This window comes from Strix aluco, chromosome 13, assembly GCF_031877795.1.
Source record: "Strix aluco isolate bStrAlu1 chromosome 13, bStrAlu1.hap1, whole genome shotgun sequence".
NCBI classification, from domain to species: domain Eukaryota; kingdom Metazoa; phylum Chordata; class Aves; order Strigiformes; family Strigidae; genus Strix; species Strix aluco.
This window is the reverse complement of record NC_133943.1, coordinates 15,031,615-15,103,703: the sequence shown is the minus strand read 5'-3', so window position 1 is coordinate 15,103,703 and position 72,089 is coordinate 15,031,615.

Sequence of the window (72,089 nt, the reverse complement as noted above, 5' to 3'; positions counted from 1 at the left end):
TTTCTTGATAAATTCACATTGCTTATATTCAACAGCTTGTTTCCTCATGTGCTTGTACATAGCTTTATGTAACAAGCATTTAAACAGTCAGAAGATGACAACTAAGTTCATTGTTCACACAGAATGATGTATCTTTCTCCAATTTCTCCTGCAGGCTGGCCCTAAAGATCCCAGTCCAGAGGGTCCTGCATTAGGACACCAAAATTTAGACTTCAGGTTTTAAATAGAAGGTTATAAATCAGTGCACAGATTCAGACTCCAGGTGTACATGTATCTATACCCACTTTAAGTTCGATGCTGCTAATATGTACAAGTTTACAAACAGCTTTTTACCAATTATAGCCTTACATGCTTAAATTTAACATGGTAAATCATGAAAGAGAGTGCTTCCTGCTCAACTATTTTAGAGTTGATCCTTTTTTTTTTATTATTTATGTGTAGTAAGTGTCAAATATCTTAGGTACAACTTTTCCTATAAATTTTTTTTAATATCCCTGTTAGATAAGCAGATTAAGAAATTTACTTTTACTCCTCTGAATTATAAACGCCTGTAAAACAAAACAAATCAAAAATCTAATCACCTTTAAGTGATCAATTTTTTCCAACTACACACTTAGAAAGTATTGTGCAAACACCTTTTCTTACTTATAACAGCAGGAATGCACTCTGTACTACAGAAGTCAGAACAAGTTATTATGACTTGCTGAGGAAATGGAGGGATATTACAAAACAATCAACTTCCTTTATTGATTTTACACTTTGCTCACACTCACTCACTCTATATATGTAGTTCAGCTAGCACTGGGAAAAGGAATGTACTTCTGTGACATCATTTTTCACTGCCAAATACTTATTTGCTGAAAGGTCATTTCTAAATTAAAAATTTGAAAGCAAATATTAAAAAAAAATCTTGATGCAGATTGACACTACCATAAAAATGCATTTTAGTATATACTTGAAATAACGCTTTCTTAAATTCTTTTTCTTACTACTAAAGCAGTAGTTATTAACACTTTCAGGCAAGTAAGCATTCATTCAGGCTAAGTTACAATGGAATTCTATGACTTTAGGTGACACATTTTAGAAAACTGGAATACTCCAGATGCATTCAAGCTAGTTCTCTGAATGCTAAGAGAAGTGATGATGATTTATCATACATTTTAAGAGTAGTATACAACCCTCAGACAGTTTATGACTATGGCATGCATGCAAATCAATAGCTTATGTATTAGAAATGCTTAATGAAATCAGTTCTCTAGAAGTTCACATTTATGTTTTATACACAAGCAATACTTTTTTTTTAATCCTCTATCTCCTCACATCTCTCTTGCATATAAAGGGATTGTTTATATCTTCTTTAAAATATTAAAATTAATTGTGCATGTCACACAATTCAGTATAACAGCAGTTTTGCTGGTAAATTGATGCTTTTTGAGCATGGATGATGTCTGGAAGCTGAGGAAGCCTTAGAATCAACCAGATTACCCCAGTTCTACCGGTCCAACTTCATGGTAGTCAGCTGACTGCCACAACAGAAGATAATTTGTTCCAAATCATTTTAATGCTATAGAGGCACACTCAGTAATGTTATCTTTGGTAGAAAGGGTACAATAAAGTCTGTCTGAAAGCACCAAATAGCATTTGCACTTAGTGTGAAAAATCTAAACCTACTCTTTTTCACATTAAAAGTCCAGCTCCTTAAAGGAAATCTATTTTTAGCCTTATCTCAAAGAAGGGCAACTGAGCAGTTTCCTACTGCAGCATAAACTTTACATAAAAATGATTCTATCTGTGAGTGCTAATCAAATGTCATTTGTATATGATCAGAGGACATTATGAAGGCTTGCCTCTATGGAAACTGAGATCAGTTTTGTTATCTTCAAGCCATGGTTATGAATAATATATTGTCCCGTGTGCATATAGCAGTGATTGATTCACTGATTAATGTGTTTCTCTTATGCCATAAAAGGCCAGGAACTAAAAATACACTCTGAAGGCCTCTTTCTCCACACACTTCAGTAAACCTATTTCAGCTTTCATTCACAGAGATCTCTGCAGTCACTGTATAGATAAACAGCATCCACAGAGTTTTCATTTTGAAAAACAACAAGCATCTTTAGGAGATCCTAAAAATTAATCAAAATCCTGCACTACTTTCACACACTGTGAGCATCAAGGGAATGTATCCTCATGAGAAAGATCTGGGTAGAGGATCTACATTAATCCCCATGAATGCTCATATGAGGACTGTGGCTTGAAAAAAAAGGCACAAGAAGCATTTCTGAGCAATTCTTTTTTATACGAATAATATGGAAACAGGAAATTGTAGTAAAGTCAACAATTCTGATGAAGTTTGGATTTTTGAAGATGCCTCAAATTCATTACTTGATTCTGAAAATCCAGTCTTAAAATACCCCCCCCCCCCCCCCCCGTTTTTTTTTTTCCTCTTTCTCTGAACTCTGATTTATTTCAACAAAGGCTATAAACAAGGAGTTTAAGGTCACCCATCTCTTTCTGTCCAACAGTGAACATGGGAAATGTTGGTGCAGAAACAGAGATTTGAGGTAACAGGCAATACTTATAACTTGGACACTGATTAAGCGGGCAAGTACCAAGGAATATATCATTATGCAATTGCACCTTGTTGGATGTCACTGTCCAGCCATCCCTTTTTCTAACCCCTACAGCATGAACTCTCTGTGAAATATCTTTCTGTTGGTTGTTTATAAGGTCTTGTATGTATTTACACACTACTGCTTCTGTCATTGATTTTCCATATCTACCACAGAATGCTGGATGACATCAAGCTGTAGATTCAGATACTATTTATTTCAGATATACCATAATAAAAGGAATAGTACTTTAGGTCTCTTTTGCTCCCCAGCCCCAAATTTCACATTCAGAGAACTACAGCTCAGCCTACTTAACCTTGAACTTAATGCCTAGAATACCATGAAATTTTTTAAAAAAATAAAAATAGTCTGCTTCAGTTACCTTCCGTTTTTATTATTAAATAGGACTTACAGCCCTCATTCCAAGTAAGAATGTTAAAAGAAAATTCTAACCTTATAGAGCTGCTAAATAAATCAGTAAATATGTTTTCATCTTAGAACTGTCACAAGATATGGGTTTCCCCTTATAAAATTAATACTTGGAGGAATAGATTCTGATCACATTTATATTGGTTTTATACTAATATTAGTGCATTATGCTCAGAAGAACTATTCCAGATTTACAATACCATAAGACCTGAATCCTCCTCTGCAGTCTTCCGCAGATGTGAAGGAAAGCTAAAAGAGAATCTGCCTTGAGTAAGTCTGGAGTTAATTCTTCATATTTTCAAAGGAATATCAACTTGTATTCAAAGAGCCTCAACTGTCTGGACTACAACAGTACCTTCCTCAACAAAGGTTTCCATAGACAGCAAAGTCTTGAACACAAAAGTCATAATCATAATCCCAGAGGGGGAGGGTTGACTTCTCTTACTAGCATTTGATGCTTGACAAAGTAAGAAGGGTTAAGTGAGGTCAACTGGAGGAAGCATACAGTGGACTTGAGGGTTGAACAGATAACTGTTTGGGATAGACTTCATGCAGACTCTGTGAGATAAGCTTCAGTAGCGATCAATACAGCAAAAGCAAACCCGCAAGAGTTACGAAATCATACAGCAGCAGCTTAAAAAAAAAAAAAAAATCAATCTTTTTTTTTTTCTTTTCTCCTAACCAGCAACTACTAGCAAGATTATATTTGGGTCAATGTCACTCAGACTTTTCAAATCACTATGCTTCCTTGGACCTTAAATCATACCTATTTGCTCCTACAGTCTCATCTCCTTCCCTCTTCTCTCTAAAAATGAGGAAAGCTAACAAATCAGAACCAAGTGTAACTCAGTTTTCTTCTTCCATACTGCAGGTTTCCACTAACCTTCCCACAGGACTCTGATGGTGGAAGTTAGTGTTTTAACATGCAGGTCTGTTTTCATATAGCCAGGACTGCAGGGCAAATATATTTTACATTATTTGTTTTTCCTTTGACTCTGTGATTGTGATTGCTATTGGAGTAGATTAGCCATTTTCATCCTATCAAATTAGGTAATTATAATACAAACTGAAAATATTTGCAGTGTGTCCTAGGAACAGAAGGTGGTTCGGTGAAATCAGTGTTCTGCTTTCAGAACTATTACAAATAAAATATGGAACCTATTTGTCGTGGTTTGAGCTCAGATAGCAACTGAGCACCACACAGCCACTCACTCCCCGCTTCCTCCCCAGCACTGAGAAGGGAAAATAAGCAAATACGCTGCTCACTCCCCACTTCCCCCCTAGTGTTGGCAAGGAGGAATTATTGTTGTATTAGTTTGCAATAGTGCCAAAAGAATGGAAGGGAATTTACCCATGCTTTGCTTGAAGAATATACAGATGCAGCAAGGGCCCCTACTGCCCTGCGTGACACCCAGAATCACTAGCAAGAGACATGGCATGTAGTTTTAAAACTTGCAAAGATAGAGGCATTGCGACTCATGTCACAATCCTACTGAGAAGGCTGCTGACATTTCAGCTGTGGCAGAGCCATTTTACTACAGTTTTTATTCAATATATAGTTTATAATGTACCACATAGCAATATAGCTCTGTCAAGCAATATCTAAATGAGAGAAAGGTGCTTTTCCACCTTACCATAGCTTTATTTTGCTAAGCGGTTATATAAACCAAGACAGTTACCTTCTTGAACCAACTGAACAAGACAACATAAAACAACTTCCTCCAGTGCACTGATAATTACACTTGGCACCCATTACTTAATCATTACCTTAAAGAAGCTTTCAGATGTCATCTGTTCAAGTGTTAGGAAAATTTAAGACATAGAAAAAACCATTTCTTCCCTGTGTTCTGACTTCTACCCAGATTAAATGAGAAGTATTTTTAACTCCCCCAAACTGGAATGTTCTCCTATAAAGAAAAAGCTTAAAAGAAAGTTTGCAGACATCAATTTTTAGTGAAAAATACAGTTAAAGTTGTTTCATATGCTCCTTATAAATAAAACCTCCCTCTTTACCAGACTATTCATCTATCTTCTGTTTTCTTCCTTGCTGCCATCCAGGGCTCCTGACACATGATTTGTGGAATCCCAATTATTCATCTGATAGCACACAACTGCATGGTCTCAGCTATTACATTATATAAATTCTGCATTTCTGTAAATTACACATCACAAAAATTCCTGTGTCATGCATTCAGACATCAGATATACATCTCTCAATCCACTGTTTCTTTGATTTGAGTGCTTGTATGATACTTTGTTTTCTCATTCCTAACTGGAATTTTCTTTTCTTTTTCTTCCCCCCCTCAACCTTGTCCTGATTATGGTTTTATTTCTCTTTTCATCTTACTTGAAATTTCCAGAGCAAGAAAGACTATGGGTTGGATGATTGAGCAGTATAATGAAGAAAAAAGGAACAGAAAAAGAGCAGACAAGGTTTGGAGTAGCCAAATTTTAAAGGCTTAAACTGATATGGATTCAGCTACTGTGGTATGTAAGTAGAAACTTGCAACATTTCCTGAAGACATTTATTTTACCTTCACTGGTTTTTATGACCCGAAGTTGTAGCATCCCAAATCTCAAACACCTTTACATATATTAGCACAGAAGCTGTGCTCATGTGCTTTCCTGCACACTAGCCCTGGTCTGATGGTATTAGGGCAAAGTGTAACACACAAGAGGTCCTGAAACAGATATCAGTTGTACATTACTACCTGCCAGCCCATCCACTCTAGTCCGCATATCGAGTCTATAAAAGCATGAACAGCACCCATGAGTTTCAGTAAAGTCAGTGCATCTGCAGAAGTGCTGTGGACTGAAACGTGGCAAACAGCGCAGTATTGTGATTGCAGCGTACTCCTGGACAGACACCTGGTACCAGCACCTAGCAGAGATGGCAGCACTGAAATTGCCATTAGATCCCAGTCCCTTCTCGCACAACCCTCACTACCAGATCCTGCAGTTAGTGCACAAGAATATTTCCACATTTTCCTTCTCTCAAATTACACTAAACTGGACTTTATACTGCTTTGAAAAGGGTGCTTCTGGAAAAAAGACCCAAGCACATAACGACAGACGATCATGCATCCCTGTATGTTTTTATTTCTCTATATAGATCTCAGTTTCTCAGATTTCTCGAAAAGGCTTATTACCAGAGTCTGTCAGAGTATCCCTGAAAGAGTAGCTCTGCTAGAAAAGTATTCAATGGCAAAAAGGGCTAAAGCAGCTTCGTTGGCATAGATTGTTCTTCAGTACATGCATTAAGTTAGATGGTTACAGCTAGTAATAAATAGAAGAGAAAAAAGTTCAAGCCTTTTTTTTTTTCCTTTAAGAACAGGAGTTTACTCCAGTATTCTTGTCTACAATTCAGTGTAACAAGCTGCTATCCAGTGCGGGCACATGCTTAAAATATTGCCCTTGAAGATTGCTAAGCACTGTGGGATGACAGGTAAGATAATGTCATTAGCTCCTCTATTTCTTCACTGCAACAAGAGCTTCTTATAACACTAAAACATGATATAATTACTTCCATAAAGGTTGCATGGTGAAATTCAAGTTGTCCATTTAACTTAGCAAAAGTACTAATTGCACCAATTATTTCTCCCTAAATAACAAAAGCATAGAGATATAATGAAAAAGATTTTTTTACAGTGCTTATTTCCCCCAAAAAAGAAAATGGCAGCTCTATTTTGGTCGTACATTGCTTCTGCAGGTTTTCTTTTCCCTCACCATTTTGTTATCAGACCTTCTATAATTATGAATGCTCAAATGTCTCTTAGCTACAGCTCTGACAAATGATTTATGGTACCTGGAAAGCTACTGCAGGTGACTCTCCTCCTCTGTATGATACTTAGTTATTAAAACATGATTTTGTTTTTTCAACAAGTGCAGATGAAGGGAACAAGAGTGATTTCTCATTTACCTGTTCACTTTGTGGGGAATATTTCCTTCCCAGGAAGGGCCATTATTTATAGCTATCTGAACCATCCATATTTCCACCAGTAAAGGACAGATTTTAGAGTCACTGCTTAGCTGATAATACTAATAGCATTTGAGATTGAAGCTGAGAAAGCTGAAAATACCTTATCCCTCTGATAAAACAGTGGTTGAAAGGAGTAAAATACTGTAGAAATTTGTGCTGAAAAAGAGCAAAGAAAGCTTTACGCAGTTGTGCAGAACAGGTATTAAGAAGGGAACTATTATCGGTGGTATTTTCCTATTCATATTTTTCAAACAGTTGGCACTGAATTTGGCACAGGGAAAATATTGAGTTTAACATCAATTACTTTAAAGGTTACTTTCTTTTCCTGGTACTCAGAATTCTTTCTTAGCATCATTTTCATTACAGCTCACTCAAACACAGTCTGTGATGAACCACCACAGGCTGCATACTGTAGCTTAGATCATGAGCAGCTGTAAGTCAGCACCATCTTTGTCAAGTTGTTCAATAATGTCAGTTTTAAGAGACAAAATCCCTCTCATTAGATGTGTAAACCCACTTTGCCCTTTTGGCATTGTGTCATCAGAAATAACAATAATGTATAGGGTTACCCAACTAAGAAACAGCTTGCCTACTTTTAATGTAGACTATATATTCTGGTAACAGAATACATATTTTAAAACTGTATAATACAGTTTTCTGCATTAAAAAAAGTGCAGAATAGAAATAGCCACTCTGCCTCTTAGAATAAAATTTCATTCCATGGAACAAAACAGGCCTATATCTCCAGTCACAAGTATTGACTTTCCTTTTCTACAGCAATGTGAGTGACAGCACTTGGACTGCTAAGTACCATTCTTGTGGGACAGGGAAGAGGACACGGTGACATGAACAGAGGCACTATGCGTCTCTTCACGTGAAGGGGTTGCCAGTCGTTGGAGTGAGTGGGGATTTCAGATCAGCACTGGCTACCCGTGAAACCTTTAGCCCAAAAAATGAAACTACACTGAATTTACCTTGGGTCATATTTTGAGAGCAAGCTCAAATGTAGGTTAAATCCTTCAAAAAATATTGCTAAGGTGGCATATTGATAGCTGGTTTGGGTGGGTTCTCAGATTGTAAGTGTCACAGACATATAGACACAGAAATTGATGCAGGGCAAATAATCCTGTTTTCAAATAAAGTAAAACTACTCAGAGCTGACTCTTCATGAAATTGAAGCAGTTTGGGGTTTTTTTTGTTGGTTTTTTTTTTTTTTTGGTTTTTTTTTTTTTTTACAAACAAAATATGCATAAGGAATTTTTGCATATTTTAAACTTTGTTATCTGGAAATAGAGTATTGAGAAATACATTTCTTTTTCTGCACGAGCTGACTCAACAAAAAGTTATGGTTATTTATCAAGTAATTTCCTAATGTTCAAATGAACAAAAGCTTAGAAGATATGCTGTTAATGAAAGAGAGAATAATTCTCTCCCTGAAACAATTTCATTCTAAATGTACAAAAATGCACAAAAGAGGGACTGCATCCATTTTTATACCTGAATATATATTGACCAGCTATTCACCACTCCTTTTGAAAAATACAAGCTTAGACCACAAACTCAGCTCTGCTTTTTCTGAAATTGTTTTATTTTAATAATTTGAGTTAATTATGGAAAGCAGAGATCACTGCTACTCTTAATAAATAGCATGGTAGCATAGCTTGGAAAAATTATGTCATCAGTATGTGATATGCCTATCCCTCTAAAAACTCAGTATAATATTAACGCAAATATTGTTGTAAGAGCCAACATTTATTAACCACACCAGCTATTTCTATAGGCTGCCAGTAGTCCCTGTCAAAATATGGTAAGAAGACAGTCCACAGGGTTGCTTACTGTAAGATAAACACTACCATTTGAAACTCAGGTGGTCATCAGATATTTTCTGTCAATAGAAGCAGCAAATGAACTTTGGAGGGTATAAGATAAAAACATGATTAAAGTTAAGGAAGCAGATACAAGATGCCAATTAAAGACCATGTCAAGGGAGATGAGCAAAACTGTTCACCTCCTTCGGGTTCAGGAATCCCCTTGTGAGGCTACTCCATTAACCAGACTGTTGCTGATGACACCCCTCTTCCTTTGTGACTACAACTGACAACCTCTATTTGCTCCTGTCCCTAAGCAAGAAAATGAACACCATTCAATCATGTAGCACCCTTATTTGTATACAGCTGTAAGGGTAAGGCTTCTCCTATAGTATCAGTTATCATCGGGAAAAGCCCACCTGCACTCCTGACTGCCTGTTGGAGAAAATGGCCTTGTCATGAGACAGGTTTTTGGTTTTTTTCCCCCCTCTTCTGTAACAGGGACATTAATTATTTTGTCTCCTATAAGCTATAAGATTGAGATAGGCACAGACAATCTGATCATCTGATTTAAAACTTGTCAGCTGAGAAGTAGAAAGTTTCATGTTAGTAGGGGGAAATAAATATTGAAAATCTCTTTTCATACATGCAGACAAAGGCAACAGTTACACACTTCTTGAAGCGAAGTGTTGGTCTCAATATCAGAGGAAATTAATGAGCTATGTAGCCATACCCTGACCTCACAAGCCAAAGAAAAAGTTCTGACTTTGAGACCACTTCTGGCTACTCTATTACACTATCATGGAAACTGAAATAAAAAGAAATCTAAACAAATCTTGATTCAGGAAAATCAAGATTTCAGATTTTAAGACTTTATCAGAAGATATTATTGTGTGCACAAAGTGCAAACACTTAAGAACTTATCCACATTCCAAACTGGATTAAAACCTTGACTATCCCATTGCAATGACCTTGTGGACAAATGCATAGATAGAATATGGTAATTACAACAAGGACAGGATATGTTATCTTTTGCAGAATATTCTCCAGTCCCAGATTGAAAAGAACAGATTGTGGTTTTTTTGATTTGGAGAGGGTTTTTTTGGTTTTGGGTTTTGGTTTTTTTGTTGTTGTTTTTTTTTTGTTGTTTTTGTTGTGTTTTTGTTTTTTTTTTTTTAAACTAGAAGTAAAATCTTATTCTCACTGAAGATACGTACAGAACAAGGCGTTTTGGAAAAACTCCCCATTACAAGGAAAGGTTTCTTTGAGCGCTTCAGATTTATCAACTGAGCTGCCACAGGCTATCAACTCTCATGTACATTGCAAGTCTTATGTTTTTATAATACAATTCTGAAAGTGTTTGCTATAGGAATCATTAGGAAAAATAAGCAAGATTCCTGTTTATTGCTGGGATTCAACCCTTTGCAGCTATAGCAAAAGCCATGAAAAAGTGTCCCTAATTTATCCTGTAATCTCAAGGAACAAAGGGAAGAAGATGCCATAGACAAGAAGTGTGAGCAAGTTCAGAATGCCTGAGGTTCACAAGATTATAAAACAAGCATTGGTATAAACAAGCCAAGTGAAATGCTCACACTTTTAGATTTCTTGAAGCATGTCACATTATCACGTATGTGTGTGCATGCATGCATGCACGTAAAATCAGAGACAGCTTTACAAGGACTGATGCTTCATGAAAACAAACATTTTGGTTCTAGAAACTTTTGGTCTTAGTCTACCTTTAACTCTTCTGGATCTGTGGCTAGATAAGTACATTAAACCAAATATGAAAAAAACAGTCTATTTTCAAGGAGTTTCATACCTTTACTGAAACTAACTCAGTAATGGGAAAAGACAATTAACCCTTATAGAAAATTGTGCTTGAGACAAAACTTCACTCCAAACTAGATACTGTAGTTCTGTTCAGACACAGAGGAAAGATTTACAGAGATAGCATTACAAGCACTGTCTCAAAGGCAGGCAAGATTTCAATATCCATTTTCTCAGCATTCCTTTCTTACAAGTTTGTTATTTTTTTCTATATAAACACACCTAATGAAGGAGGAGAACTTAAAGTTTCACATGAACATAATTTTGCAGTCAGAGAAAGCTACCACACAAATAGAATATCACCAAAAAAATGGGTATTAGCTTTAAGAGACATGGTCAGTGGAGACATTGTAGATCTAATCATGTAACCTAGCCTTGAAAGAATTCTCAATACGAAGGAAAGAAGAAAAACAAAAAAAAGAGAAGCATTCAAATAAAAATTGCTAGCACTACAGACCTTGAATTTGGCAAAAGAATTGTAGAGTCTTCCTCTTAAGTCCAGGTAAGAGAACACCAAGAAATCAAAAACTTTCTCCATTATCTTATCTACATTTGCACTTCCAATGGAAAGTTAGTATTAGTAGCATCCCCAGAGCACCCTCACCTCAAATGACAGCCATAAACTCCTTGGGTCCCTCTCCTCACCTAGTCTGGTTCTGGTAAATCACAAAAGCCACCATGATAAGAGAGAGAGTACATTTACGAATTTCTCTAATCTCTTTAAAGTTTTTCAATAGTCTTAAATTAAATCCCTTTCACCCTTATCGTTTTATCCATCAGAAAATCCAGAGGATATTTGGATTCAGACATCCATTGCACCAAAGATCTTTCATTACAACACAAACAAGCACTTTTATTGAACAAGAACCCAATTACTTAACCCAGCTTCAGGTTTCATTCTACCCTGCTGCTTCCACCTCGACATGGGCCTACTAATCTCTTCTGATGGGCATTGCTACATATCAGTTCTGATACACAGAGATGATTCCTAACCTCTCTTGCAGAGAGCTACTGATTAAATAAACTGAGATGCCCATCTCAGCTTCTTTGGACCAATGAATAACAATGAGGAAATAAAGTTGGGAGATAGAGGCCTTCTTCCCTTTAATATTAACAGTGTTCAGAAATAGATGGAAAATGAGGGAAAATAATTCAGTAAAAGAAACAGGAATGGAAACAGCTAAGTGTTTATACTGCCTTGTATAAATGATTCATTTATTGTATCAGCTAGAGGTTATGCTTCCTCCTTTTGTTTCTCTGCTGCAAATTAGTAAACAGTTTCCTTGCTACTGTAATGGATAAGTGACGGTATAACTTCAAAACGCTTACCAAGCAGAGGGTTATGAATATTAGAACACAAAGTCTTCAACCTATTCTGCTGAAGAACTCCACAGCTTAGTTAGCCACAGTGATACATTAACTCCTTGTTTTATCTCTTTCCCCAAATGGTGACAGAATCATCACATGCTCCAAACGTATACTACCCAGACATCAAGCATATGGGTGAAAGTTTGTTGCTCATTAAGTTGGGAAACTAGACTAAGTATGCATAGGAAAAAAGAGGGAGATAATTATATAAACTGATATCTCTCTAAATGAAACAAATTATTAGAAAAACAGGTTGTTTGATCCAGACTTCTATTAGCTGCAATAGCACCTGGTCTCAAACTGAATGCATTACATACAGCACTCTTGATAAAGAAATGTGCAGTTCACCCATTTATATAAGCAGTATGCTATCTAAATGAAACAGTGGTAAGTATACAAAAATACAAGAATCTGAACAATGATAAGGAGTCGTTGCAAAATACTACAAATAAGGACATTGATAAAAACGGAAATTAAGCGAAAAGAGCTGGATGAGAGGAAGAGAATAAGAAAGGGGAGATTGAAGTGAAGCAAGCCAGAGAACTAAATATGATCAGTGACAATGTAATTATACTTAGGAAGCAGAAGAGCTCTGGTATCACCCTAACTTCTCAGTCCATGGAGAGTTACAAAATACATACTAGTGACGGCAGGATCAGACAGCCACTATGATCAATTCCCTTCAGTTATTTTAAGATTTATATAACTATACTGTCTTTCTAGACAAAATTTCTTGAATTTGACAATGTGTTTCCAAAAGAAATTTAAAAATTAGGTTTAGCATCAAACAAAACAACATGAACAACTGAATCTAAACTATTTTACCTGTGAAATCCTTTATTTTGCTATCAAAACCTGTGCTCATTCATTATCTGTGTTACTGATGTTTTTCCAATACAAATACTATCAGGAAATGTAGAAGTTATTGTGTTGTTTCTACATGTGGTATTTGTCGACAAAGAACTGGTGTTCTGGCTTTTCCTGCTTCTGTTTGGTTGTTATTTTGTGCTGACTTGCTTTGTCTCATTTATATCTCTGAACTAGGGAGAATTAATGACTTTCTATATCTACCTGAAGTTGCAGCCAAGTATTTTTCATGGGGGAAAAAAAACCAAACAACTTCAACCACGAACTGCATGGAGTAGTTTTTAAGGAAATACTTTTTATCTCAATAGTATTTATGATTTCTCTACAGAAGATACCCAGCCTTTTGAAAAAACCTACTACATCCTCTGCCTTGAGTTGTCTACTCAAGATCTTTTCAGACAAAAGAAACTACACAGAAAAAGCAGTTTTGTGAACAACCCTTTAACGTGATACTCTCTATCAAAAGATCTTTTCAAAAGATACCTATTGTCTTTCATCACTATGTAAGACATTCAGACAATTATAGGAGCATTTCAGAGTATCTTCTATTTACAGAATTTTGACCCTTTAGAGAGCAACTAGCACAACTACTGCAACAAGGTAAAGATTCACATTATCATTGGAGATTTGACTGACCCCCACTTTTGGCCCTACAATAAGAAAAAAGGTTTCTCCCAAACAGAGCAGTTAGCTTCATGTATGTTAACCACAATGTTAATGCAGACCTCTACTTAGCCTGAATTATTTAAATTTTGTATTGCTTGAAGTCACATTGGTTTACTCTCGCCCTGCTTCCTGGATCTTTTTATCCACTAACATGGAATTGGTGGCACAACTATTCTTTTTATTTGCAGAGTAGTTACATATTGCATATTCTCCATACAGCAACAGAGAAGATTTTATAGTAGTGGATAGAATGGAATGCCATGAGAACAGCATTTTTGCAATCATTAAATTGCTAGAATTTGCCTTTCCTCCCTCAAAACAGCTTATTTAAAATTAGACAAGTTTCAGCCCACACTTACCCAACCCTCTGCAATCTATGACCTCCCCCAATTCTTCATGAGCACCACACACAAACATGGAAGCAGATTGCTGTTTTTAAACATGCTGTGCCCTGCCTGCTATTTTAGGTACAAGGCAGCAAATACAAATACTAACTAGTGGCTACTCTGGCCAGACACTTTATTTTGGACCTTCATGTAATGTAGGGGAAGTTTCTGTTATAACATCCACTGTTTTTTTCTTCCTTTTGTCATTGGACATGGAGTACTACATCTTTTATCATTTTTGGAAAGAAATTACAACACTTGATTATATTAGTTAAATAGAGGTTGATTGATGTCATCAATGCAAATTAATTATGTCTAGTTAATGTTTCCGTGCCAGAAACCAAGTGATAGGTAAATGAAGTGTCAGAAAGGACCATTATCTTTTATTTTCAAGGTCAAAATGTCAATAAAGCTTCAACATGAACTCACTGGGCTTGGAGAAGACTCTCTGTGAAGGAGGTCTTTTAATCAAGTTTATTATTTTTGCTAGCATAAATATATTACCTAAACCTGTGGTAATAATCTTCACAAGCAAAAATTAAGCATAAAACATCTGCTTGTTATCACTGCAGGTCAATGTGAGAAGCTGCAGATCTATTTGTGCATTTACATCAACAAAGCTCTAACCTACTTCTGTTTGTCAGTGTCAAAATTAGTCTGTAGAGGTGACCAAAAGTGTCACTCAGGTTCCATCTGTTTATGTGACTAAAATATCCTACTAATCTACATTGAGTGTAGCCAATCTGCATGTAGCACAAACACTTCAAGTGGCTTTGGAGCCACTGTCTGTTATCTCACATTCAGAGGTTTTCCTTTGGAAGATGTAACTTTCAGAGTGGTGGATGAACAGAGTTCAGGTAAACAATTTTTCCCCACCAACAACAGATATTCATTAACAAAAAAATTACATGAACGCAATAATCCAGGTGTGCTAGCACATAACTCAGAAGTCTAATTTAGTAGCAGTCTCTACTATGTATAAGAAGTGTTCAATAGTCCCTCTTACCTGTCAGTTTTATAACTTCTTGGGAAAATTCCCAGATTTTCACACACTGGGAAAAAATCAACAAAATACATAAACAAATTCAATAAAAATTCATTAATGCCCAAACGCTAAAATGATGTTTAAGGGCCTATCTTTGGATGAAACCAGCAACTGAAGGGTAGTCTCATGTCTAAGTACTTTCGAAATGCAAAACTTAAATTGCTGTGGGGTTCTCTGAGGGAAGTTGAGAGGTCCCAGGATTCTGCCTCCATTCCTCTGTGTGCTTTCATAATGCACAAGCCTGGCCAAGCTTGAATCAGTCTAGGTACTTTGCAGCACCCACCTGCACCACCCCTGTCTGTTCTTCACTGCTCATTTTAGCAAAGTTCTCATTGACTCCAACACAGTTTTTAACTGCAAGAAAACTCAATAGCTCTGGAAACAATGTATCAGAAAATATTGATAATGCAGCTACAAAAAAAAAAAAAAAAAAATAATTGGTTTGTTACTCGGCACATTTACCTCCAGGAAAGCCTTTTACCAGATCCTCTAGGACTGGAAGATCAGGTAAAGTAAAAGAAATGCTCTTTCCCTCATAAAAGCAGCAGCTGAGTTTAGAGCTTCTGCCTTGCTATGAAGCGCTATCAGTATGATAAACATGCAAAGCCTATTATGTGCTCAGAGTAATAGGCAGTAAGAAAAACATGCTTAACAAATATACCTGTAACCTACAGCATTACTTTGTGCTTACAGACATGCATGACATCCATCACAAACATATGGCCACATATTACAAATGCACAGTCATGCATCATACAAAAGACTTTTTTTCTGTCTACCATGATTCAAGCAAAGCATATGAAACATATGAACTTTTTTGAATTTGCTTTACAGTCTCTGCACCAGGGGCAGTCTATAGATTGCATTAAGAGATCAAATGAAATATACTTTTATGATATAATCTCCCCTTAATCAATAAAAAACCAAGTCTTGAAACAACTGCACCTGATAAAAGATATAACAAAGTCCAAAGCAATACCCTTCAGAACAATCTCATTAAACTGCACAGATAGGATGTAAACAAGTAAGAGGAAGCCACTGATGAATTTTTCACATGATTGCAGTCAGTGTTTTAAATACAACACAGAATATGACCTCATAAATCTGAAGCTATGATCGGATGTTCACTTCAGAAACAGCCCTGCCAGTTAAAGATGCAAATTAATCTCTCCAGCTGACTGTCTCTATAGCTTCTTCCCGAGAGCTGGAGCACTGCTTCATGTGAGTAGTTCCCATTCATTTCAGTACAGTTACTGAGTTATCTTACCCTACGGTGGAAAGCTATTTAAATATCATCCCCCGGCTTGATAACATGGCCAGCCCCAGACTACTAATGCAAACACCATATTCAGTAGCACACATTAGCTATAAAGCAAGTTCAATGGCAAATCCTTTCCTTGCTAGTCATTTGAAAAAATGCTGTTGAGCTTTTCTAGAAGGCAACAGTCTGCCTGCTTCTCATAACTGAAGCCTAAATTCCACTGGATAGAATAGAGATTGTATGCAATTATAGCTGGTTTCAGAACAATATTTATAATTTTCTCTTAATAAAAATACTGATATTTGGGATATTAGCTGCAAATACTACAAAAAAAGTCACCATCTTCCTAGTTTTGACTTTGGTATTACTTTTTGATTAGAATTCAGCTGACAATACAGACTGAAATAGAAAGCACACTTAGATCCTGCAGCACAGAGAAGTTAAAAGAACAAAAAAAGGAGAGAAAAAAAGTAGAAAACCCCAACCCTTCGAGGACAGAACATGCACACATACAACTCCTGAGAAAGGCAAATATAACACAATACCATATAGCTTTTATGCTAGCTAAGAGATTTTCTCCCATTTAAACAGTCACTTTTCTGCCCAGTGCAGCACTTTCATTTTCTAACCATCCCATTGAAAATGTTCTCTGATATGACCCTTTTAGGAATTAATAATTCATAGAGATATCACTGCATGGTACAGTTCTAAGATTAGATAGCACTGAGAGAATCTATTACAGTATAATGTAATAGCCAATAAAATATAAAAAAATCCTGTATCTTGCTTATAAATTTATGATCTTCAAGATGCATTTTTATACATACACCTTGTTTCAAGAAGGTATCAAGAAACAAAAAAGGAAATAGGTAGAACTGTTTTCCCTATTTAAGCACATTTTAGTATGTACAGGCTCCCTAGCAAAAGGGAGCAACATCCATATGTTGCATGACCTCATATATATATACACACACAACATATTAACTTTTCAACAATATCTTAGCCCTGCAGCTTGTTCAAACAGTGCTATAAAATGAATGCAAAGTTTAAGTGTGAATAAAAGGGAAAGAAAAGAAAAACAAATTCTAAAGTGTTTTCACTTTTGTATTTCTACGAACACTTTCTAGTGTTACTACCTACAGGGCTGTAACAACAGAAGGCAGTTTTGCCCAGAGGCTGACAAGCTGTGTATATTATTTATTTATTTATTTATGGCTTAAAGTACTCAGCAGTTAAGTAGAACAACTCAAAGATCCTACTAATATCTCTCCCTGTCTAGTGGAATCTTATGGTGCATTTTCATTCTTAATAGGAAAATTACAGGGAGAGAATATCATATTTATTTCATTCTACTTATTTAGAAACCTAGGGATACCATGTTCAGTGTATTGTTGTCATTACCGAACTGTGAAATATTATTAGTATGTTTTTAAATTACCTTGATTAGAAGTGACTGACTGCTAGAATAAGCTTGTTGAAAGTAAACTGAAATGTCCCCTCATAAGGGCATGGGACCCCACATTACTTGCTCTGTGTTTCCAGTGAATTTAGAAAAGACCCACCGAGTTGTATAATTGCACCTAAGGCTGAAAAAACAAGTAGAAACCAACATACTGTGCAACTATGTTGGCCCACTGTGTGTTTATAGCTTTGTAAAACAGATACATCAATGTCACTGAAGAATTACTACATGCCATAATCATATCTTTCTCCCTACTTCTCCAGTTGCTGACATTGCTAATACTATTGCCTTCAACTTACTAAAAAAAAAAAAAACACCCCATTTTTCATTCTTGGAAACACTAATGCAAACTGGACAATGAGAGGACATTTAGAGTACTTGTTAAAGGGTCCATTTGCCAAAAACCACAGTATCCAAACCAGCTGTATTTCCTGCACCCATGAAAACCCGCACACTTCTTACTGAACTGTAGGCTTTCCTTGCCTACACATTTCCTTCACAGTAAATATGCATTTCAGAAAAGTGATTTCCCCTGCTCTGGTGGTATGTCTGCCGCAGTTAGCAGCGGGCAGGAGCACAAGCCACTATTCATGTGAACAGGGTAAGTCAGCACGCTGGAAGATTTCTTTAGTCTATTTGTTTTCCTGTTGAAACACATGTTCACTATAGATTGTTTTTGTTTCCCTCTTTGAGATTAACATTATGAATCTAGCTAAAGACAGACCGAGTGCGTCCAGTTCTTCTCCTATATCTTGCATTTACATCATTGTTTGCTGGCAAAGCTGCCAATCTGTAAGCACCCATGTGGCTCTGTGGGTGTTTTCTCTTCAAAATTCACCATATGAAGGCAGCATATCATCCAATTTGATTTATCTAAACATCAGAAGTAAAAATAGGTGTAAAGTACTAGTTTCAGGCACCTACTGCTTGAGTTCAATGACAACCAAGAAATGCTACGGAATACTCAAAAGCTCCTAGAGATACTAAAAGACCTTGAATGAAAGACGTATGAACTTAGCTGGAGTGTTCCTTTTCTTTCTTTTCAAGTGCACACTCTGAAGTACGGTAATCCATCTTCTTTTATTGACTTGTTTGACAAAAACCTAAACTGGAAAAGTTTCCACCAAATATCCCTTTTAATTATTTAGAAATAGACACTCGAGTTGTAACTTGCTTCCTGCTCTATTGCCTGTTAATATTTGCATCACTCCAGACAAGGAGGTGCAGAAGACATGCCTGTTCTTGGAGATATTAGAATTCGAGGGACTAAGGCTCTGAGCAACCCGCTCTAATGTCAAGGTTAGGCCTCATAGCAGCAGGGGGGGCTCAACAAGATGGAGGTTCCTGCTGTGATGGTGCACAGGCAGATGGCCAGCCTCAGCCTGAGGTTAAACTAACAGGAAACTAGTGCCAGTGAAATAGCATCATGTAGCAGACTGTAGAAGGGGAAAAGCTGGTCAGTCTCCAGCTAATGCTAGACTAAATAACACCTTAATAGGAAAAACTACTGGACACTGCAGATAGTAAAAGGAGCATACAAAAACAAACAAATAAGAAAACCTTGCAAGGCTGCTTAGGCTTATTTGCTTCTTTATGCTATGCTGCATGTGATTCCTCAAAGAACATGAATAATCTGACCATTTGAAAATGGAAAGTATTTTGAGTCAGGGTGTTTAAAATTGGATGCTGTGGTTAAAGTATTTTAACTTGAAAGATTAATTAATATTTGGAGTGTGGAAGCTTTTTTTTAAAGGTTCAGTGCTCAGCTGCTCATTAAGCACAAAATTGCATCTTTGGTAATTGCTTGTAAAAGCTGAGAAAAATTGTAAACATTTCTGTAATACAAGCAAGACTAAACTGCAAAGCAAGGTAAGAGACTATCTCATTTTGGAAAGGAAGCAAGAAAAAAAAAAAAGAATAGAGTGAGCAACCCAATATTTTTTAACTCTTCCACAGTTTAGTATAACCTTATCTTTATTTGTAGATTCCCTAGCTGGGGGATGAAGCACTTCACACACAGATGAAGTCCAACAGCTATGATTTTACTGTAGGATTGAGGTTAGGAGGAAAAGGACCCCAATCTCTCTCCACACCATGTTCAACCATTATACGGCAGGGAAGGACCTTTCCTGACGCACAGGAAACAGCAGCCATTGTGCAACTCAGTTGAGTTCTAGCATCTACAAGGGGAACTTGAAGTCAGGAGAGACAGAAGGGCATTCACAGGAGCAGGATCACTTAACAGGCATGGAAAGGTGAAGCAGCCTGCCCAGTGTCACATGTAGACACCCTGTGTCCACATTTCTAACAAAGCTTGAACTGCAAAAAGCTGGGAAGTATTTCCAAAACAGCAGAGATACAGAATTAAAACAAAGTATGTTTTTGATACAGCCAGAAACATACTTAGCATGCAAATAGTCTCAATCAAAGCTGTTGTTTATACATATAAAATAATTTACATTTTCTTATAAGACATTTTGAAAAAATACTAATTCCTGCTTAACTGTGAAATATTTTATTCCAGAGGGATTTTTTGGCTATGAAAACAAAGTGACCTTTCATATTAACATTGATTCAAAATGATATTTTTATTTCATTTTGAAATGTCATTTTGTTTATTTTTTAAACCACCAAACCAAAACAAAGTGACATTTTAACTTTAAATTCATTGAAAAGAACTGTTTGTATTTAAATGCCAAAGACAAAAAAAATCACTTCTCATTAAATTATTCCTTTCCAGAACTTTAGAAGCATTTGTTTCTTAACTAAAAAATGTTGTCCAAGACTTTCATTTCAAAATTTGTATCAGAAAAATACTGCTTTTTCCAAGCATCGTTTTTATTGTAATTTAAATGTATGGATTACAAGGACAAGAACATTACCACCATTGCTACCTAAAATGTTCAGTCCCCAAAATGTCAGTGTAATCGTTTTCACCTGCACTGCAATTCACAAAAAAAAAATATTACCAAAGCAACTCCCCCTTCACCACCCTGCCTCACCTTTAATTTGAAAATAAAGGAAAAATTCTAAAAATTTCTTGCATATTTTGAGAAGTTAAAATTTTATTTCTTTTGCTGTCAAATTGATAAACCTATTAAGGTTTACCTATCACATGAAATTGTGACCTCTCACATGAAATATAGCAAATATCACAGAAAAATAGCAAATAAATCGGAGTTTAATATTGAACTTTTTTTATTATAACTGTATATTATATTACATCTGTAATGGTATTCCTTTTAACAACTCATCTTTCATGTTCTTTGTATTTCATTTTAGAGGAGTATTTTTTTGTTTTGTCAACTAATTGCTTATGCAGGAAAGTAATCCAGTGCATACATGGATATGTAATGTAATTGATGCAGAAGTTGAAGAAAGTTTTAGGATTTCAAAAAGTAACCCCATAATGCAGCAATCCCTAATGATGGGAGACCTTCACAGTGTTCCAGTGTCAAACTAGGTTTAAGATCAAAATTCTTAGACAATTCAAATCCCTTTACCTTAAAGTATGCATCAAGCATTTTCTAGTTTGAGAAGGGTCCAAAGTCTCTACCCTACACTTAAGATATTGGACACCTGAGAGCATGCAGTCAAAGAATGGAATTTTTCAACGCCACACCTTTTGAGTCTGAAGCCTTGCTTCCTACGGCTTTGAGCAAAGGCTGAAGTATGATTGGTTATTTCGAGCTGATTATTTTTTTTCCAAGTTATTTGTAATTGTCCATACCACACACAAACTGCACTACTGTTTCACTTTGGTTCCTGTTGCCCTCCTCTAAGAAAGGACTACAAGCATTATTAATGTTTTTGGAGAAATAAATAGCTCAGTAAGACAGGTTGTTCTCTGTGTGTGCATGATGTTATTATTCTGTGATGCTGCAAAGTGAGGATTACGATTTTATCTTGTGGAAAAACAAGGAAAGAAAATGGATTATAAAAAGAGCTTGGGAGGGAAGCAAGGAAAAAAAAAACCAACCACAACCAACCTACAACACAAAAACCCACTCCTGGAGAGCAAGCTCTCTTCTAACAAAATGCTGTTGAGTTTCATTAAGCCAAAGTAAAATCCAAGTGGGGGAAAAGAAGAGGAATTATCATAAAAGTATTCTAATACCTATATAGGAACCAGCTACAAAAACAGGCTGTTTCTCATGGCAAGTTCCAGCATCCTTGCTGTCTAACAACACTTCACAGCCCTGCTGCCGCCTCATACTGCAGGATTAGGAAACATTTGTGCTGTAGTTCTTATAGCTCAGTAAGACTGCAGCTAATCGAAATGATAACAAACACCACCTAACTGATAATTGTTCATGTTCACCAGGGAGGATGTGATCTGTTCTGAGCCATTATCACATCTTTCACAGCCCCCTTTTGTTTAGCTGTGACAGAACTGTGATCATAAATGGTGTTAGCTCTTCATTTCCCTATTATTTCTCAAGGATTAAAGCAAATGCTCCTCGCTCAATATCCCTTTCTTCCCACACTTTTAATTATTCCTTTAAAATTATTAGTATTTTCTTTTATTAGGAAGCATTTCTATGGAGGTTAGTCATTGGAAATAATAGAAATCTTTCATTTTACATAAAGAATTGTGAAATTATGTCAGTCTTTTTAAGAGGGGATTTCAAGAGATTTAGTTCTAGAAATACAAGTCTTACTGAAATGCATTCAACTCAAAAGCTTATGAATCTGCCCATCAACTCGGCACATGAAGATGATTATTCTTAAAAAGGTTGAAAGTGCAAACCTCGTCCTGACTGAATAGTCTAAACCCAAAATTCTTTTCATAACTATGACCTGCAATTCTTGTTCTCCCTGGTAAAAGCATAAGACCCAAAACTGAAGGTAGCTGGGAAATTTTTGGCTCATATAAAGAGCAGCAGACAAGCACTGCAGTTGTTTTTTACTTCTGGCCTTATCCTGAAGAAACTGGGCTGCTGCCAGCTTTTCTGAGAGGAAGGAATCATTTTTTCTGTGTGATTAAAGGAACTGAGAAAGTACCAAACAAAACTTGAGCTTCACATGCTGTAGTTTAAGAAAGACTCACCTACACCTTTACATCAATCATACTTATAATTCTCTTGCTTGTAAACACATGAAAATTCCCTCATAATGGGGTTCTTCCCCTCTTCCTGTTATTAAAACAACAAATTGCTCACAAATAATGAGAGGGCAGCACTTCAGCATCAGACCACTGAGCAACACTGATGAGGACACCGACATGGGAGAACTGGTGCAAGTTTTTGCTTGAACCTTACTGCAACCTACACAAGCATGTTAGACACTTGGCTACATGAGTCACCAAACAGGATAAAAGAATTTATCGACACCAATGTGATGTACATAAGCAGATGCTCTTTTAACAACGGCCGGGGGTGTGTACAGGAGTCGTCTCACCAACAACACATGCCTAACTTGTGTAGCATGCTGATTATATAGGATACAGTAACACATAATAAACAAGTTCTAATACATAAACACGATAATTGCTGTAACTCATTCTCTTATTCCCACCTCTTTCCAGTCATGTGCACTTGAGTCCTGAATTGAGTTGGGGGGCTGCTTCTGCAACCACCACAGACCAATGACTCAAAAGAAAAACCCTCCAGTGCCCTTGACTCAAGGGCTCTGGCTCACATTTCAATTTTAACATGCTTCAAGGCCCTTTCACAGTGTATCTCTTAGAATATCCTGGTCTACAGGGCAAAAAATTGTCCACACTGAACAGTCTAACAATGGTACCTCGTCATGAATCTTATTCTTTGTATAGAAATCTAGTTAATAATTATTACCAGCCTAGGTGGCCTTAACCTGGGACTTTAGAGAGGACTTTGTAGCAGCATAACTGGTTGTATGGTTACACTAAGCTAAATACAATATTTCCATGACAAAAAACATTACACTACTATCTTTTTCTAAAACCGATACTCCTGTAAAATTCCATTTAATTGATTAGGCCTAATCATTCCTTATAAAAATTACCAAAAGCCATTAAAATCAGCTCAAATTAATAACAAATCAGTAACACATAAAGTAGGTCTGCCTTGATATATCCTGCTGGAAGCAGCTCTTTCTGTATAGATAAAGAAATGTTCACCAGAGACGGAATATGAGCCCAGCTTCTAACTAGAAAAATTTCCAGACTCTCCTGCTGACCCCACATGTATTTGCAGTAGAGAATTACATTACAGGGGCTGAAACCAAGGACATCTCCTATTAAAACATCCTGCTTCAGGACACACATCACTAAATCCTCCAGTAAATGTAGACTGGGCAAAAACAAGACATGTATCCCACTTCCATAATGCACCTGTCCAAGGTATTTCTGTGCTAGCCTAGTGACAACAAAATCACAGAGATTGTATGTTTCAGGACAGAATTTTAAGATCTTAACTCTAGTCCAGTCTTGAAGTTAACAGTAAAATTAATAGCTTGTCCCTACAAAAACAATGACTGTTTAGAAAATGGTCTTTCCTAGAATTGGTATTTCTTTAACTGATTTCAGTTGAATGGAGTTGCATCAATACTGATGTGTTAAGATACTATTTTTTTTAAATACAAAGATTAGCTAGTGCTAAAATTATCTTTTTTTAATGCTGCCCTTTGAGTCTTTGTAATTTAAAGCTGATTTATTTCAAGTTTGAAAAATACCCAGTTTAAGACTGTAAACACAAAATCATTAATTGTTTTATGTATTGTAAGGATGAATGTATCTATCTAAACAAACATCTGGACAAACAGGTGCTTCCTCATTCAATATCCTATTAATAATTCCACTTAACTTCTCTTTCCTGTTGATGCCAAACAATTTGTGAGGGATTTAAGTCACAGTGGTATAAAGCATCACCTGCTGATATCAACTTATGTATCTGAAATATCCTAGGCATTTGAGTTTATTCTGTGTCTTGAGCAAAAGTTCTGCCAAATATTGTGAGCTAACTTCAGTCTATGTTGGAGAGACTTCAAATCAATACATGAGTAATGCAGTGATGTATCAGTCATTTTGCAGACTTTGTCATTTCAGATACAGTCTAGGCTCCAAGTTTCATACAGGTTGGTTTTGTTTTGGGGTTTTTTTTGGGTTGGGTTGTTTTTTGTTGGTTTTTTTTGGTTTTGTTGGAATTTTTTTTTTTAAGTTTAGACAATAGGATCCCAACTGACAGAAATTTCCGCAGTTTATTTTGTTAGAAGGCGAGTGTTATTTGACCTAAGCATACTGGCCAAATGCCAGTTATGATAATTACATTCTCAGCTTCCTAAATTCTGAATGACACTTCAGGTGGATATACTGATCATCTGAGAGCACGAGGCTGAAGAGCTGCCATTTATTTCAAAGATGACGGCACACCCGTGTTGTGTGAAGTGTCCCCTGTGTATTTCTTACTTATTTCACAGAAGTGTTATATCTTGAAGCTTAGTCAATGATTTGTCTGTAATAAGAGATCATTGGATGAATGATGGTGTAAGAGTAGTAACAACAACGATGAATACCTATTGCTGGATTAAATTTATACACTTACTGGAATGAGAGTGAATACAAACTCTGTCACAAATGTACTCAGGGCAGTAGAAGACACATGCTTTACTTGACTACTTATTTTGTATGAGAAGAAAGGTAAAAAAGACTTTGTTTTGTTGAAACAGCAAGGAAGCTTAATTGGAAGAGCAAAAAAATGGTTTAAGTTAAGTGCAATCAGTCTGAACCTTCACCTACATTCAGTAATTCAAGATGAATGCAGAGCTCCTCTACAGGCTGTTTCAAATAAAATATAAATGCTTTACCCACTTCTGCTATGAGGAAAGGTGGTGATATTTTGGATACAGTAGAGATACTAAAAAAAGACAAAAAAAAACAAAAAAGAATTGACAGCAAGGAAGATGGGCTACTGAGTACCTACATACTTATCTGCATCTTCTGTTTCCTCACCCCCTGGATTTAGGTATATTAAAACTTACAGACAGATCTGTAAATAGACTGACCACAGGCAATTATGTTTAATACTTAACTATAAAACCAACTCAGTTCTGTACTATTCTTCAGAAAACAGAGCAAAGATCTTAAGTTGGTTTTGAGTTGGTTTTGTTTGGGTTTTTTCCCAAGTGTATAAATATAATTCCGCAAAACTTGAAGTCAGGCACAGATCTTAACTTTAAACAGGAGATTTTATTGCCAGAGTTACTAAACTTTGGGGGGGGGGGGGGGGGGGGGGAGGCAAGATGCTGTCTTTTTCATTTGCAGTTCATCCACTCACTGGATTGAGCTGAATCCTCTATGGACTACAGAGAGCATAGTTCAGACTAATATGATGGCTGGCAAACTGTTAATTAAAAATTAGGCCCACAGAATTGTACTTTGATATGAATCAGAGAGTCATGGAATAATTCAGATTGGACAGACTTCAGGAGGTCATCCCCATACACAACAGAAGGCAGCTCTTACCACAGACCACAGATTACAGTGCCAGTTTTGACACTAGAATTGGTTTGTGTGTTTTGAATAAATTCTCTGATTGTAATAGGAAGTGGGCAGAAATAGAGAGTTCAGCAACTCAAGTCATCACACACATTCATTGAAAAAAAAAAAAAAACAACAACCCAACCACCTTTCTCTTAGACTGTCAAATTAAAAAGAAATAGAACTTTCCTTATCACCGGCAAACAAAAGATGAAAAAGCTGGACTCTCCAACTTACACAGCTAAAACGACTGGGTCTCGCTCAGGGTCAGCATTCAATTTTTCTATTTCTGAACAGATGAAAAAAAGTTTCTATAGCTCCAGAAAATCTAAAAATGCATTTTGACATCAAGCATTGTGTCTATTAATCCTCTCCACATATTTCAATTGCAGCACTTTCAATTTAGTAGTAACATGCTTTTTCTTACAAATATTTGTATTGTGAGAGAACCACTGTTATCTTTGGACCTCTTCTATAATACAGAGTCAGTTTACTAATGTATTGAAATGCTGGTACATAATTTTCAGGGGAGTGTTTTGTTTTTGTTGTTTGGTTTGATGCTTTTTTTAAAAAAAACCCAGTAAACGAGTTTACACACTATGCACATAAATGTTTTGCATTGGAATATGAGAGCATGTATTTAGGAGGGGATAGTTCACCTCTGCAAGCATACCTCCCTTCTAAGTTACACATTTAAAAATTGCTCCCTTCCTGGAGAACTGCACATAAGATTCATAGCCATTATGTCTGGGCACCTATGATTCCCAATGGCCACCTAATACTGAAGTTCAGCACTCCATTTATAAACACAGAATAGTCAAAGGGAAGAGATGCATACTATTTCAGAATCTGATCTAGAATATATTCCAAATTATTATAACCACAAATCCAATGCATCCAAGTAATTCTATGAGTCAGAAGATGTAAGGATTTTTGTCCAAACTCCATTAAATACAGAGTGGAACACAAGAAATTAGAATCAGAACAGGTCAAACCAACCAAAGCACATCTGCTGGGTAGTTCCACACTGTGTAAGAACCTATCACTTAGTTGCCTTACAGAAGAGGAATTCAAATAAAAATGAAGGCTACACACTCAAAGGCAGTTTTGTGGATGTCTTGTGTGTATACCAGTTGTTTCTCCTACTCAAATACATTATTCTCTTACATCGAATAACTCAAATAGTTGGATATCTAGTATTTGTATTAAAGAATATATTAATTTTCATGTATTTTTAGAATTGAAAAACTAAATAAGAAAGAAAAGAGAACACGAGTATCAGAATGACAACAAGCATGACCCTTAAGTCTGAAAAGATGGACAAATATAGCTCAGTCAGTTGCATTACTAATTTTCCCTCAAAGTTAGATACAAAAATCCCTCTGTCAGTCAGCTTCTGGATCTATAGAGCAACAACAGTAGTAAAATGGTAGATCCTGATGTACCAGCACTATTTCCACACTTGTGTAATCCAGAAGTAGTATTTGTTGCTATATCAGGACTAAGTGCAATAACAGTATTCTACATCAGGACATTAAGTTTATTATCCAAAATACAGAAGGCAAAATAAGACATAATTAGCTAGACAGTGCTTTCAAACCCACCCTAAATATAAATAACATTATTTTTATTTAAAAAAATAAAGTTGGAAGCAATGATCAGCGAACTAGAAACATAGCATGCTTCTCAAAAGGAAAGGACAGGACATTGCTGAAAAACCCCTGTAGTATATTCTTTAAAAGGCAAAACATAGTGGAGTTAGTAAGGGGTCTCCTAAACATTTTCCTTTTCTACTACAAATTCATTATTATATTTGGCTTGCTAGGGCAACATGCTCAGTTTTGACACCACTAATGATGCCAAAAACTTCACAGAATGAATAGAAGCACAAGAGGATAAAAAAGGTAGATCTTGGAACTCCCGGATTTCACATACCACATGCTGCTTGTGACTGTCTGAAATACTGACTGCAGAAAGATTTACAGCATTGTTCATGAAGTTGCAGAATAAATTCAGAAAGCAGAGGAGACAGGGAACAAAGGAATAAAAAGAATTAAAGTGCTGCTGGAAAGAAGATGGAACTGTTAAATGCAGTTACTGAAAATAAAAAAAATAGCTGAATGTGTCAGATTCCAGAGAACTATGTTTTATGATACAAGTTAAATAATCAGATATTCTTACCAGAAGGAGTCCTGTATTTGATGTACTCTGATGAGAACCAGCTAAGTTTTCTCCTGAAGGAACATAAAATGAAAAGTATGTCAGGAAAAGGTAGCTTGAAATTTCCTGTCAAAAAATAAATGATTTAGATTGTTTATGTAACATTAGTACAGATTCATTCATGAATAAGTGTTCTTAGTTATAACAATATAATATAATATTCTTTTTAATAACAGTCTTATTCTGTAAGAGTATTTTTTCACCAACTTCATGTGAAAACAGACATTTCCACCAGTGCAGAGCAGCTATTATGCCTGCTTATTTACTCTTTCTACTATGGAGAGTCTAGGATTCCAGCTGTGGGCATAGAGTACTTTGTGTTAATACCATACAGACATAAGAAGGTATAAAATGTTTGGTAAAAAAATAAAATATATGTTCTTTAGATTAGAGAGTTTAGGTGCAGAGAACTAAGGGGGGTGGAGAGTGAAAATTACTAGGCCTGAATTAATCTGGCAAGAATTTATATTCCTATTCTCAACCTGAATGGTTAGTTTAAAACAATAATTCAGCATTAATGGAGGTAAGAGTTTATGTGTTCCTGGTTATAGTATGCTGTGTGGCTATGCAATAAAAAACCCCTCACTTAATACTTTTTTCTGTCAACCTGCAATTAGAAAAATCTTATGGAATGGTCAAGTGATTGGCAAGACATGTTGTTGAGTTTGAGCACACTCTCACAGATTATTCTACCAGTATTTTCACATATTTTGTGCAATAGTTGCTTAAAAAGGAGGTTCAGGCATGAGGCTGTTTCATAGTCCTCAGAAATTGACCTTTTGTCCTTGTGTCCATCACTAGGTAGCAGCTTTCATTATGGGATGGCACATTTATTCTGTCATGCCAACATGTTTAATGAAGCAGTCACATGTACTAATGGAGCATTATATTAGGGTTCAGATGCTGCCCTCTCTAACACTGAGGCTGTTCTGTTGCTCCATAAGGTAAGTCAGAAATGAGCCCTTTGTGTACATATTTCCCTTCTGCAGTAGCAGCCAATTCTTCTCATGCCAAAGCCTTTTCTTATTTAAATGACTGCACTAACTTCATCAGGACACGTGTCTCCTGTCAGTTCTGTGACAAGCCACACATGAAAGCCTCAGCTTAATAGCAAGTATAACTTCCTTCCACACACTAAAAGCAGAACAGTTTTTATTTTTATTTTTTTTTTTAGAGAAAGGAATAACAGATGTCGGTTACATTTTTCACTCAGTAACCAAGGATTCCTAAAGTCCATCTTCTATGACTAATCTTACCCCCACTTGCCAATACATTTTTCACACCTTTGCAAGTCACTTGGACATGTTCCAGGACTAACAAACTCTCACCTCAACCACCTGTTAAGATTTCACTTTGTATTTCTACTAATTCTCTTTCCTGACTTAAGGCATCATCACTGATTAAACAGAAGAGAAATACAGTAACTGGTCTTTCATGAATGTCTTTCTCATGTATACATAAAGATGAAATTTAAGGTCAAGATACATGAGGTTTCTTATAATTGTTGACATTGCTACTCTTGTGGCATCCTTCCATATTCCAGTACTACATTACATTGCACTGAACAGAAACAGTGACAGATTTACCACTTCACAATCCTTTTATTTTCATATATGACAGTATTAAGGAACAAGCTGCACTATACATTAAATAGCATGACAATATAATAAGCAAGGTATATGTTTTAAAGAAAACAGGAGTATCCTTTAAGTTTCTCTGATGGCAGCTACCTTTTGTTATCACTGCAGAAGACAAGACACTGCAGTATAGGAACCTAGAGCACAAACTATTAAGCGAAATTCCAAGTGAAGAAGGTTCCTGACATCCAAACAATGTTTCTGAGCCCATAAATGAAATTTCAAAGAAGATACTTGAGTTCATACTACTGACACACACTCAATTCATACTCCTAAAGGCAAACCAAAACACTGAAGAACCTCTAGCTTTACATGTCAGATGTAGTATTTTATAGTATTCAGAACCAGTCTACATTTTATCATCTGGTATCAGAATTTCTTTTTATGTACCTAGTTCTGGAAAAAGGGCAAACCCATGAAAGATTTATGATATTATATTTATTTGCAAACATTTTTCATGCAAAACTTTTGTAGCCTGAATGAATCTTCACTTTCCAAGTTAAGGAGTATAAAGCCCTTGTTAAATCCATATTGAAAATACAACGTCAGTACACGGAGAGTACAACAATAATTATAAAGTAGCTGTTACCTGATGTATCATTCACATCTCAGTTTTCAGATAAAACCTCTCCAGAAAAGATTACATGAGAAAGTCTATACTCTAGCTACAAATAAAATCCAGAAGTGGTTTTTGTGGTCCAATTATAAAGGCAAATAATTTATTTTAATTATTCAAAGAGAAGATATCAAACCAGTCAGAAACTAATATACACGCGGTTCAATCATCAGCGTTCCTACATTTCCATCATTAATGCGTTCAACAACGTTACATTAAGTATGGTATTTCTTTCCCTAAAAAAAACATTCTTGACTTTGGAAAAGAAATCCAGTCTCTAAAAATATGCTTTTTGTTCTTTCAAGCTCTTTAGGAGACCTCACACATTTGGGTAGGTGTGGAAAATACAAAAGATCAGTATTTTTTTTGACATACTGCTTAGTGGAGCCTTTTTGTTAATAGAATATTTTATTCAGGTATGGTATAATTATTTCCTTAATCTGTTGAAGCAGAGAAATTACTATTGTTTGTGTTAGAGTTAAAAATGACAGGAAAGCCTGCTTTTGTACAGCTTCAGTGAGGTGGAATGCACTAAAAGAATTAGTAAACTCTGAATACTTGGTAGCTTCAAATTTCTAATAGCTGCATGTATACTGTAATTAGAATCTAACCTAAAAGTGATATACACATGAAAATACGGCACGACATGCACCAAAAATGAAAATTGTAATAAGATGTGTTTTACAGTCATTTATAAGTTTTCTAACAAGTCAGTGCTAAAAGCCACACCATCTCAGTCTAGCTATCTTGCTTATGTAAGTGATTTCAAAAATATAAACACAATATTCACAGAATCCATACAGAACTGATTGCTTCCCAGACAAACACAACAGAAAGATGAAAACTTTCAATTTTTCCTTGTAGACACCTCAGAGAAATGGGGATGGTATTATAAGATCATTTTCACTAGCTAAATGTAATGATAAAGCAGTAGAAATGCATACATACTTGGTTGGAGCCAGCTGTCCAGCCACTGTACTCCATCAGAGCATGAATTGCTGATCTGCACCTGTACCGCACTGCAATACTGTGTCAGCTGGCATACCAGATTTCAACTAGCTCATGCTGAATTCAAAAACTCACCAGTCACTTCAAAAGGGTGCTACAAATTGCCAAGCACCTTCGGAGTGGTTTTGTGCCAGCGTGTATGCCACTATCCGGATCTCTGGTTGAACAGAATGCACCCTGCTGTTTGCTTTACTTACATAGAGTGGAAAGCCTGGTTCCAATGCAACACCCCTGGATGTCTTAGAAGAGGTCTTTCCCAGGAAGTATCATACTATCTGAGGAAGCTTTTTCCTAAAAAGATGTGCACCACTGCTGAGCCCTTCAGACCATGCATTTGTCCCCCAGCATGACAATGTGAAGCAATTTTACTCTGCCATATTACAAGCCACTGGAGATTAGTATAGACTCTCACACTGTTAGTTCCAGGTGGTATGACAAGGGCCAAGACAACCACACACTCTATAAGGCCATGCAGGTAGAACAGTAGAACCAGACTGATTCAGATTTGAAAAGATATCTAGAGATCATCTGGCCAAGGACAACCTCCAAGTTAGACCCAAAACTAGACCAGGTTGCTGTATACCGAGCAGAGTTCTGAACATGTCCATGGATGGAGATCACCCAACCTCTTCTTGGTGACCTGCTCCAGTTATAACTACCATAACTTTGAAATCCTCCCCCCCCTTTACATTCAATGGGAATTTCTCTTGTTACAGCTTACGCCTGGTCTTTTCTGCCCTTTTGCTGTATACCTCCAGAAGTCTTCATCTTCCCTGTAAACTCCCTTTAAGTAATTGAAGATGGCAATGGGGCCCTCCCCTTGATCTTCTTTTAGAAGAGACCCAGCTCTTCCAATTATAACCCCATATATTGTTTCAGCCCTCTAACAATTATATTTTGGTATCATTGATAATACCAGGTTCAGCAGTGTCACCATGCCACCATTGCCACTGAGTAGCTTCATGAGGTCACTCATTCCTAGGAATTTTTTTCAGTTATTATACAAATAGCTATTGCATGTCTGCAGAATGCTTTTGGTCAAAGTCAAGATGGATTCTAAGTCAGGCTTGGATTTGATCCATATTTCTTTACTAGGATGTCATTTACTAGTTTTATCTTCCCAATACCTAAGAGAATAAGAAAAGACCAGGTGACAGAAGCATGGGACCATGAAATTCATGCAGAAATATGACCTCTACAGGCAGCAGTAAAAGCTCATTTGTTCTCACTTAAGACAATCTGAGGACTGTAACATGAAATGGAATTATGGAGGAGGATAGCAAAACTTGTATCTCTCAATTTAAGTTCAACTTTTCTCTGCATGTCCCAGCACAATTTTTTTCCCCCTCATTAAAAAAAATGCCTATTCCAAAAAAAAAAAACCCAACAGAAAAGAAAACACTAATGAAAAAAACATCCACCTGCATTAAAAAATGGAATTTCAGCCAGCTAAGTGTGAGCCCAAGGTCCAGCAGTTTTACTGACACTGACACAGCAATAGCTGTTGTTCTCGTGCATGCTGGGTTTAGGATGAGTATGTGATAAGATGTTTTGATTTCATATTGCAAGAGCCAGGCACATGCTACACAAAGCAGCAGTAGGAATCAAAAAAAAAAAGCAGAGTGCAAGTTTGAGATCAGTCATCAGCTTGTATCTGAATGAGCTCTAAGTCCTATTCTGAATGGAAGGTGGTATATGTGAATGCATCACTAACTGCAGATGCCACTTAGCTTTCTTCCCAGCTGCTCATCACAGAGTGCCTACCCATTCAGGGCTGCACATGTGCAGTTTTCCTGACTCCTCACAAAGTGTCACAGCAATATTTTCCCTTCTTTCTTACTTTTTGTTGCTTTTGACTTCCTATCCTCTCTCAGCTGAAGCTTGCATACATCGATGGGCTAGACAGCTTTGGCATTAGACAAAGATTCTTCAAGCTAAAAAAATTAAACTGTTCTCGGTTTTCTCTGAAGCAATCTTCTCTGACCCTCTCTTTCAGTTAATTCAAAATTCTTATCAGCTTTTGTTCCTTGTTTGGTTCTCTGCCTAGGTACAGCCAGCTCTAGCTGCTTCGTCCCAGAAGCTCTGCATCCGGTGGATCTGCAATAACCTCTTTTAGAAGTGGGGGGAACTAGTTATGGACAATGAGGCAATGGAAGCAATGGCAGAGTAGGAATAATGTCATACAGTACAACTCTACTTTAGATGGTCATGCCTGGGAAAAGGCTCTCAAACCATGGAATGGTCTTTTGACAGAAGACAGACCTGACTATGTCTAAAGAAGTTGACCTCACAAAACTATAAACCACACATTAAAACCCATCACACACTTGTCCCTAGAGTACAGGGTAACCCAGTAAGTGGCTGGGTTCTTTGTTTTGTGGGGTTTTTTGTTTTTTTTTTTTTTTTGGTTGTTGTTGGTTGGTTGGTGGTTTTTGGGGTGGGTTTGTTATTGTTGTTTTGTTTTGTTTTTTAAACTACGAGAACCTTCTCTCTTCTTAGTTCCAAATAAGATCAGGACTAAGGAAAGCTTACTACTGACCTCAGGCACACAAGATTAGAGACCTTTTGAATCATGGTCTCAGTGAAGTCACTTCCCCAAAGCAAGCAAGGTAATGTATTTTGTATTTTAATCAGTGCCAGGGAAGACAGCTATCTCAGCTTTGAACATCAACTGACAATGCAACAGGAGTGAGCATGCTAAGCAGAAGCCAATAATAAAAACTATCTTAACAGCTGATTTGGTTGCCTTTTAGAAAGCACCTGCACACTCTGCAGACTGGTAGGAGAAAGAAGCATAACTGCTGCCAGCCCTGGAACAAAAGTGTCATTAATGGACCACTGACTCCACATTGGACAAATCCTTCAGAAAATTCCACCTGATTTCTGGGCCTTACAGACCCTGAGCTTCACAGAAAATAACTTGAAAGTGATTTTACAAACTGGCAGTTGAGTTCTGGCAAAGCTAGGAAGATACCAGTGTGAGCATTTAGCAAATGATTTACAAACAAATAAAACCTGAAAAATGTCTATTTTCAAAGGACACATTTTCATAGAATACAGACTGCAGCATGTTCTCTGGAGTCCTGCTTCCACTCGTAACACTACAATGGTATGCATAATATTTCCATAGAATTAGTTTATTCTCATACTCGCCTTCACATGAGACTTCTGGCATGAAAATAAAGGTAGACAAGTAGAGAAATACTTTTCAGTGTCAGACTGTCAGCAGATCAAAGCAAAGACATTGAGAGAGAGTAAAGCTGTACTGAATATAATTCAAAGTACAAGTATTTGCCCCTCTCTTGCTCTGAAAAAGAATAATCAAGCTTATTACTCTTCTAAAAAATTATGTCAAGGAGATACAGTAATCTTAAGAATTCAGAAAATAGTACTACAAAAATTAAAGTTAATATATTATTGAATCTAAGGTATATACTTCAGAGTTTCTAGTTTTGCCTCTGGTACTGCAAATATTGGATATTTCTCAGCTTAATAAAACCATACATGCTATTGCTGGTCAAGTCTTGACAAGTCTTAGTAAATTCCCCAGAAAGGACATCAGTATTGTAAAGACTCAACATTTAAAGTGTTAAATGTTATATTTTGAGTTTTTATCATCCTGATTTGAAATAGTCCTTTCACAAAATCAAAACATTGTTGTGTGCCAGTGTTTCAATACGTAAAAAGATTATTTTTTTTAAATAAAAATTATTCTTTTAGAGAAGGTATGATGCTAGTAACATTGGGAAAAATATTTTAGCCTCTCTTTGGCTATGAAGACTAATAATGATAAAAATCATACTCGAAATGTCAACACTTCACTCTACACTAAAACCCAACAGTTCTAATTGCATTGGTGTCATTGAGCCAGACTAATAAGATAAGTATATATGCATTTACTGTGTACCGTTGTATGCTTGTTGGGAACTAATCGTAGTAAAATAAATCCAATACTGCAATAGAAAAGGTTGTGTTATGACTCATAAATATTTATAAACCAGAAAAACAGTAAAGTTTGGTTTGATGTTCAGGAAAAAAAGATTTATTTTTCATGAATCCAATTCTTTAAGAGCTTCAGTCTGCAACATTTTTAATCTTTATATAAATGACCTTGATAAAATGAATAAATTGAGCAAGACTATCACCTAGTGGTCAAAGGGAGCTATATTTTTCTTTTTTTTGGGAGCTCTTCTATTTGCTGGGGAGCTGTTTGGGGGCTTTTTTTCCCCTCCACAGAACTCTCAAATACTAAATCTGCACAGTGATATTACATAAGCAGCAAATGACTATATTAAGAAACCCCATTGTGCCAATGTTTTATTACTGGCAATTTATTTTTATCTCCAGCAGCTTTTTAGAAACATCTCAAATATTGAAACAGTTCTACTAAATCCTTGGTTTCACTTAGGATGTTTTATTTTTTTCTGAATCAAACAAAAGTCTACTTTAAAAGCCTATTCAGATGTTTTCAAGAGTATGCAGTATTGAGTTCAGACAACACTCCTTTGACCATGAGAAGCAAAATGGAAAATTAAGAAAATATCTCAGGTAGATAGAAAGCCTAAACTGAAGCGGGAAGTGAAATAAAGTAGTTTCTAAAATAAGCAAAATTCCAAAGGTAATAATCGTTCTCATTTCTGCTGTGAAAATAGTTTGGGGTGTTCCAAGGGGGTGGGGTGTACATTTTCTTTTTATTTTTAAAAACAAAACAAAAACCCACCCCCACACCCTTGAAACTCTGCAATGCTGTAGCATCGATATTCTAAAATCCATAGGATCTCCTGTCCCAGCCCAGTGCACTGGAGACTCACCAACACAGAACAAAAGCTGCTGCATGCCCTGAGGAGCTTACTCTTTATACCTCCACACTGGTATTATACCACAGCAAATATACTGGAGTCTGTAGGATTACATGATCAAGGGCACAGTGGTTAGAACTTCTGTGGTTTAACTGGACAATCAGCACACTGTAATTTGTCACAATGGAAGAGGAAACAGTTTTCCATCTTAAAGATTTCCTCTGTTTTCAGACAGTTTTCTGTCTCAACTGAGGTGAAAAAAATAAAAGTGAAAGGATGTAGTTTTTTAAGAAAGTATTGGTGCTATTTCTCTTCAAACCATTTTGAAAAGTTAATCTAAACAGACCTTCACTGTTTTTTACACAAACAAAAAGTAATGTTTGGAATAGTAACATAAAATAGCTTCAAGTCTGAAAAGAAAGAGCAGCTGCTCCCTGTACTTCAGTAGACCATCATGAAAAGATAGGGTGCATTCGTGATAAGGTATAGGACCTCAGCAGCACCACTGCGTGGCTTCTGTTGCAGCCTTGGCTTGCACCCACCAGCTCTCAGCAAGGGCAAGGGGGTTGTGTACATCTATCCCAGCTGACTGGAGGAGAAAGCCTGGTTTTGGAGGTGCCCTTTCCCAGCACTGGATGACAGTGTAACTCTTGTGTTTTGCTTTCATAAAGCAAAATCTTCCATTCTCATTTGAGATTATTTTAGTTGAGAAGAGTACATACAGAGTCTGTTTAAGCTGACCTACTAGTCCACTACCACAGAGGACTAGGCCAAGGGTGAAAGACCATTTACTGGGATGAACATATCATTCCTTGGTTGTAAAGCACCAGTGACATGGACTTAACAGGGCTAGAGAAAGGAAGGAAACTCTTTGCTGCTGTTATAATTTGCTATAACTGCACCTCATAACTGCACTCAAAGGAATAGGATTTGACTCCCACTCACTACTGAAAAACAGTGCAATTAAGTGATACTTCAAAAAAGTCTCCTTATTAGAACCTACCAAATAAATTAATCTTAATGACTTAAGACCTTATGAATCCCAGAAGAAAAAGGCACTAGTCTCAATCTGAAACTCTGAAGTAACAGACATCTATTTTAATTGCTTTTTTTTTTTCTGTGAATATTTATTGTTAATTAACAAGAGGTTCAAAAACTCCAGAAAAAAATAAATGATCTGCTGCTAAAAGCTACTGACAGTGTAACTCATAGTTCAGGAACCTTCAAGATATTCAACTCTACTGTGATGCAAGTAATTATTGTTAATTTCTTCATTCATTACAGACTAAGAAAATAATGCTTTTCAATAGTTCCTATGGAATTATGCTTCTTTGCTCAAATTAAAGAACCTTTAATGGACTTAAACATGACTTTAATTCAAAGCCAACTGGAACTTAAAAATGTTTCAAGACATTGCTAAGCATTTACTGTACCAAATTTGTGTGTCCTTTTATAAACATCAGTAAACCTATCCCAGCTCACTATTCTTGACAAAAAAAATATATTTCTAAATCACATGTAAAGCATAAATTAAACTGTCACAACATAATTCATGCATCTCCATGCTTGGGTACCTAGGAGACACTTGAGAAGAGCTACGACTGGCAGTTTTATTCTTTCAGCATAGTACAGCTATCATCTACAGTAAGGGTAAAGTGTGCTTTGAGAGGAGGCAGAGCATTACTGGGAGCCAACCTGAAATGTGAAACACATTATAATAAGTGTGCATTTTTACTTTTCCACCCAAATTGATTTTGCCACAATGATGGTATATGCACGTGACACTTCTACAAACTACTGAAATGCAGTTTCCAGTTGGTAGAAGACGTGATCATCCAACCTACCATCTTATTGCTTTGCTTGGGCTGGCATAGAAAAGTAAAGCAGCATTCACACAGCACACCAGTGTCAGTATTCAAAGGCTGGTCTTCCAGGAGGGGCATGAGAGAGTGGCTTTGAGGTGCAGATTCTAGGTGAAGTTATTCTGAGATGGTAAAATCCACAGCTCCAGAAACCCACTGCTGCAGCTGCATCCAGGTTGCTCAGCTCATGGGCAGTGATAAATCTGTTTGGAATACATACCAAGGAATGACTTACTATTATATTACTACCAGAAATAATACAGAAGTTGACCTGAAATACTGGAGTCTTCTGTTTATTTAGAAAAAAAAAAAATCCCTTCAATTTGATCCATGACATTTCTTCCTCAAGCCCACATCATTTTGTTTGTTTTGACTACTTCAAACAGGAGTTCACTATTTCACTTCCAACCAGAAGGGCACTGCAGAACTGAAGATACATGGAAGGTGACAAATCTTGTGCACATGGTGGCTGATTACAACTGACGATCCCAACCACAGGTCATGCACCAAAGTACAAACCCCATCAGGAACAGCATGTAAGGGATCCACAGGGTAATACGAAACTCCACACAGAAAGACTGACAGATGTCAAAGGATAGTATCAATAGTTTCAAATACTGATCTTTCCAACACACTTTCTATGTGGTAATGGTGAGCTATACACCCTTTATCAGTTTCTCAATTGTCTAAAAACAAAAAACTATTAGTTACCAACAAATACAGCCATCGAGAATTTGTATGTAAAAATATCTGTCTGTATCAAACTGATCACTACAGCTGGATTTTCCTCTTACCCAATATTATGTTACAAGTTTTATTGCTGGAATCAGAGTAGATTCAGAACAGACACACAAGGAATCTCTAGTTCATGATAGTTAACATGGAACACCTCTCCATGTCCGGCACTAGAACTCATCACCAATACTTGGCCTCTCTTCTTGATCTTGAGATACAGAAGAAAAGCCTACAGGGAACAGAGCGGAAAAAAAAAAAATCCACTATTTTCTACTTTTCTCCTCCTGACTAAAGAGGACCCACTGTTCCCACAGGTAAGAGTTTGTGGAGGGTGACTGGAAAGTAGCTGGGACATGAACATATAAAATGTTTGTATGTGAACGGCACAAGATCAAACAAGAATACTTTTGGAGGTAGATTCAGTAGATTTCTTGGCAAGTCAGCAAGTTGTGTCATGTGAGTGAAGATGGTTAGTGACTTTCTATTTATAGGTTCAGTTATTTAGTATTTTGAAACAGAAGGGATATCTAATTTTGACTGAAGAGAAAAGAATGCAGAAGTGTCTGTCAGAGTACTGGAACAACAGGATTGACATTTGCGCTGGAATAGGCAATCTGCAGACTTGGAAAAAGTATAATCCAACTAAGAAATACAGCAAGACTATCATTAATATCTGTAGGTTTACAAACATTGGTTAAAAATGGTACGTCATTTTTCTTTAACACGCCTTAACATCTTAAGTTCAAGTCACTCTTCCAATCTTGTTCCTTTCACTCATTTACAGGCAGCACAATGCAAGAAAAGTGCTGCCATGAACCTATTTCTCTTGAACTATTTGGGTCAGTTAGATTGGGCAATTGCCTTATAAATCTGCAATCTTGTGCAAAATGCTTTCAGCACTATACATTCAGATTTAACCACCAAAGATGACCTTACAAATAAAGTTGGATTTGTACTAGGTCAACAAGTCACTTTCTATTTATAACTATTGTAAATACCTAACCCTCTTTCTTGAAGCACCTTCACAATTATTTTGAAAGCATTTTCTCTCCAAGTATTTGATCTAAAAGATCACTAGAAATATTACTTAATTAGACCTTATAATCTCCCACACAAAATCAAAACAAGGAAGCATTGTCTTGTAGTTCTACTCAATGGGAAAAGATGGCAGGAGCTTTTAGTTCTTGGCTTACCACAACTTCAGACTAGATTTGACTTTCAGTGATTTTGTTGTTGGTTTTAGGATTTAACTAGTTCTATGGGATATTCCTGAGAACAGAAATTTTAACAGCAGGAAAGAGACACAAACTTCTCCACCATAACTTTAAGAAGTTCACTTGCAATTGTATCTTTTGAAGATGATGACAAAGTCTCAGTGTCAGCAGGAGAGTAATAGTCATTCCAAACTTATTCACACCCTCACTAGCCACAACCAAACTTGCTCAGGAACCAGTGGCAGTTGTTCTATGGTGGCAGATAAATTAAATAGTACTGAGTTATCTTTGAAGCGTTTTGCAGCTCCTGTTGAGCTCTGTTCTGCCAAGAGTGCTACTAGTACCTGGCCTGACTCACAGCTAGCACGTATATGTGTCTGTGTTATAATGCTGCCATACTCCTGCTGGTCTCCAGAAGGACCCTAAAACAGGTGCTATTGCTCTGAAAATCTGCCACAAGATACTTGCCACAGTAAGACACTCTGGATACAGAATGGTCACGTTATTCATGACAGGAAGTTGAAAGAGAATCACAGTGCACCAGTTGATTCCTACACCTCTTTTTTTTACTATTGCCATTCTCATTCCAAAGATTTCATGGCGTCTTAGTCCTGCACAAAATGCATATTCACATCTGATACAGTATTTCCTACAAGTCTTCACAGCCATCACTGATTATTGGTCTTGTTTTAGCAAGATTACAACTGTTTTCCACAGTATCCTTTCTGCTAAACCTCGTTATGTTTGAGAGCAAATCTGTCTAGCTCACCCCCTCCCAGGGAGGAGCACCCTCTCCTTACATTCTGCCCAAGTTTACTCCCACTGAGTTGTAATGTAACCATCATTCATAGTAATTGCATTGTTTTTATCATGACTTAACAAGTTACATCTAGAAATATAAATAGCAGGTCACAGCTATGCTGTGTAGCCCATTTTGTACTGATATTTCAGATATAGAAGTCTAAGCTGAGCTTCAGTGTAAAATTGAGTTCCTCTTCTCTGATACCATCTGTGATCATATCTGCAGGTGTTAATTGCTCTTTTGATAATAACAAAACTAACTGTATTAAGGCTAACAGTGGGAACATGGACTACTACAACTTATTACCAAAGTCACAAAGTATAAAGAGATACCTTGTCCCCTTTTACTCCTCCAAATAAGATGGTTTAACATCAGCACAGTGTCCAATTCCCTGAAGACATATTTAACACTGCAGGCCTGAGTTAATGAAGTCAGATACCAGATCAGACAGAATTAGAATAGACAAATTAATCAGTGGAGCATGTATTGTACAATATCCAGTTCAACCTAACTACATTTATATTACTGTTAGAATTTAGAAACAAGTTTCAGTCTATAATGACGTTTGCTTTTTTTCTTCACATGCCAGAAGTTAGCTGACAAATATGCTGACTGATGAAATCAGTAGAGTAAGAAAAAAATATTGTTGCACAGTATTAGCATGTTAGGTTGCATGGTAGTTTCAGATACACAAGGTATATTATGGTTTTTTAATAACAAAATACATTGAAACACACTTGCAGATTTGAGCTGTTTAGAACCTTGCTGCTTTGTCTGTATTTCAGCTTATTTAAACTGCCCATTAGCTCATGCTACTACATTTTTGAACAGAAATATTTCAACATCTTCCAGGAAAATTTTGCCTCATGAAGTATGCTCATCTCTCACCTCTTCAGACCTGACCACTGCATTGTCTAATGGATCTACGTTTATTCCAGATCTAAATCTGTAATAATCCTTTCATTCACCCAAATCCTTTACTCTAGGCATTAAAAATAATTTCGTAAGACTTTCAGTTAAGATGGACAGCACAATTAACCATGATATTTATTTAACAGGGTGAAAGTAAAACATGGAACAAGATCCACAAGGAGCCAAGACCAAAACCAAAAAATTAAGTTCAACAGTCTCCATCTTTCAACTCCTTCTCCCATCACCAAATGTTGTATATATTTTAAAAAAACAACCTCAGAAGAATTGACTACACACTCAAACATACAGAATCATAAAATAGTTGGGGTTAGACAGAGCACCTGGAATCCCACCCCATCTCAGAGCAGAGGCAGCTGCAACAGGTGGCTCAGGGTAGGGTCATGTTGATTTTTAACATCCCCAAGAATGGAGATGCTACAACCTCTCTGGAATGCTTCTGCCAGTGGTCAATCACCCTTGCAGTAAAAGAGGTCTTTCTATGATTAAGTGGAATTTATCGTATTTAATTTTGTGCCCACTGACTCTTGTCCTGTAACTGGATACCAATGAGAAGAGTCCAGCTCTGTCTTCCCTACATATACAACTGTAATCAAGTCTGAGGCAGAAATCATATCTGTCACTGAGGATTTTTTTAAAGCAAAATCTCCCATTTTTTTGATAGGTTAGCAACAACTCTTAATTTTAAAAGAACAGCTGTGCAGAAGATAAATCTAGGTTGTGAAGTTTTCATTATTTCCTATGAAGGAAAATCGTCAAGGGAATTTTTTTTCCCTAGCATAAGTGAATTAACATTTAAAATTTCACTACAATAAATAACAGAATTTAAAGCTTTCACTCTCCAACAAAACAAAAAATTGTTTTACTTTCTTCTCCCCAAAATATTTCCCTCTCTCCAAAATAAAATTTCAGTGAAATTGACAGGATTTTGTCAAGTACTTTATGAGGACTTCAAAAATTGTAACCACATATGTTGAAAAACAGAATTTTTCAACCACTCTCCAAATAACAGCAAACTACATAAGAAGCTGAGCATCACTCACCTCCTACTGTAGCAAAAGATGACTGCACATGCAAAATTAACTTGGCTTGTACCCAGTGTCCAAATACCATTATCAAGCAAATAAAAGATCTTTGGTGCACTGTGTGCCTTGACTCAAAATAATGAATCAAAGTCTCCCTCAGAATCAAAACAACTGTTTCTGTTGGCTAAATGCTGCAACACTTCTCACTAAAAATCTGTTTTAACTATGTTGCATCAGACTTAAGAGGTAAGATATATGAACGTGCATTGCTATCTCTAAAGCATTCCAGAAAGGGAACAAACAACCCAAATCTATCAGTGCTTGGCTCTATGTCTAAAAGCCACAGGACTTGGACAGAAGGTCATAATACAAGGTTGAAGTTAACCAATATTGATGAGAGATGTGGTATAACGTGAGGTCTGCTATGGGCAGAATTACAGAGAGTACAATTTCATCATTATTTTTGGGGGGGAAAAACAACACGCAGGTGTTGAAATTCATAAATAATCTAGCCCTACAGTTTTATTGTCCTCCCTGTCTTGCTTCTGGATTCAGAAATTGATGCAGATTTCTTAGCCCTGGCTGAAATTTTATTAAAGATGATAAAACACTACAGAGTTTGCATAGTCTTGAGAAGGCAATGACATGAGAAGCGGGATTTGTATTGCATGCATTTTTATGTATGGATTGGACCAAATGAATTAGCTCAATCCAGCTCTTCACAGCTAGCACAGAATCTTGTTTTGGATTAATTTTCAGGCAGTAGAACTGTTTCACTCAGAAGATGAAGTGTTTTGGAATGAGTTTGAATGAGATAGTTAAAAACATCACATCTAATCTTTTTTTAAATCGCACACATTTAAATCGTCACAGCCAAAGAGCCCTCTTCATATTATGCTTTCAACCACACTAGGAAAAAAATTCCAAAGGAAAAATACCATAAAAACTTTATCTGCTCTGTAATCTTTTGGGAACTGAATAATAAAAACGTTTAACAGTGATATAGCACTTTACCTCTTCAAAGTACTGCACAATCATTAACTGAAAGAATCATCTGACAACAATAACTTGTCTACCTCACGTCTGCCATCAGTGCTGCACTCCAAACACTCTTCATTCAGTCCTGCTGAGAGCATTGTTGCAAAGAGGATACTGCTTAGTGCACCCAATACCAACTTTCTTATTTTCTTTCTCAAGTTTAACTGGTACATTTCATGGATGAAGCAAAACGTGCCTCAGAGGGCAATACCAGTGGAAAGTGCCCTTGTACGTTGACAAATGCTTCTTCACTGATGCTCTAGCCTTCAGGAGGATGCTGAAAGGTCAGCTCACATGTCAGTAGCTGTGGTCCGCAGTCAGTGTTTGACTGATGTTCACTTTTTTTCAAAAGTAAAATAATGAATTTTGCTATTTTAATTAAAATCTATCAAGTCTTCAACTTCCAGTTAAACAGTTCTATTGAATAACTAGGAAATTCTTCTGTATTTGGGGGGGCGGGGAGGGAAGGGGAGGGTGTAGGCCAATGTATCTAGGAATAGCAAACTACTGAGCTAATTTCATGATTTTTCTCCTCCAAAACACCTGCGATTTACAATTGTAAGTGCAGAATTTCCACACAGATTGACTTAATTGATTACTACAGATATACCAGGTAACACTAAGTGGTTTTGCATTCAATTCCACACAAGAAGTAGGGTGAATTAGTAATTTATTACTAACTGGCTACTTCAAAGTCACCTTTACCATTTGTCACATATGCATCCTGAAAGATTACTGTTCAGAAAGGAAAGCAGTGACAAGTAATCCAGAGCATTCAAGAGGCCACTTTCTGATAAATGCTCCCTGAGATATGGGATACACAGAAAAGGATCTCTGATCAGGTTTGCCTTGGAAAGCAGCTGCAGCACATCAAATGGATACAGAAAAGACAGAACTTCCAGATTTATCTCTCCCCCACACCCTTTATTCCTTCATCTTTTTCTTCTATATAAACACTTGCAACTGTGCTGTGTATTCTGGGTATTATGAAAATAAATCCTTTATTTGCATTTTACCTTAATCTGGCTTGAGTAAAGGGGAACTTCAAGGTAACTCTTTAAAAAGGACATCTCTCCCAAAGGCAGAGCAAGTCTATAAACCGCAATACTGGGATTCCTTTACAAGTGCTTTAGCTTCCCAGCACATTCACCAAAACAACAAAATCATTTGTCAAAGACTGTTAGGCTGGTTTGAGAATGAACATTGCAGGATCAGAAAAATCACCTTTTAGTTAGCAGGGGTAATCTGTAGAACACCCCAGCTTTCTGCTAGGATACAGAAGAGCTCACCTCATTTTCAGATCTTTACAGCAAGCTCCACCAGAGGTTTGTTATATTCGTAGCAACACCACCTACTGATGGCTTTACTAGGCAGTTTTCAATTCCCATTCACTATCAGAAATGTTTGTATTTTCAATTTATTTGCACAGTGTCTACTGAATTTGGGGTTTATATGCTGCAAATATTAGCAAAACATAACTTTTGGAAGACTTTAGTTGTTTTAGCAAAAGCAAGTTTTAGATACATCTCTGACCACCCAGTAAAGTATAGAAAACATCACTGCTTTAGGGACTAGGTACAGAAAGCAACTCATGTTGAGTTCACTATATTATACCTCCCCAATCCTATGGGAAGCACAAGGTATCCCATATAATCAGACAGACATGCTTTTCTTCTTTTCTATGAACCTACATTTTATTGTGTATATCATGGTTTCCATATCAACTTCTAGTCTGATGAAGAGGCCTCCTGACCGTGCATAAAATTAAGCGGTAGTGTTGCCTTACAGAAATAAGGTTATCAGCAGTAGAAGTACTTTCACTATTTTTTGAGCAAAGGGCACAAGATTTGCAGTTCTCTTTGCCGTAATTAATTTACAAAGCATTAAAGAAATTAACACTATGTGATCCAAAAGGTATAACAGGAACAAAAAAGCAAAGATGACAATTTCTTTGTTCAAAAGTTGAAGGAGTTTTTATAATTATTAAAGGAGTGATTTTTTTCCTTAATGGACTAATGCAATGAAAAGCAAAGTTAGAAAGTTGATCTCTTACTCTTTCCTCCCTTCGAATCTCTCTAATTATTTTCTTCTGCTTTTGGTAGCTTCTCTGGGGCTGCAGGACCACAGAGTAAGCCAACATGCACATTTCCATTGGGTCATAAACTCTAACTAGACGACAGTTAACCCCAGTGACCAGCTTGCTAAGGAAGGGTCACAAAGACATTTATAATTCATGACTAGTGTGTTTGAATGCATTTCAAACATTGTTTATGCCCTGTGGCAGTTTTACAGCTCTTCACAGCAAAGCTTACTTCTTCTGTAAATACCTACAATTTCACTGAGGATAGTTTCTCTCAGGTAGTTTCTCTGAGGAATGTAGTGCCTATATTCTTCAGCTGCCCCCAAACTGAGTTTGCACACATGATGCAACTAATTTATTGTAGCAAGTCTAAGCAACCATGCCTTTTGTCAATAATGAATCTTACTACTCGTGTCTATTAGTACTATAAAAGGGCAATTTTGTCATTCTTTGTCGTTGGACAGATTTGTCCTTCAAAAACATTTGAAGGATTTTCTTCCCCACAAAGGAATTCGTTTCATGAACAAAATCAAGCTATGTCATATTTGTACACAGTACTGAAAAATGTGCACTTGCACACCTAGTGCATTGCACATGCCCACATGCTGGCATTTTCAGGATAATCAAGGACAACACACATTGAGCACAATCACGCTAATATACTTCCTACATTTCATAAGTTACTTTCTTTGTGATCTTCACCACTTAACTCATTGATCTGCAACTGTACCATTCCATTTTGGTCTCTTAAGACTACTATGTCAGCTCTAGCAGTTTTTCCCTAGAAAAAAAATGGAGCTCTAAACCATTTCAGTAAGAAATGAGATTGTTGCTGCTTGCACACTACTTAACAACAGGCAGTCTATATAGCAGTGCAGGAATGACTGGAGAAACGGATAAATTAAATTAGGATTCAGATTCATTGGCAAAACCAAGGTTTCTTTTCCTCACCCCCAAGCGTCCCCTTCCGTTTCTTCTGTAGCTTTCACTAATCCAGACAATTCAGCATTAGCACAATCCCAAAACAAGCAGAAAACAAAGATAAATTACTTAAATGGGACAAGAAATGTTACAATGTATTTTTTTCTTCTTAGCTTTAAAATAATATCTTTAGAAGCATTCCCATCAAGATCTGGTTTAACTAGAATAAAAGAAATCAAGGTACAGAGTTTTGCTGAGATACACAGCTACAGACACAAACATTTTGAGTATCTGTTGGACTGTACTGTAACTTCACTGATACTGCAGTGTACCCAGAGCAATCTGAAGTGGCTGCAGATCTAGGAAAGAACAGCAACAATTCAAGTTATGGTGAGATAGTCTTATTGTCATTTCCTGCAGTCTTATGCAATTAACATACCTCCTCCCTGTTCCTGCTAAAACCTAGCCCTGAATATGCTTTTGCTACTATCACACTCCAAAATCTAATTAAGCCATCTACACTGTCCTGTAGACGTGCATTAAACATCCTTACTCACAAAGAGTGCCTATCTTGCCTGGGCTACTATCATGTACAGAGAAAAAATGGGTTTAGAGAGCAATACATATGAGAAGTTATTCACTCAAGCATATGATATGCAGGTCATATAACATTTTCTGGGAAGGGTGAACCCCACACAATCGTTGTGGAAATGGTTTATTTTTGTGCTGGGCATCTGTGAGAATACTTCAATACCACCTAAAGACCCATCTAAGACCCACTCTTTTTGGTCACTGCATATATAGCATATGAATTTATAACTCTCAGAAATAGACTAATTAGAGCCAGCATTTTGTATCCATTTATTCAGATAAATTTTTTGTTATATCCTAAAAATTGTTTTTATCTTTTCATGAATGCAGGAGCTGAAGGGATTTTTGATTTTTAAGTTGTAGAATTTAATTTCTCTAGGAACAAGGATCATTACATTTGTTTTACCAGATTAGCACTAATCTATTTTAATATTATTATAGAGAAAAATAGTATAGTCTAGTTGTGAAAAGCACAGAGAAATCAGGAGCATTTAAAGCCTCCTGTCCTGACAAACATTATCTTGCTCATTTATTTAGTTCTTGTGAACTCTTTCTGTATGGTTCATTACTGAAACAAAGCTTGAAGCACTTATCTGTCTTCTCCCAAGCGGGCTCTCAAGGAATATGTCCCTGCCTCTTGTTGATAATACTTTGCCACTAGGTGGGAAACTTTGAAGGAAAGATAAGAAACCTCTTGCCTCTCAACTGCCCCATTTGTTCAAGAAAACTAGTATATATGAAGAGGAAAAATACTTGTCTTTTGGGGAAAAAAAAAAAAACAACAAACCAAAATATAGTCAAGTTTGTACTGTTTACATTTAACAAGCAACTCTTACCAGGACTGATATCAGCACACTGTTTTACTGCCTCAGAGGGATTTACTAGTAGCTAATTTATCAGTTTGGGATTTGTTGTTGGGCTCAGTTCAAAAGGAGGTTTTTGTTTGGGCTTAACTCCGCCCCCCCCCCCCCCCCCACCGTGGACACGAAACCCTGTCCTGGTAGAGCCAAGTCAGGTAGACCTAAGCCTTATGATATTTTGAGCAGTTCTAAATATGTTTCAAGTCCATGGATCTATAATGGACCTGAAAGAAATACTCAATTCCCCACCCCTCCACCCAATGAAATCTTGGGAGAAGAAATCTGAATGGACTGGAGAGTCACTAGGTAGCATTTCCATGAATCAGCTACTGTTTACATGCTCAGATAACCAAATAAGCATCAAACATGACACTAAAGTGTTGTCATAGTACTTCCAGCACTTCTCCTACTTTCATTCCCTGCTTCTTTGTTAAAAGCTGTGGAAGGAAGAAAAATTTCACTCAAAACACCTCACTGGCCTGGCAAGTTGTAGAGATGTCTATATATTTTCTGAAAGCTACAAAATTCACTTTTAGGTGACATACCAGCCACTGATACTTCAAGAAATCCTAATTCATATTTAAAAGAGTCCTTAGTGTCACTCATTTTCATCCTACTAGAGCATACTGGAAAAAAAAAATCTGAAGCACACACTTGAGAAGACTTTACCAATATTAAGTTTCATCCATGGGAATTTTCTCCTACTGACATTCATGTACATTTGGTTCATGACTCAACCTGACGGAATTATTTCTACGCTTACCTATTACCCACTGAAGCAGTTTTTGTTACTTATTCCTTATCATACTATTATTATTGCCTACCATCTGTCTGATGATTTGGGAGACTGGCAAGGAGCATGCACACAGTAGACAGAAACATGTCTAAAGCACACAAACCCAGACTTCTTTGTTTAAGAAAGGGTTACATTAAATCTACTCTTTTTAGACATTTGTCTTCCTCATGTTTAGTTAAATATGATACCTACAAGCTACCTTTTGGGCACAGTGTCCTTGCTAACAACCTTCCAAATTTATGTGCGATGCCCTACGGAATTATTTCCAACAAGCACACACCTGTGCATATAAGTGCATGAACACCCAGCCATACAATTCACTGGAGAAGCACTAAGTGTTAGTGCAACACAGTAGTGCTCATCCTTCCCTCAATTTTATCCTGTTAAGCTGTGTTGGTTGGAGGAAAGTCAATTCAAGTTGCTTTAGTCTCAAAGTCTGAACCATTACCTGGAGCACTGTAGCACTGACTTAACCACACTCAGATATATTTCAGGCCTTACTGAGTAATTCTATGCCATTCATACAACACTATTTAGCATGATGTAGTATTTTCCACTTAATTGTTTAGGCACTAGCATGTTTATTTTGTCTATGAGACAAAATTGCAAGCAGAATGCAGTGTATTGTTGTCTGCAAAGGGACATAAGTAAAAATCCCAACATCCTTCTTTTGGCATTTAAATAGTAGGGCAACCAAGAAAAGTAACTGCATTCCTCTGTTGGTACATGACGAAGTACACCTCCTAATGAAGGAACACCTGAGGTTTTCCACAACAAAGCATTTCCCATACGCAAACCTGGCATTTCTCCTTCAAGAATATTGACAAGAGTTTTTTTGCTTGAAAACTGAACTTTAATTTTGCTGAAATTTCAAAAACAAGAAATAAATACTGAAAACACAGATACTGAAAAGCCATGTTAGAGCACCTCTCACTTGAACCGACTTGAAGGTGTGTGCTTCAATACTTTGTGTGCTTTTTGTCACGATGGAAATATCACCAAATAGGGAAATTTTGTTTCTCAATAGCCATAATCTCTGTGAGAAGCAAAATATTCCTCAAAACAACGTGATGGGGGAGAAAAGGGTCTGTCCAGGCATAGTAGTCCCAGTTACTTTTTCTCTTTCTTCCAGGTATTGGTTCCACTTTTTAAAAAAACAAACACACACTTTCTTTGGACTTTTTCTGTGACACTGTTTCCAAATTAATCAATTCTGGCATACTATAGAGCTACATTACATCTGTGATACCTAGCCAGGTAGCGCTGCACAGGAAGACCAGCTTTAATGCTCTTTGGTACCATTCAGCTGTGCCATAAGGCAACCCAAACATCAACAAGCCTAAAGCAAGATTTCTTCGCACAACCTACCTTTATTTGCCATAGCAGAGCTTGAAGTGCCCTGTTTCAGCCCTATAACCAAGGCACTCCCCCTTGCATAGACTTGCCAGCAGCACCACATCCCCACAGTGCGCGATGTACCGAGCAAGGAGACGGCACAGCCGTGCCAGCGCAGCACCAGCCCAAGCTAACACCGACAGCTCTCCACCAGCACAGCACTGCAGTTCTGTCTGGGGAGCTTAGTCCTCACCTGGCCTTAACAATACCATCCCTTTCAAATATATTGCTTGTAGCAGCTTTGCTAATGCTGTTTGAAGGAACTCAGTATAACAGAGTTATCCTTTGTATTCAGTCTCTTTAAGCAAAACGGCGCCCTTCACGTAGCAGCTTTCTCCCCAGAAATGTCACCAGGGAAAATTCAGGTAAGGAAACAACTGTAAAACTGACTAGCAAAAACCTTCTTAAAAATTTAAAATTCCATAACAAATGTTAATGTTTGTATGTCACTTTTCTTTGGCTTCAAAAAAAAGTATAAACTGCATTTAGAAGCTGGAGTCAAAAGTATTATTCAAAGAGTAATTAATAACCTTTTACATACATCTGAGCCCAAGTTTTGTTATGTATGTGTAACTAACAAAAATAACCATCACCATCAAGGCCTGAATGATTGAGATGGAACAAAACTTAAGTCTCAAATTCAGTGCAAGCTTCTGAGCAAAGACCAAAGGCACCTGCACACCACTTGCAGTATGTTACATGCCTTCCCTTCCCTGCTTCTCTCCAGGCCATCAGAATGACTCCCTCATTCCCCGATCGAAAAACACCAGTCTATGTCCTCAGGCAATGAGACAGAATTTCCCTCCAAGACAGGGGTCCTAAGAATGACAGTCAAAGAGAAATACATTCAAATAATATGTCAGCTACTTACGCTGCAGATGTGAGTAAACAGATTGTAACCTGAACTCTTAACGTCTTGTTTATTTACCATAATTTGCCAGCAAACGAAGCAAATTTCATACGCAGCTATCAGACTCTTTCCAATAGCTTTCAGGAACTACTTAATACTGACAGTCATGAAAGAACTTTATCTTTGGCTAAGTGATCCAATGCAGGAAGGATACGTTGGGGCAGAGGATCTTATTCACTGGGGCAAAAGGCCCAATTTGGCCACCATAATACTGAGACTGTTCAGGCACCTTAAAACCACATCAAACATTCCAAATAGTTTAGCAGTACACAAGAAGCTTCAGCAGAGTGGACAGTAAGACAGGAATCCATAAATCAGTCTGTGGCCGCAATATGGGAACTGGTGGTTACAAGCACATTAAGGGCATTCGGAGATGAGATGGTAAGAAGCCAACTCATTATAGTGACAAACAGCACCCAGATGCAGGCACGTCTGCTCACTGAGCCAGACACCTGCCCTTGCAAACAGCTACTGTTCTCAGCCTGCAGGCAGAACAGCCGCATGACTGGGGGAGGGGAGTGGTGCTGGCACCCTGGTACAGAGCCAGCCCATGACACGACCCAGCTAGGCCTCAGTTATCCTAACCACAAGAAGTCAAAGATATCTGCGTACCTTTTACAAATACGACCAGTGAAGAACACGTTGAAGTAAAGCCACGACTGCACCCACTCCAGGGAAGCAGACTGCAGGAGTGAATGAACCCTGGCTAAGCGCTGCCTCTGCCCTGTGCCCCTCACAATTCACTTCCAGAATTGCATTTTTACAATCAGTGTGCACTAGGGACACAGCTTTCAGTGCTCAGAGTTGAGCTTTAAGTTCTCAAATCTATTAAAAACCCATATTTAAAATGGAATTGTAATTTTTTGAATGGAATCAAGTTGTGCTTCCTCCTCCCTCCCATTTCATAAATATCAATACAACAATTCAGTTGGCTTACTCATTTACAGTGGAGAACTTCTTGCCATTGAAAAACATTGTATACCTAGGGTTCAAGGGTAGGTCTTAATCTATATAGTTTTGAGATCCAGAGACAAAAAAGATTCATGAAGCTTTTGTTACCATAGGGAAAAAGCTGCAAGTGCTGTAAATAAAAGAAATAAAACCCTCTCCAATTACATTCTCCTAAGATTAGCAGACAGATGCCCACATAACATAGAAAGCAGATAAATGAAAAGCTAATCTGTAAGTACAATGACTACATTTTTGATATTTAAATGTGAAGCTTAAGCTATAATGAACTAATGCACTAAATTAATTTTAGCTTGCCAGCTATAACAGAAGCACTCAGTTTATTTCTATTTGCTCTATCAAAGTTGTTTACTCTGAAATGAATGTCCAGGTAAGTCATCCAGGCCTGAGCATTTTGTAGATCTGCGTTTCTCAGTCACCTCAAAGAGCACTCCTCATGAATATTTCTTTTATAAATCATAGTGCTTCATATAAACAAAGTCACACAGGATTAAGTTGCATCTTAATTACTATAATTCCTTTTCTTCTTAAAAATGCTGCTTTGCTGATTGACTAAAACCTTTTTTTTTTTTTTTAACCTGATTGCTTTGGAAACATAGTATCAAGTAGAAATACATACAGCAGCAAAAACTTTTGTCCCTGTAGCAAACTCTCAAAAAAATAAGTCAAACCAAAAAGCCAATTCCCATTCAACCTGCAGTCTCATTTTCTAGAGTAAATCTGCCCATTGGGCTCATGATAAAGACTAAACCTAAAATAATATTACAAATAGCTCCACCGAGCTTGCAGCAAATTATGACTTTTATAGGTGCAAGGGGAAAGCAGTTTATATGGTAACACTAAAATGACTGGTGAAAAACACTATAAAGCTTGCTGCTGCTTGATAAAGAAGTGTTCCATATTTAAGAGGTAAAAAAGGTGCATGCAAACATGTATAAAGATAATGGAAATTGTAACTTACAGTTTCTGTAAATAGTTGGACATTCTTAGATGTGCACTTCTTAAATCTGTTACAGACTAATAAAAACATGAGCAAAAACCCCTCAAAAGTCTGTGTTACCTTTTTCTTATGCTTGCAACATGAGAGCAATACAAGTACAAGATACATGCAATATCTGTTATATAGTTTGAAGGCTGTAATATAGGGTTCCATCTTCAAACCTAGAAGCAAAGTGTTCCAGTTTGCCTAAACCCTTTTACATAAGCAAAACCCAACACCCTTTAATACTCAAATTGTGAGTATTCCTTAAATACTCTTAAAAATATTATTGACCACTACCTAGAGGATAGCTAATTCAGAGTCCTTGGGAATAGAAAATTTTACATTGGTACTTTTGAAAAATCCCTCTTCTTGGAACTACATATCTTTAAAACCAGACTTTACACAGAGAAGTCTAGTTCTGCAGGAGTTTACTGGAAACCTAAACAAGCTGGTCCAATTACACAATACCACCCTATCCTACTGCCGTTGAAAGCGAAAAATTTTCTTCCCATTCTTAGGAAGAGAACTGAAACACAAAAACCAGCAAACCTTGTCATTTTTTTTTACCTACAAATGGGAACAGACAGAATCCAAAGATTAATGAAATGGTTTTTTGACACCTTTACCAGATTCTTCTCTCTGATCCCATTCTATGAACTTTTTATGGCAAAATAGTCGCCACTGTAGATGCTGTTACATTCTTTGCTCTTGTTTTGTGTCAAGTTCAGGTTTTCATAAGAACACAAATTTAAGGTTGCATCAGGAGGTAAAGAGTGGGAGAATTGTCAAGGCAAGTATTTCATGCTTCTATTCTTTTAGTCATTTTTCTAACATGTCTGCAATTTAGCAGAAATCTGATCCACAGACCTGCAAAGGAAATATCTTCCCTCTCTAACAAAGATTTATGATATCGAATTCTGAGAATTCAATATATGATGAAAAACAATCCTATTAAAGATTTTAATCTTTTTCTTATTGTGATGAATTATCAATATCATGCCTTATCAAACACATACAATATTATCTAAAAATAAAGTTGATGAGGGCTGTTGTGCTGTATCCAAGTTTTATTCTTCATGAATAGCTATTAATATCTACTATAAAAAATTACCATATGAAGAGATGCCTTTCCATTTTTGCACCCTGATTAAGAATAAATGCCTTGCCACTACAAGAGCTGTTTAGTGCTAACTAAACCACTTCTAGTTCCCATTTGCAAAAATGTCATCCTTCAAATACTGGCAGTGATTCCTGCCTGACAACTGTTATGCTTTCCAGTGGGTTTGTTTGAGGACTTTGTGTATCTTTGCCTGAATCAACATTTAAACCAGAAGAAAAAAAAACAGTAGATTAACTAACTCTTGGACAAAAGGATAGTATTTCAGACCACTTCAAAGGTTCATCCTATCCATGTTGCATGCCCATCTACGTTGTACATACAGAAATCAGCACAGAGCAAGTACTGTCCATCTGAGCCAGAGGTATGGCTTTTTATAAATATTTTTAAACGTAGGTTTCGCATTTTGCGGTTTACTACTGTTTTTCTACCAGGTTTTCTACAGTTCCTTCATTTTTAATGATAAAACAGTATTGGCAAAGCTATTCAAACAATATTCATCTTGCTTAACAGCTAAGCAATTTGCTGAAATTATATGTTCCTATTTATCACGTATCAAAAGTTAGAGGTAACACAAGCTTAAGAAATACAGCTGCACAGCAGCAAACATTAAACCCTGCGGAAAGTAATAAATTAACAAAATGCGCTTTGATGTTACTTATCACAGAGCTACAGCACATTCATTTGAAAAGTGGGAAAATATCCTGGCACTTAAACAAGTATAGTCAAACTCATTGATTTCCAATCTCTACGTTACAAGTGACAGAATAAAGGCAGAGTATGACACAAAAATAAGAACAAGCTCACATTTTTGGAATGAAGCTCTGCTACAGGACTATGTTCTTAACATACGTATGTTGGGTTAACAATTGCAGAAGCAGATGTCACAAGATAAAAATTAAGTGACTGGATGGTCAAGTTGTAAACCTCTTGCAATATTCAGGGCTGCAAAACTGTACAGAATTGGCTGATCTCAAACTGCAATCCACAGTCACTGTCATATACAGTACTTTCTAGTGATTCCATTGTTACCTGGTTTTGGCTTTTCCATAGAACTACTATTGTTTTTCTCCTAAGAACAGAACTTCAAACCAGGGTGTGGTGTTGTTTGTTTGGTGTTTTTAAACTATTTTCTCCACCTTCCTTTTCATTAAATGCATATAAATGGAGAAGAATTTGCACCTATGTCTTTTTGAACAAAGACCAGCTTGGCAGATCATGACACTTTACAGTAAGTGAACTAGAATTCGACCCAAGTAGCTGTCTACAGCACAGTCCAATTATTATCCATAATAATCTAAATTTCAGAACTCAAATAATCACAGTAATGAATTCATATGAAAATTATGCACATTTTCATCAAGGCAGAAATTCATGGAAGTGTTATATTTGTGTTCTGTAGTTTCTGACTGACTGCTTGTTTATTATGAGCCAGACATTTGTTTCAGCCCTACATTCTATTGGTCTGGATGCTTCAAGTTGCAGCAAAGTGAATTCTAACTCTTGTTGCCTGGGGGAGTTATTATACATAATAAAACAAACTAGGAAAAGTAAAGATGAATTCCTCACTACAACATCTTTCTGTCAACATCATCTCTCTTGGAAGAAAGCTGTCTGCTCTTTAAGATATATGTGCTCACATTTTGTGAATGTAACTACTGGGGAAAAAAAACCACTTAGATTAGGACAGCATTAGTGGACATAGCTAAAATTATAAAAATGAAATTTACTGGGGAAAGAGTGGCTTTTCCACAGAAACCACCTACAAATGTCAAAATAAAGATAGATATTTCTATGAAGAGAGAAGAATGGTGGTGTATTTTGTGTAATTGGCATCACACAATCTCTCTCAAGTGTTAATGTGAGCAGAAGCCAAACATAAAAGCAATAAGCAAACAGCCAAGCTATTCATACAACTTTTCACAAGAGTTCTGCTCTCAATCATTAAAGGCATTTTGCTTACAAAAAAACTCTTTTTATAAAAGCTTGCAGTATTTACATGCAGAATATGGATAAGAAATCATATACCAATTTAATATTTTTTAAAAAAAAACCCACATTAAGGTTCAAAGAAAGAATTCCTTAAAAATTGTATTTTACCAGCCCTTTGTGTGAGGTTCTGTATTCATACCTTAGCTAACACTGCTAACACCCAAAGCAAGAAAATGATACTTGCTCAGTCAGAGAAATCTGTTGCCATGGGAAACACACAGATATAAACTCAGGAACTGGTAGCAGGAGTAAACGAAAACTCACTTCTTGAACATACAAAGAAAGTACAAATCAACATTTAGGGCTATGCAACAATTGAGATTTAATCCTAATTTAGGCCAGGGTATGTGATTTTTGAGTATGGTAGTGTATCTGAACAATCCATATGCAGTTGACACTTCCTTTGTTTTAACTTAATGTCCTTCAGAAACTCCTTTCTTCTGCCGATCCACAGAATAACATAGACCTGCACATTCACCCCAGCGTACATAGTTTTGTGAAATGCTTTCCCCATACAGGTCCCAATGGATTCAGCAAAATAGACATGATAATAAGGTATCATTGAGAATAAACTCATCCTTGAGCAGAATATGAAGTTAACCTTTTTTAAGTTGTAACACATATATGTTACCTTCTAAAAAACCTAGAGCCTCCTCCCACCTAGAAATCAAATATGAACTTCTAAGCACTCACCAATTAATAACAACTCATTTTAAGTGACTCATAACTCACTTCAAAATGTTGTACATGTTAATTTCTGCAAATCTAATTTCAAAGTTTTGCTGACAAAGCACCAAAGTTAAATAATTTGTAATTTGCTAATGACAAATGAGATGAAATGTGGTGATACTAATGTAATAGCTTCATAATTTACTCAATATCCAGAGGATTTAAACTTTGTTATGAATCAATAATCCATCAGCCACAGTGTTGTGAAGCACATCTGTTATTGATATTAAAATTTCTACTAAAATTTTTGAGTGCAACAAAAAACTTGCGATGTCTTGTTCAGCTTTGAAGAAGTTACTGTAGCAATCAATTTAAAAAATGCACCAGGAAAGTACTTTGGTTTAGTCTGACTTCAGATTAAGGTATCCCAAAACACACATACAATTTCAATAGTTAAATGTATCAAGTCAGTAAATGTACTGGTGAGCACAAGGACCATTACTCAGTGCTGCAATTCAGATGAATCACACACTCTTACCCCACTTCAGATCAGTATTTTTCTACCCCTATACAGCTCATGTTCCTGATAGAAACTGTGTCTAAGGCTCTCCTATACTCTTTCCCAATTTTTTTTTTTTAAAAATGAAGATACCTGGTGAAATTATCTAAATTTCAATTTTGTACTATGCTTCTCAGTGTTCTTATTTTTTTGCCACTGACACTTAAATGCAAAGGCTCACTAGCACCATTCTGTCACTGGCTGCTGTTCAGACCAGCAAATGGATCACAAAACACTCAGTTGAGACTTTGCTTACATGTTTGTTTTGTAGTTTCAAGGGTCCATAGATCTATGTACATAAATACTTTGACGGCTCATACTGTAGAGGTTGCTCATGAGAGAGTAACTTCAGATGTTAAATATTCATCTTAACACCGTTACTAATTATAAAATAATCATACTCAATATTTGGAAAGCCTCCTTTTTTATTCTTGATCTAGAAATGAAATGCAACCACTGTGCTGAGATCTTCCCCCACTCTAATGGCCCAAAACCAAATATGCAGATTCCTTATTCCACTATAAACTCCACAGAAGGTTTAGACCACCACCCCACCTCTCCCAGTTAGATGCAAAAAGTGTTAAGATTATTTATAATATTCTCTGAAAAAAGCATACCCTGCAAGAGATTTTCACAGGAACAAATCTATAGTCTGGATTGCCTTGATTTCAACTTGCTTGTAAAAGTCACTGTTACATTCCCCCTAAACTGAATCTCTCCCTTGGGAGGAGGAAAGTAGTTGTAGCACAAGCATGGAAGTTGCCTCATGTTGGAATAAATAAAGAACATGAATTAAGGGGTTGCCCTTAGCAAAGATGACAGCAAGAATGCAAAAGCTGAAAGTCTCTGAGCATCCTGTCTAATGAACATGTTTACAGGTTTATCCTGTAAAGGCATGCTGGTTGGTAACACTGAAAAGTTTTGTTTGCAGCTTGTGTCTCAAGACATGCCCAAGTAATCTGCTTGACAGGTGATGAAACTTTGTGCTATTACCTTTAGCTTGAAGCAGAGTTCTTAAAATATCCTTTTCATATTGATTTGTGATGAAATAAATTATGTTGTCCCGCAAGCTGGAACCCATAGCTAAAACCAGAGTCTAATCAAACCAACTGGGGCTAAGATGGTGGTAAAAGAACCCTTAAAATACAGAACAGAAAAAAAATGACTCCTGGTCTTTGACAGAGCAACTTGCCTCCCTGTAGGGGGATAAGGGTTAAATCTCATCACAAACAGCCAGAAGCCCTTGCAGTCCACTAACAAGGGTGGGGGATTACCAGGAGCTCCACATCTGTTATTGACAATGCTGATGAGCCTAATTGGCAACATGCAGCTGATCCCCCTGAAGCAGCAGGGGAGAGAAACAAATAAAGAGCAAAAAGGTGGATAAGACAGCTTGAGCAATGTACTTCCCAGAGTGGCTCTCTGGATAACCTACTCTCGCATGCTACAGCTCACTAGCCCCCTCTAGTAGAGAAACTATTGAAGGTTGGGAGGCTGCCGCAGGCTTTGCACCCCTGCGACAGTGGAGTTCTGGCAGACAGAGTAGACAGGTATAAACAATATACATGACAGCAAGACCTGTCAGAGAAGGCCACTACTTTCTGTATGAACAAACAAACTGTACCTTACCTGCCTCCTGCAGAAGAATTTACTGAAGAAATACAGATCTGACTTATGAGAAAAATCCTGCAATCTGTGACATTACTTTTTAATACATGTATTAGTGCAATATTCATTTAAACAAAAAAGCTACCTGTATTTTACCTGCTTAAGATCTGATCTTATGCGTATGTTCTAACAATTACATTACACTCAACGCAGGACCTTCTTGTTTGTTACCAAGATATTAATCTCATCTAGCATGGCTTGGCTTTGAACAGGGCTCACTCTGCAGTTCAGTTGGTAAGTTGTTACAGCATTATAGTAGTTATCTTAAGAGTCAGAAGAAGGAAAAAAGATGTCATCAGGCCTAATGTCATAAAATTCAATACATCCCAGGTACCCAAAGTGACCTTCAATCTTTTATTATCACTTACAAAATACCAGTTGGTCTGAGGAATTTTATTAAAAGGGTTCCCCCTTGCAAACACTAATCTACACAACTAGATTCCCTTTTAAGCCTCTTTCCCAAGCAAGATCCCAGCTACCAAGACATGCTGTCAATGGCCATGAATTATACTTAGTTAAAATATGATTAGAATAGTGACATCACCACATGCCAGAAATATGGCAAAAGGTGAGCCAAAGTGTGTAATTAGTGAGTAACTGCAGCTACACACAGTCTTCAAAAAAAGCAAAGCTAGCTGGAAGCGCGAGTCCAGCCTAAGTACAGCTCACTCTTACACTCTACCAGACTTGCTCTGGCCACTACTGACACCCATATTGGCCTCAGTTTCCTAATTAGTTATAATGTGTTTGAGTCATTGTAAAGACTCTCTGGAGTTTTGGGTTGGGTTTTTTGTTGTTTGGGGGATTTTTTTTTTTTAAATTTTTCATTACCTTGTGAGGTCAATACATTATCTCTGTACTAACAGAATAAGAGGAACAAATTAGGACAGACTAAATTAGCTTTGCACCCTTCTTGGATTTTCCCAGATTCCATATGTACCAAGCTTTACTCTATACTGGAACAGATTCTGTCATTTAATTTACTTCCCTTCTGACTAAAGGTAGTCATTAGAAAGAGCAGTCAGGATTTTGGTATTATGGCCCACCTTAATACTGACAACTATAAAAATCTAAACACTATTATAAACAGTTTAACCCAGACATCTACCTCAGTTGAATTCACAAAGTGTGCAGCAAAAGAGTGTGATGATTCATCTTTCATCAGCCATCAATGACATATTCAAGCAATGATGCTGTTTTCTGTTAACATGAAGTCTGAAGATGACTGCCTAGTTAGAAATTAAAAAGACATCCACATTAGGAAAGATAGGTGTATTAAACATGTCTGTCTTTCTCCAAGGATTATCAAGAGCTAACAGTGAAATGATTCAAAAAGGCTATAACTCATAGCATCCTAGAATACTTCCTGAAAATACACCCTGGCAGATCCTTCAGTTTTCTCACAGTCTTTTTTTTTTTTTAATACTCATTTCTCTCATTCTGAAGTTTATTCACAAATTTTGTGAGATCATAACTAATCTCCCTCCAGGTGGCATTTGTCAACACATCCCAGAGCGCTGAACTGCTATGAGAGCTGTTTCACCATTTGGGATTATGAATGCCCTATCCCAAACACCTCAAAAATCCCCATATCAAACTTAAAACACCAGCTACATATTAAATAATTATATTTTGCTTTATATTTAAATGAATGATTTATTTAGTGAAACAAATGTAGAATTATTTGCTCCATGTTCAAATAGTAGCCAGACTTAAAAGGGCATTTAGAAAACCAGTCTTGCTGAAAAGCCGTCTGCAAGCTCTGCTCCAGCACCCGCACAAGTCTAGTGCCAAACTGCATGGGTTCCTCATAACTCACCCAAGGGTGTGCATGCTTCTAAAATCCACAAGCCACTTAGGTCCATCTCCAGGCACAAAAATACTATTTCAAGCAGGAATATCAATTCAGCAATCAAACCTTAAGTTCAGACATTTCTCCTCCGCCTCCAGAAGACAGCCCTCCCATTCTGTTTATTCACACGTGCATTTAATTGCCTTCTTTGCTATTTTGTGTGCATTGTAATAGATTTGTTTTACACCATCAGGAAACAAGTTTTTAAACATGTGCTATGCATTAAATATCACATATATTCAGCAGGGAAAGAAAAATATTTCTGGAGGAGTATAGTAATTTTACAGTCTCTGGTTTCTAATAAATTTTTACAGCAATCCTAAACTGCATTAGCAAGTTCCAGTTTATTGTCAAGCTTCGGCACAACATCCCTCAATGACATGTCAAATCTTTACCAAGGCAGTTGAACTCCTAAAGCTGTCCTCACTGGCAAGAAACTTGTCAGATTAAATTGCCACCTCTTGTCAGGTAAAAATATATGATCTGATATCCGCTCTGCTGATGATGACACAAACTCTCCTTTCACTTTGGATGTATTATGAATTGCCATTGTTTCTCACTATGAGCAAAGATTAAGCTCATGGTGAGAGGGGAAATGTTGTTTGCTGACCACTTTAAACATAGTTTATTATAGCTATAGACAAAGGAATGTAAGACTCCTATGTTTTTTTAAATGCTGTTCTGTTTAGTTTCCACATGGTTCCAGGGTATTTGCTTATATATCTAGGGAATCAAAACGTAAAAGTATTTTCATTGTCTCTTGCCTCTCAAGTGCTGTTTCTATACTGCTCCATAATGTTGCCCAAATGCATATTAATTATTTCCACACATTCTTAAAGAACACATTACTGCTACTCTTTACAACAAGACCCTAGTAGCAGAGTTTTGCAAGAAAGAATTAAATGTTACAACACACGCATTATAACATAGCACATAGCTGATGGAATAGATTATTGAATGGAATAGAATGTGGCTTTCTGTAATGCCTTTTACAATCACAATAGAGCAAATTTCTTTATAAAGTTAAATACTCATATTAAGCAACAAAACCAGACAAACCAGTTAAGATGTCAGCAAGTCTGGCATCTCTGTGAATGATGGCAGTATATATATATGGAAGGTACCACAAATGCTGTTAGGACCATTTCGAAGCCCCAGAGCAGTCAGTGAAAATTTCAGTGCAAGATGAAAGTCCTCTAGGATGATGGGCTGAACATTTCCAGGCAAGAGTTTACTAAGCTAGGAAGCAACTAGCATCAAGTCAGGAGTGCTGCCATCATCTGATGCAGCTACACAACTATCCAGTCAGATCCAGGTGGCATTCACCCCCGTTGACTGAAAGTTTCATATGATCTTTCTGTATATTAACTCATGAGAGATGGCCAGAAGCATAGCATTTTTACAGTGTAGAAGTGTCTCTAATAGTGCAACACAGAACTTAAACCTCAGTTTCTGGGTCCTAGATTACACCCAAGACTTGAGGAACAGAACAGAAAAGTAGGAAGTATCATAAGTTTTTTTTGTAGTATTTACATTGAAGTTTTTCTTCCATCAGCATTTTTCAAAAATAATTCAATTCAAAATCCTGCTGTTAGCTTACTTATTCAAAACATAGCCATACAACTCTGACACACAATATATTCTAAGCAGCCTCCCTAACTTGGAGGAAAAACTAAACCAAAGATCAACAAAGTATTTCTGACATACTTGCACAAGAGAATTTTGCTAGGCTTCTTTATAAGTTGTATTTACACATTTAAGCTTAAACAAGTTTCATGTTTACGCTCCCCACCCCCCCCAAACAAACGCAAAACCCAGAGCTCTCTGTGCATTAGAAACTCAAAACAAGTTTCAGAAATTTTTCTTTTTGTTTCCCCTTGAAAGAACAAAGCAACCATGTCTCTAACTATTGGGGAGAGAACTAAATTGCACCTCTATCTACAGGTTTTCAGTCATTACAGGTAATGCAGCTTAAGGGTTTCTAGGCCATAGGAACAGAACTAAAACTTTTGTGCTACCTCAAAGGCAAAATTTTGTTGAGCTGCACTAGTATACTTTGGAAAGTTGATTCAATTGTTTAAAACAGAAATTCCTAATAGCAGGCAGAAAGTTTTCCAAAGCCCTCTGAAGCACTAGTGCTGATTAGTACTTTTCATTTCCTCACCTGCTTGCAGGAACACAGGCTGCTTACTCTGTTCTCATCACAAACTGAAATGGCTCCTAGCAGTGCCTGGGAGCATAATTAAATAAAAATTGTGCCCCAGAGAAAGCTACTGAGAAGCCTGAGCTAACACAGAACTGCATTCACAGCTTTTCCAACTGACATCAATAGGTGGGTTGCATAGCAAGTTCAATAGACATCGGATTTAAGGTGATGCTGGAAATTTTCTGGGATTTTATGAAGTTTTGCAAGTTTCTCCAAGCCAGCTGAATGGAAGTTCAAACTGCAAACAATCAACACAGAATAGAAAAGAATTTAAAACTGGTAAAAGTAGGTATTAGGCAGTGGTTTCAGAAGATGTAGTACTGGTGAATAAAGTAATTCAAATTGAATTTAATCACTGAAGTTTTAAGTGATCATAAAATGCTCAGAGAAACTTTTTTTACCCATTTTTATGTCTTACTTAAAATGAACTCTCTCCACTAACCTCTTCTATGTTCCCAGACCCCAGTTTAGATGATGCCATTATCATCTTCTTTGAAGAAAGATATATTAGGAAAATGAAGCTATAGACTAATGTTACCTTATTAAAATCCTATTTACATAGAATTAACATAAATACAAGTTGGTAAACCATATGCTATCACATCTGTTCCTCTGTGTATTAATAACAAGACTGTCCCCTATAGGGCTCTCAAATTAATATGTATTAGAATATATTACAAAGTATTTGGATTCTCTTGACAATATAATTTGTAGCTAGATTATTTGTAGGCTTCTAGCTTGGAATTACTGCTGTAGCACCATGCATCAGCTGCTTCTTCTAGTGTGATTAAAGTACAACACCTGGCTCCTCTGGTGTTAAAACTTTATGGAACTGTGTCAATTTTCAAATACTCAGCTTGTTACATTTCAAGTATTTTCAGATTAAAAGTGTCAGAATATTTCAGTCCTTCGCCAACCACAGCATTATTTAGGAGCTCTGTTTTCCAACTTCAGGACACTTAATATACGTCAAACACCAGCAGCGTTTTATAATTAGCTTAAGAGAAAAAAAAACACAACAGAAAAAAGTTTAAAATCTGAAGCTTAGGAGATACACATTCCGTTTTAATAGCCAAACATTCTTCAAATGTATGTTTGCATCTTCCAATGAAACTAACAGATGCCTCCCTGCACGGAATAAATCAGGTGTTTGTATCTGCTCTTGAAGACTACACTGCACCAAATAGCGTAAATCAACTCTGGCTTATTGGAAGCAGTGTATGACTACTGTCCTTCTGAACTCCCTTATTTTACACTTACACCTATTACAATCAACACTGATCAAAATTAGCTTGACAGAGATAAAAGAGCTTGCAGGAAGAGAAGAGAAGAGATGCAGGAAGCTTGGATATTCATATTTGCATCACACTTTTCTTATACAGATAAGGATGCTTTTAGTTACTTCACAAAAGAAATAATGGATCAGACTGGGGAAATATTTTAGGAGAACAGAAAAGTCTTTTATGCCCTACTGGTTTTATACTTACATTTATTTACTTTCTTTGACATACATTGTGCAACTAAAAAAAATACCCACAAAAACAATTTTTAGGTCAGCTAAAAGGTTTCTGCTTAGTTTTAAAAACTAAATGCCAGAATAAGAAATGACAGATCTTTAACACTGCAATGGCCTTTTTTTTTAGAGGAAGGAGTACCCTAAAGGTCTACCTATACAACAACACCCTCACAATACAGCTGTAAGATTGCTTCCCCCATTTTAAAGGTTAATAAAAAGAAAAAAAGCTGTACATGGCCAAGTCATTTAAAGAGCTAGAGAAACCCAGAATTAACTACAACACCTCCCAGTCTGTTACGAGTATCCAGGCCACAGGGTCAGTATGCTGCACTCCCAGCAGCCATTTTTAAGTAAGAGAAGAGGAAGCTGGAGAAAGGACCAGCATGAAGCTGAGGCAGGCAGTACAGTACTGGTTGACAGGAGCACAGATAAGTGCCCTGGGATCACCACAGCATTTCCCCCAGCTTTGTCAAGATTTCAGCACCCAGTCAGGAAAAGTAGCCTCATTTCACAGCCACCTCATATTTTCCTCTGTGGTTTGCTTCTTCCATACTTTTCAGCCTCCAGATCTCTATTTTGGCATTTCTCATTAACTCCCAAAATAAACCAAGCATTACCTAACACATTGGTAATAAAGCTCATCAGGTTAGCCACAGCTGCTGCCGTAAGCCTGCTCACAACTGCCAGCTCTCACAGCCTCCCTTGTGCCTCAGCCCCACATGCAGGCCAGGAGGCACAGTAACCACCCCCACACATGCCTCAAATGGCCACACTCTAACTGCAGGCAGCTCCCTCACACACCTTGAATTAGTTTATTAAAAACCAAAACAGCATAGAAAAATACCAGCTCACTTCCCGAGACGACATTTTAAACCAAGCCAAATGCAAGCAAACAAACAAATCAAAAGCACCCAGGCGCCATCTTTGTCTTTTGTTACCTGAGCCACAGGGAGCTATGAAATTCCTCTTCCCCAAATCAGCTCCAGCACTCCCACGCAGCTTTAGGCTATTTCCTCACCAAATGCATCGCAATTCACCAGTAGCAAAACATTCTGACAGTTTGAAGCTGGAGGCCCAAGGAGCAGCCCAGCAACTACAGCTGCCAGGCCAGTGCATTGGGTTTATGTGTGGCTTTTAGTAGTGGGGGTGGCTCCTGGGAGAAGCTTCTGGAAGTTCCTCCAACCCCAAGTCACAGCCACCTCTGGCCAAGGCTGAGCCAATTAGTAACAGCAGCTGTGCCTCTGTGATAATGTATTTAAGAAGGGCAACCTGGAAGGAGGAGGGGCTATAAGGGAGATACCTTTGCAAACACTGAGTTCAGTGGAAGAAAGGAGGGGCACGGGCACAGGCACTGATAGTGGTACCAGTGCAGAGGCTCCTCTACAGCCCATGGAGATCACCAGTGGAGCAGATGCTGCCCTGCAGCCTGTGGGGGATGCCATGCTGGAGCAGGGGGCTGCACCCAAAGAAGGCCATTCCTCCCACTGCTGCACTCACCTTCTGAGGAGGGCTGGCAAACTGAGCAAGAAGTGATCCTTTTCACCTGAAGACATGAACACATTTGTTGACTCTCTACCAAGCTGGTTATGTGAAGAAATGTTCAGCTTAACTCTGAACACCTGCCATTCCACACTAATAAAGTATTGTGCTTGTTGTACCTCCTGTCAGACACCTGTGGCTTGTTTGTTTTCCAGTTGAAGTGAGAGCTGGTTTAGTTTTTTCTTGTGGTCTCTGAAGCAGTACAACAAAATGTTGCCGCAAATGTCTACTCTGTGGATAATTTTATAGTTGAACATCACTTTTGAGAATGAGAGGTATATATTTATAAAATAAAATTACATTTCATTCTTGGGCTACTTTAGGGTTTAGATTTCTAGACTATATTTCTAAGAAGTGGTCCTAGAGGTTTAAAGTCCCTCAGGTTTTTTTTTGATAACTGTGAAACACTCCAAATCCAACCCCATACCTCTTATATTAGGTCTACAATGCTGTATGTGTGCTATCTCTCTTCACAGCTGGGGAAACCAAGGTTCAGAGAAGTGACAGGAATGGAACCCCTGGTCAGGAAGAGCACCCTCATCCCCTGTGGGGATCTCTAGGGACACGCTGCCTTCCTGACCACCCACCACACAGGCTGCTAAAACATCCCAATAGCTATTGACAGACCAGAAGTGCTTACATTGTTTTAACTCTTATACACTTGGACCAACTTTTGCTCTTCTACATCTCACAGATGAGTATGTTATTATCTCAACACCCTGTGATTAATTATGACAGGTGCAGGGCTTCAAATGTACCTTATTAATAGATCCTGCCCTAATGCTTTTGAAGTAATACTGAAAAGTGTAACGGAGTTTTCAAAAAATGCAAATAAAATGCATTGTATAGAAAATATTACTAAAATATCATTCTTACCCTATTGTTTTACTTTCATAGTTCTGGGGTTTGACTCATTATGTTTAAATTCTCTGGTTCTGCTAACACAGGAAAATATCCAACATGTCATTGTTTCTCTATCCACAGAACAATTAGAATCATTAATGAAACAATTTTTCCTCTCGGTGCAATTTTTTTTCCTGTGTTTGTGTACTGTGCAACATACTATGCACTAAGGAGTCAAGTGACGCTAGAAAAGGCCAAGTGCAGCCTTTTCTGTTTCAGTAATATCACAGGAAGCCTAAAACTTGTCATAAGTCAAGGAAAGCAGACACGGCACGTGTGATTCTAGGTGTTAGGTGCTGATTGCACCTTTTCTGGGATCAAAGGAACTTTAAAGTGAGAGGAAGAAATATAAAATAGAATGGTCCTCAGCTTGTTCCACACTGGGTCATCTTCTCCAAGCTTAAATACATGAAATTTTACTTTCCGGCTCATACACACTTCTTCCTGGCACTCCAGTAAAAGATACAATGGATGCGCTGCAGAACACGGTGTGTACTGTGTCATCTCCTGGAATAAAAAACAGCCTTAAAAATAAAAGATCTCCATAATTTTTAACTGTGTTAAACAACAGAGCAGGAATTTCAATATTCAAAAAGCAAATCATTTGAGCAGTACAGGGATGGAAGCCATGCAGACAGGGCTGCAACTGATTTTCAGCTTTGAACTGCAACTATTAGCTTATTCTACTTTATTATGTAAATTGTGTAAGATCCCATTATGAATCAGATTGCTGCATAAGGTATTACAGAAATAGGTGAGCTCTAGACCTTACCATGTGCAAATTCATCATGCCTGCAAAATTTCCTTCGGTTTTGCATATTCATTAATTACTTGAGTTTTCATGGTATTTTGTTCTGAAGTGTTTTATTAATTTCCAACTTAGGCAAAAATATAATGATTTTTCCAGCCAAAGACAAATAGATCAGATCAAGAGTAATCCTACTGAGCTCTGAGGTTCAAAGTACTGATCACAAAGGGTCTCTCAGTTACAGACCAGTGACCCTTTTGAACAGTATCCACATATAATTAATATAAGCATGTCTTAATAAACCATATGCTCACTCAGCTGTTTTCTGCTGTATTAATAACAACGCTGTCCCCTAAGGGACTCCAAAATTAATGTATATTAGACATATGTATCCTAATAACCAGAAGGTAACACAGTTGTACTTGACTTACTTTCGAGAAGTATTTAATACAGCATTATTTTAACGACCTCAACAAAACATATGTACCTGTTGGCTTAAAAATGCAGTTTATGGGATTGACGATAAGGTGAATATTGGGATACGAAACCACACAAACACCATTCCTTTCCATTATATATTAATAACAAATGGGATTCATGATAATATGTATCTAATACTCTTACCTCAAAAACCCTGTTTGGGTTAGTTTTACTCCCACCCAAACAGCTTGACCTATATCCCCAGTATAGAGAAATATCTTTCATTTCTCTCTTTCAGTCTTACCTCTAGCATAGCAGTAGTTTCCACATGCTTGAGATTTTAAGTCGTCTAGAGACCAAAGTTATGGGGGGGGGGGGGAGAAAAGCTGTTCCATCCCCATGTGTCCCCACAGGACAGAAAACTGAGGAAAGTGTTCCTCTGTGTCAGGTCTTTTTCCTATTAGCCAAAAAGGATGGAAAAAAGGTATTTGCCTTTCTATTTATAAGACTTGGTTACCACTTCCTATCTGCACTCCTAGCACTTCTTTCAACAGAGATCTTCTGTATGTCCATGATAAGGTCCCATTTCAACTATCTTGTATATAATAAACCTGGGTGAATAATTAATGAATAACTTTTTTTTACAGTTTTCAACAAACGCCTTCTTTCCCCTCCCATGTGCACATTCACCCTATGCCACTTTTAAGTACAGACAGAAGATTCACTCTTTTTTTTTTTTTTTTTTTGGCTTTGCTGCTGTGTGTAATTACCATAGGTGCCCTGAGCAATGAGGAAATCATATGACTATTGGGGGCACCCCAAGTAATAGGCTCATGTTAGATGAAACCTACAATTATCATTCTACCCCTTATACAGCTCTGCATAATATGATACAGATCACAGAAAAGCTCAAAGTTACAGCTCGTTTTCTGAGCAGATGTGATCCCCACCTTACAAGATCCACTGATAGTTAGCAATACACTTGTCATTTTGAATCAGATAAAAAGCAGCTGTTCTTTAAGTGTTCATTTCAAAAAATACACTGCTCTGCAACAAATGGTAATTAACTGTTAAAAGGGAAATACTGAGAGCAGTTCTCCAGATAAAATGCTTTTGTTTATCATTAATTTATAACAATAAGTCACAAACTTCAGAAGTAGATGCAAGAGTCATATAATAATGAAGCCTAAATATTCTGATCAAAACCACTACAACAGGTTAAACATCTCCACTGGGCTAAGTTAGCTGAATTGAAATGTCTGGTCTCAATTGCTTGTTTCCGTGTTGTGCTTTCACCAGCTGACATGAGAAAACTTCTTTTCCTGACAAAAGACAAAACATTTCTGCCAGCTGAGGTGACATTGTGTTCATTCAATAATGATACAAGGCCCTGAGGTTCTTCAGCAAGAAAGATAACAAAGAGAATCCTCATTAACTAACTGCAGAAGAATGAAGGTCAACCCACAGAGAGAATTTCATGCTTACATGTCAGTTAGAACATTTGTTCTTCATTAATTCTTTAAACCCAAGCTGGGATATCATCTAGCAGCATTTTAATGTCCTGTACTCCATCAGAAATTACTCTTAGGATGTTGTTTTCTTTGTACTGTGCTTAAGAGGCTGTTTTTATAAGCACTTGACTTCACATCATTGGGCACTAATAATGTTTTAGGATCGTTACAAGACTGACTGTAATACAGGTAATAATAATTTGGGTATTTCAGGATGAAATAAATGAGGACTGCCATAATATATTCCAAGAAACTCACTATATGAACATATAAAAATACTACCATTATTATTTATGTTTGTGCACTAGTTAGTTATAGTTGTATTTTTAAGTGCTTTGTGGTGAATCAAAACATCATATTTCTGTCAAGAGTACATTCCCCATAGAGTAGTATAATTTTATGCAAGATACTGTATTTTCAAGTATGCATTAGTGAATATTACTAGCAAAAACAAAGCAGAAATATTCATTATTGTTTCTTATAATACTCACAAAATTTTATTATGTGTAAAGTTTCAAAAAGTTGCATGATTCTTTAATTGCCACATTTTTTAATCAATTATTCATATTGGCCACATTCAGCAGATTTTATACTATTATTTTTCATTAGGCTTAACACTTGTACTTGCGCAGTTTCTCACTGGAAAACAGATAATACAACTTTCTCAAAAAAATACCTCTCTCAGAGATGATACTTCCTCCACCCAAATCAAGACGATACATAGATCTTTCAGTACTTAAACCAGAAGATGTAAATCAGAAAACACTTATTTATGAGAGTTCAGTGAGCCTCATATTTCCAAATCCATGGAATTTGGATTGGCTTGGATTTGTGGTTTTCTTCCTATCTCAAGATGCTTTTTCAGTGCTGGGCAGAATGTCTTACTCCAGTCCACATTAGTTTATTGAAGCATGAAACAATATGATTCTTTTGAGACATTGATGGCTACTGTTAACTCATTTACAAATCTTAATTTTCTTTTAATTAACATAACATACTAATGTTTTTTGTATAGTAACATAGCATTTGTGATTGGCTTCTTTGGACACAGACACATAAACAGGTTAAAACATAGGTCAGTGAACCTTAAAATTTTCTAAGATCGGCAACTTCATCTGATGTTTCCAAGTGCATTTGTCATGGTTTCAGATGTCTCTCTTTCAGAGCACAGCTTTTTAATTTCCAAGACTTTAAAATACATAATTTGGTCTACCAAAAATGTGTTTAAAATACATCATTTGATCTACAATGTGACTTGCTCCAAGTTTATATATATATAGCTTTAGCTTCCCATGGTGTATCCATAGCCTTACCTTGTGTAGTTAAAATAAAACTTTACAGATGGAACTATAAACGTTTAGGTCTATTTAAATATGGGGTTTTTTGGAAGCATACTGTGTAATACACCACTGAAAAGCTAGTCTATGATGATAGCCACATCTTTGTTTTCTTAGACTTCACCAAAAAGACCATCTACATGTCAGCTTGTGGAATAATCTTCCCCATTTTACCCTTCCTGTGATGGCCAAAAAAAATTAAAAAATCCCCAAAACTGATAGCCTTCTGGTTCCACATGTTTATTATACTTAAGTACAGCTCAATTCTCATAGAAGTGAGAAAAAATAAACCACATTGTATATGTATATATATAAAAATTTTTAATGGACATCCTTTTAAAGAATTTATTCTGCTTTCTATGATTAGCGTTTGAGAGCATTCTGCATAAAATAGGATGTTAAATATGAAACTTGGGAAGACTTCCTGCAGTGCATGAGCATGAGCAGAGACCTTCATCTGATTCTGCTCAGAACGTCAGAAGATTCCACCTATA